We start from the raw sequence: 72,089 nt of genomic DNA, 5'->3' as shown, positions 1-72,089 counted from the left end.
GTTCCAATATGCTATGTTGACCTTGTGACACTCCAGTGATTTACAGCGTTGTATTTTGAGTAACAAGTTAATGTGAAGCGAGGGAATTAATTTCAATACACTGATAAACCAATATTGCCACTACAAATGGTGCAATGTCAAGGGACCTTTCAGACTGGTGATAAAACTCAGACCAATAAATGTTGTGAGTCAATAAATACCTTCAGGAGCATCAGGAGAATTCCCACAGTGTGAATAATATTACATGCTTGACTTCTCATATGGCTTCTCTCCAATGACATGTGTAAATTTAACAATGGATTTTTGGAATTTGAAACAGAGCATAAAAAGGCATTGAAACATTTGGAACTCAGTTTGGATTATATGTGTTTGTTGTAGAAGACTCACCCTGTCTCAAAGATCAAGTAGCATCACATACAAAAGAAGGACATTAATTACAGCAAACGTTGCTGTACTAATACAGGAATAAAAGATCATTAAGTGTTCAGCCATCTAAAAGAAAATGTTTTAGGATAAAACATAAAGACAACTTTGCGGCACACAAAGCAGGTTAACGGAACTTGAGGTAGTCGGAAACACCCATGGTGAGAACATTCTGTTTGAGATGAGACAGAAACCAGGCTAGTGGAAAAGAGCTTAAACGCTCATTGGTTAAGTAAATTCTTAGAAAATGATACACTTTTGACATTCATTCTTTCCAGTGGTCTTTGGAGGAAATCTACCGTTTGTGAAAGTCTGGTCAAACTTGTACCTTGTCTCAGTCCCAGTGACACCGCTGCTATATCTTTGAAACAAACTGCAGTGACTCCGAAACTGTTGTGCTTTGTGAACGTAACTGGTCCCCTTTTTTGTGCAACACATACCATACAAGATCTAGGATGACTAAATGGCAAACATCATAGGTCTTAGTATGCTTTTTTGCCTGAGGAAGTTGAGTTTTTATTAAAAAATTTATAAATCTATCCAACAGCTATCTAACAGTGAAACAAGCAGTAAACCTGTACCAAGAGTCTGGGCATGTGTTACACACTCCTATGAGGATGATTGGTCCCACAGAATAACACTGGCGCCTCTTACATCTAAATGTCACAAATCTTGAAGGAAGATTTCTCTCCATCTGCCCTACTCCACCTCTCCGCTGTCTTCTGTGTTCAGCGATCTGGCTCTCCCCACCCCTTGAGTGGCACCAGCCTCAGCCTGGAGCCGCCTGTAGTCCGTGTGAAAGAAGATAACGAAGAAGCAGGTCCCCAGGCTGCACAGGCTAGCCATCACCAGCACTGGCACTGCAAAGGAAGGCAGACAGGTGCAGGTTAATGCGCAAAGCTCTGTCCTCAGTCCTCAGCCAATCCAAGGCCTCCTTTGAGAACATCCTGACAGAGGACACCTGACCCATGTTTATTTCTTTTTCACTTACAGCTACAGTGATGAATGCATGCTTCAGAAACTCTTTTTTTTTTTTTCAGAAATCAAACTGATGAAACTGAACTGATCAAACTCAGGTGTAGGGAAGAAAAAATACTGTAACAGAAATGAATGCACCATGGTTTTTACAAATCTCATTTAATTTACTTAGCTTTTCATTAGTGGACCTTCATCAGAGCATATGGATATTATTGACCCTCATATATGGTTCATGATTTATTGTTGCAGGAACTTGTTTCTTTTGATACTTTGTATCTCTTTTGATCACATAACCCTTGAGGGCTGATCTAGTGTCTGCTTTACTACAATACTGCTTTACTACTGGTTGTGCCCAGGTTGGCCGTGCCCCTTTCTCTTTATATTGTATATGTGTGCAGTACTTGCATGATGCTCTGATGAAGGTCCACTGATAAACTATTCAGCTAATTAAATGGGATTGACAAGGACCACACTGTGCAGACGTTTTATTAATTGTAGAAACAGAGAGATGAAAGCTATGGCAGAAGAGCCTCTCCAGAATGCCTTCTTTAACTATAAAAAAAGCAATTGATGGTAAAGAGCTACTTCTTCCTGACAGTTGTGAAGTGGTATTTTTAGTCTTGTCTTAGTTAAGGACTGAAGACCATAGCTGGTGTACCACATATGCTTGGGAAAACACAGAACAGCAACCTTCACAGATCCTCTGCTCTACAAATGATAGAGCATAATTCCAACAGCGGTTTTGGTTTGTGGGAAAACCACCAGCATTCTGACAAGTCAAAAAGCCACAAATAGTACAACATTAATAATCTGTGATTAAGACAGGCTTTAACATGCATTTTAATCAGCATGTCTGCCAAATGAATAAATGTAGATGTAAATGTAATTATGTTTTTAGTGTGCAGTGATGTTATCAACAAACTTCAAATGACACACAAGGACTGGAGATGGTCTTACCCCTCCAGCTCAAGGCTGAATCTCCCCCAGCAGCACATGTGGAGAAGGGGGAATCTGCCAATGGCTGGGTAAGAGCCTGAAGAATTATAATGTAGACGATGGATTGGACCTGCCTGATTAACAAAAAATAAAATTCAAGGATATTTAGTGTCTGATGACTTTGGGAGTAGTGGAGAAAGCTTTCAGTCCATGGCAAATTAATCACCCAAAGGAGTGACTACTCTTACCCATCAGTTATGCTTGGGACCATTTCATTGAACATGAGGTAAGACAGAAAGAACAGCTGGGGTTCTTGTGGTCTTGCAGGGCCATCACTGCTCTAGAGGCTTTCTGATCCTACAGAAGTCATTTTTTTTTGTCCTCACATAGCTATCTCAGTAAAGGAACTGTTATAATCACATGACTTGTACCTTGCTGGCACTTTATGTCCCCGAGCATAGTACAGAGTTGTGTTACCATCAAGAGTTACCTGCCTCTACACTTGGCACCACTGATGAAAGATCTCTTCCAGTGATAACATCGTGGTAAAAATCCCAACCTGGCCATCTAATTATACCACACTTCAACTGGGTAAACAAATACCTCACTCTCTTCCTCTACTGATGTGTGGTTGGCATTCTGTAGCCAAATGGCTGTTCTCCATTACCTAGGTAAGTAGTACACATTGATGGTGAGTCACCATCCCTCGCTGTATAGCACTCTGAAAGGCACTTTATAAATGTAATCCATTACTATTATTATTATTCAGAAAGGGCTTATTTTACAGTAGTCCATACCCAGATATAAACAGCAGGCCAGCCGAGGAAGCCTCTCCTACAGGGTAGGAACACTCCACTGAGAGCTCCATGGCAACTGGATATATGGAGAATCCAAAAAACCCAAAAAGCGAACACATAGCAGCCACTGCAGCTTTCTGATCCCGCAGCTGAGACACCTGGAGGAACAGCAGGCACAGGGAGGATGTATCAAAACAATGGTTCTGTGCTGCCACCACCCATAAAACATGCACGTCGCTATATCGATTCAGCTGTGATTTTGCTCACCACTGCAAGCCCAATGCAGGCCAGAGCTGTGAAAGACATGTTGATCTTTGTGGCCTCGATGAACTTCTTTGTCTTGTCAACGTACAGCCCAAGGAAGAAGGCGCCAACTACGCCGAACAAAATGAAGAGTGCTCCGCATAACCCGGCGAAGTCCTGCGTCAGGAAGGAATCGGAGAATGGGAAATTTAGAGCGCAGCAGCACCTTATAGAAAAAATGCCAAATGCTGACAGAGTCTGGAAGAGTTTAAATCCATGAAGCACCAAGATTTACATTCTCTTCTTTGTTACATTAACTGTGTTCATTACCAATTCAAAATACTATAGTTTTCCCCTTTGGATTTATCCGATAAAAATGGTAAAACACATAATGACATTGGAGGGCAAATCACTACCGTTTACCTGACTATCCTGAGAGAGACCATTCTCTTTCAGCCAGTGAATCTAGTGTCCATTAATGTCCCAATCAATACACACTCCTCACAAACCAGTATCTGGCCCATGTAAAGGCAGAGGAAATATCAATAAGTCACAAACTGTTGACCACCTTATTGTAATAATAATAATAACAATAATAATATTAATGAAAGATAGATAGATAGATAAAACAACAAATTACTTAAAACATACTGCAAAACAGCCCTTCTGGAAAACACACTTGCACATAATCCAGAATTCTTCTGAACCCCAACAATTTACAGAAGAAAAAATGATTACATGCAGTTAAAATTAGGTACACCATGTTATTACACACTTAATGTATAAAAATAAATGTATAATAATAAATAAGGATTGTCAGGTTGGAGAGACAGGGCTCCTCCTCACATTTGCATATCCTTTGACACACAGGATCTGCTCCAGCAAGGTGGTGAAGCACGTGAAGACGGCTATCCCAGAACCGAAACAGAGCAGCAGGATCAGGTAGGCCTTGTTCTTCAGCAGCTGCAGAGGACAGGAAGAGACCATTAGCCATGGGCTTTAACCAGGCTAAACAGAAGCTACATGGGTGGTTGTGCATAAAAGTGTCACTGGCCTCCATGCAGACACAATCCACCACAGTTAGCGAGAACCTGAAAACACACAAAACAAGGACACAGCCCTGACATGCTGAAACTCGGGATGGCGAATATGACATGATGTTTCTATCTTTTTACGCACAAGTGTACTGAACGGTTGTGGACTGTGCATACTGTGTGAGGCAGATGTGGCAGGCAAAACAGTGCGGGTTCCTCACCAGTTTAATTCCCTGCAGGAAGGGCTCTGAATTGGCGGTCTCAGCGCTGGCTGAGGGAGGAGATGGGGGAACGCTTTCCTGAATCCCCAGCGTTGCTAGGATACAGACGACGAGTGCTGGTATGGCATAGATTCCTAACTTCAGATGGAAATAAAGATGTGAGAGTGAGATGAACAGGTGAAATATGCAGTGTGAAGTCTATCCCACCCCTATGTGTAATGTGTTTGTGCTGAATCCTCACCATTAAAGGGAGGTTGTTGTCACTTCCGACGATCATGGGAGAGAAAATGTTGGCGAATAGAAGTCCAACTGGGTTTGCTGGAAAGAGAAGAATATTCAGACTTTTTTCCTTACGCTTTGTAACAGTTAAAATAACACTTAAAATTTATGTAATTTTTACTTGGAAAGATTTCATGTAGTTAAATAAGTGTAATGGGGGGAATCCTGAATGCTTTAGTGACAAAACCATCTACCTGAGAATATTGCTGTATCTTTAAAGCTGTGGACAGCTAAGTAGTCAGCTGTGACATGTTTCCCCATACCAGAGTAACCCCACACTTCCCTGGAGGTTTCCTCATCCACCTGATTAAACTGATAACCAGCTTGAATGAACCATTCTAAAAAGTCTTTCCACATTTGCCAGCGTTGGTGGTTTAAGCCCTGCTGGACCGCGGCCCTCAGGAACCAGCACTCGGCAGCCCTGCTTTCTCACGACCCCAGCAGACAGGCACGGCGGACGCCCGCAGGACTCACACATGGAGGCGACCATGTTGGCGGTGGCTCTCTGGTGCTCGGGGAACCAGAGCGCGGCCAGCTTGGTGGGGGAGAAGATGACGAGGGTCTGCGCCAGGGCGCACAGGGTCTGACCGCCCATCAGCAGGGGGAAGTACCTCACGCCAGCCGGCAGGCTCTCCAGGACACTGAGGTAACGCAGGCCACTTCCTGCCATGTTTAGCCAGGAGCCCAGAATCAGCTGCGACCGCGGAGCACAGAGGGAGAGTGAGTCATCGTGGATCTACATCCTGGCACTTCCTCCTCACACAGGACCGGTTTCCTGTATTGCTGCAAGCTTCCTATGTTGCTCAGATCATTTAAACTGATAATGTATTCACAATGTCTGCTCTATGGGCACATATTTCCTATCTCGATTCAAAGCCCCCACTGAGTTCAACAGTGTTTTAAATATCCATAGTAAGCAGAGAAAGTTCCTATAGCTCAAAAACAGCATGCTTTATAGAGACCAAAACAAGGATTTCCCCTGTTCATTTAATATATTGCACATGGAAGCATTTATTATTCTGGTCTACACAGGAAAAAATACATACATACCGGTACTAGTACTAGTACGTACTGGCACTGGTACATATAAATTATGCATATGGTAATATTTGGAATCAATCCATTTCAAATTTAGAAGGGTAAAGAAGGATAAATGAAATCATGTACCGTTCAATATCTAGACAGATCCACAGATGTGCTCACTTCAAAATATTGCAGTTATTGTGTGCACATATGCAGCTATGATATTAGATGGAACAAACAACACATTATACGTGGGCTGAGACTGCATTCTTTTTTCTTGACAGCCTGGTAAAGATTTTTTGTGCTTTCTGTAGGACAGTAATAAGCCAATTAATAGTAACCACTCAAGTCTCGCTTTCTCTGGTAATAACACTAATACTACTAGCATTGCTACTAATAATAATTCAGCACTATTCGGAGGGTCACGCTTCATGGTTGCTCTATGAAGTGAAGCAAGGAGAAAACAAAAAAGCTGGAATTCAATATTTGTCTCAGAGGTTTTATAATGTGCTGTATTACCACGCTGACATGTTGGCTGAGTTCATGTATTAACACTGACAAAGAAAGCATTGTAGAAGGCAGCAATTCAATCAGGCCACTTGTGGGGAAAAAAAATCTATTTAGAGATCAACGTTGTTGACCGATATCCCTATCTGTGTAACACTGCAAAGCTTCAAATTATTAGTTTACTATGACTGGTCCAACTCGGGGTAAACGCATTGCATTATGTATTTAGCAGACTTTACGCCTGGCAAGTTGCGCAGCTTCCTTGTTTTACATACTGTCGATTCATAGATTCAGGGTATGCAATAGCGTCTAACCTGAGGCTCAGTTACCTCACCACTGCCCCACACAGCCATGGCAGCAGAGTCTCAGGCAATTGACCCGTCTGCTTACCGAGATCCGGAGGCCCAGGGTGTCCAGCATCCATGTTGTGACAAAGCTGAGAGGGATGGCCACCACCATGTAGACAAGAGACAGCCAGTTGACCTGGTCCAGAGAGGCCCCCAGATACTGGGCTGTCTGATCTGCCACTGGGGCAAAACTCAGCCATAACTGAATGCACAAAGAAGGAGACAGGAGGTCACTCAGACACTGTGTAAGGCAGCCCACGGATTTCCCCTCAATGATTCAGAATTCACAGTAATATTAAAAAGCAATGAAGAACATAGTCAACCATGATTTATGGAGAAGCCGAAAGAAACCCACAAGGGTAAAGTGAAAATGACTGACGTGATTCAGATAATAGAGAGGAATCAATCCTGGATCAGTGGAAAAAACATCTGCTAAATAAATTCATTTCAAATCATCACGTCACTGCACATTTCAAAAGTAGACTACAGGTCACATGATAGTACTTCAGACACCACTTTTGCGCAAGAGGGAAATGACAGCTGTTCTCCACGTGATGTCAGCTCACGTGATCACATGACCACTACAGGCTTTGTCTTCCTCAAATCAGCTATAGTGAAACCCATCACAAAGGCTGCATGTGGCTCTTATACCAGCACATAAGGGTGCACTGCACTGAGGTCACCACGTAGTATGACCACAACATTCAGCGAGAGCATAGCAGTGACCAGGAACCTTACATCATTGCAATCTCTTCTGCTGTAGTGCAGAGATAAAGCCAACATTAGGCAAAGTTATGATGACCATTTCATGCTTCAACTTGATTATAAACAATCACGTTTCTGCATAGCTCTGTGTTATTCAAAGCTTCAGTGTTCTGAAAACAAACAAGGTATTTAGTCAACCCATTACCTGCAAAACTCCTCACCAATTACACAAAATAACAACAAAATCACAAACACGAGAAATGTGTAAAAGCCGAGGTTCTTTGTATGATACATAGCATGCACCGATATGTTCAGTAACTGATGAAAAAATGATTAAAATTTTTCAAAAAATTACAATGACACACAGAGAGAATTTACAATGTTTCATACTGATTTAACTGACTTTAGTATCTTGCATAAGAGTTACGTTAATAAGAGGATGAATAAATGGAAATTAACACACAGAGTGTCACTGCTGGATCCCAGATAACTATAGGAAACTGGATGAAAATAAATTGTTCACAGAAAATGACTGAACAACAAAAGACCTTGAACAATGGCCTCTTTTAACAAGTCTTTGGACACTGCAGATTCATACAGCGAGTATGAGGAAGGCAAACTATCAGCTGACACAGGCACACAATGCCACCTTTTGTCTCATGGGAACAGTTCACATTTGGCGTTTTGCTGGAGGGCACTTGTAAGCTTTTTGTTTCATTTTGAATCCCATGCCTCATTCACCTACTGCTCCAATGACCCCAACACCTTGCTGCAAACTGAATGAGTCTGTCCTTCGTTGACAGCATCCCACTGCACATATCAGTGTCTGTGCCCAATGACTTAAGTTACTAACATTAAATAACATTTCTAAAAGCTTCTCGCATATAGCTGAACATATGCTTCTGGCTAAATGCTACACCAGACCTGGTAATTGCAGTGATTGCAATTATTTCACCCAAGGAAGCACAGAGTGCTCATTGTGCACTGTCAAAGCAGCCATACATCTGGACACATTACATCACACCTCTATACGTGCTGGTCCAAAAGAGGAACACTGTAATCAGCCATTCACTATATCTTCACCACATCTTTCAGTTAAACGCTGCCGATCCATTGTTTTGTGAAAATAAAAGCAACACTTCTCTATGCAGGTGGCCAAAGGATGCCATTCAAAATCAGTTCTATCAGAGGTAAAAAAAAATAAAATAAATAATATATAAATATGTTTTTTTCTGACAGCATAGTAATTTCATTATCTGTTATTGCAAAAACTAATTGCACCATAAAAGTACTAGACTATTGGACTATTTGCTCATGGAAATTATTCAGGCCTCTCAATGGGATTCTTTCTTTCCACATCGTGGTTCAGTGCAGTGCGTCAAAAATGGAAAACTGAAAACTACTTCATGCATTACTCTGTAACACTTTTTCATTTTGTGTGATCTAGTAAGTATGTAGGTGTGTGTGCGCGCGCGGATATGTTTGTCACATGTCAATGTGTCAGAATAGCTGATGATGTATGAATAGAACACACCATTTGTCTAGACTTTCCTTCTCAGCTAGGCACATAGAACAGAAATAACTCAAGTGTTCCAACTTCTCAGGGGGGGAGAGCAGATTCACAGATGTAGCAGGCTGCCCATATCTACCATAAAACATCATCACTTTGCTGCCCAGATGTTACCTATGAAGCACTGTAAGAGCTTGACATAATCTTTGTTCAACATTTGAGTGGGCCGAGTGCTTCCTTGCAGCTATTCACGATGAGTGTGGTCTGCCTGAAACCTCTCCCATTATGCTAAGTCATGTGAAGCTGCTGTGTTTGCTACACTGATCATGTGCTCTGTGCTGATTCTGCTCTCCATGCAGCCACTTTGTATTCACACCATGACAGAACATACACACACACACACACACACACACACACACACAGGGAGAGAGAGAGAGCGTCCCATGCACAATACAGAACAGAATTCATTGCCTGCTAAGGAAACTGCCTTGGATGCAAAAGACACTTAGCAGTTACTAAATGTCCAGCAAAAACTTAGCAGTTACTAAATGTCCAGCAAAACCATAACAAAAATCTCTAATGCTGTATGAAGAAAAACTCAATACAACAGTGATGAGTAGACAATGAGCATACAGTATTATAGCCCAATCTGCATAAATCTCAGGTTTATGGGGAGTTTCAGGGTCCTGTATGACTCATGGAATAGATCTGTGTTCAGATAACTGTTAACTTGTTAAGTTCATTCTATGTAATAATCAGACGTTATCCTATTACAACATGGGTGTACTTTACTGGGTGACCACTCCCCTTTTGACAAAAAAAAGCATCCATCATCTCTCCACCATTTGATCAAAAGATATTGGGCACTATCTCCCCAAGTACCAATACCAAAAGAAAATCCCGAAACAAATAGTTTAAATACTAAATTGATACCACATCACTGACTTTGAACAACACAAGTGAACTACTTTTAAATCTTTAAATTTTTAAAATATTTTACCACACCTAAAGCACGTGAATACTGAGGGCAGCACCCTCCACTGCTGGTCGCTTGTTGTTATGCAAACCGAAACCATAGCAATCACACACAAGTCAGTCTTTCTCTTCGCCTTTGTTATGAAGACAAGCTTGATAACCGCAAAGAAGAACTTACTGAATGAGTCAGACTTACAATAACACAATTTTCCAGTTTTTCTATGAGCATTTCTGTTTCTTCAATTCCATGTGCGATGTAACCTTTTTTTGATATAAACTTAACTACAGTTTAAGTCTAAGAATTAAAAAGGACATTACGCAAATCCCAAATATGTTATCCTATAGTAGTAGAACATAGGATGGCATCCTGCGCTTACTGGAATCCGTCAGTTAAAGGGTTAAAATGACAGTTAGGGAAAAAAACATCACGTGTTACATGCCGATTATCTAAACACATGGAAAGGACTGCAATCCACCCAAAAAAATGTTAGCATTCCGATTGGTCGTATTTTAGATGGATCAACTCAAGACTAAAGACAGACAATCTTTGCATATACATACCATTGCGTTTGAACAGTTTAACAGGCAGAGAACAAATAAAATGAACCATCTCCGCCTGTACAGTTTGAATCCCACCAGGTTTCTTAGGTCTTGACTGGATTCACGGATAATCCGAACTTCGTCGGACCCCGGGTCTCCATCGTCTTCCATTCCTTGAGTCGCCTACCCGGCAGTTGGGAAAACACACCGTGTACAAAAGAACTGCTAACTTCTAAAATATTCTGTACTTTCCATGAGCTCTCTCTAAATTCTCAACTACATTTTATGTCAATTACTCCCAATTCGTTTTGTGCGGTAATAATTGATGAGTTAAGATTTCAGACCTTAAACCCTGCCGGCTTCGGGGTTGAGCAAGTAAGCAAAACAAGAAGTCATAACTCGCTTAATAAAATGAATGGGGTCAGGAACGTCGCTCTACTCGTCCGATCACGGTACAAACCACTCCCTTGGACTCGCCCAGTGTGACTTTTAGTCATAGTGCCTGTCGTGTTCAATGTACAATCCGACATGCCCCTTTAAACCCCATTCATTGATTTCTTTTTGAGCAGAAATTAGGAAAACTGATTAACTTTAGACGAGGAAGACTGTGCCATCTGGGATAAACGAAAGGTAATTGACAGTACAAGAACAGCAGGAGCTTATTATTCAAGTATAAAGCGGTTTCTGTGTTATTAGTAGTACTAGTAGTAACCAGTAGTAATGCAAGTACTAGTAATAATATTTTATTTGTTATCAAATGCATACCACCCACTTGTTGTGTCACAAAAGACCAGCAATGACAATGGTTATTAGAAGTGATTAACTGAATTATTTTTTTTTTTTGACCTGATTCAGGGTGGAGTATTTTTACAAGACTCCAGAGAGTCCAGAGATGAGTCTCTTAGCCCATGTATTTACAGAAATGTCAAAAGTGCAATCCAAGAGGTACAGTTGTGTATACAAGTGTATCTTGACCTTAAGGTAAATGTCATTATGGAAACCTTGCATTATTTACCGAAATAAGGCTAAGTGCATGTGTATGCTTAATGGCAAACACAGAACTACAATGATTGAATGCTGGCGTTTTGTTTGTATGTTTGATTTTCACACAAACTCAAAGTACACCCTGGACAAAAATTTCCTCTTCTATTTCATTCATTCATTGCAGTACATAACTGATCAGTGTTGTATATCTCCTTAACAAGAAAGCTGTTTGAAGTCACAAAACATTTGGGCATGCCAGGGAACTACACACCATGTGAGCAAACAACCACACTTGCATATTATGTTTCAAACCCTTTGGTTGATTAAAAGCAGGTTGCTTCAAGGACAGCATTAGCAGCTCACTATGAGGTAAAATAAAAGATTATGTACCGCTTTAGATTCATGAGCTTCAGGTTGAGGTTTTTGCTTGATAAATGATATGTGATGAGGTTCAGCATGAATAAAAGTCCAATTCACAGGAGAGATCATTTGGTGCAGTCTCCACGTGATACCTCTCATCCGCCAACCCTTCCATTCAAAGCGGAAGTAAAAATCAGAGGTTGTGAATAGATTGTAAATGTAGCACTATGCTGCAATGCACACACCAGGTTTGAGTTTTCACCACTCAGGAGCAGACAGCAGGGCTCTGGTTCTGTGCAGCATGTGGCCAAATGGCTGAGATCTAATATCAATATTATCACCACTCCTAATCACTGCAGATGGTGAGAGAAACAATTCCCCAAGTTCTCTGTTGAAATGACTTTCTGTTGTATTGTAATGTGAGGGGGCTGTATCATATTTACACAGTGAAGCCAGATTATTATTATTTTTTAAAACTGTTTAGTTTTAATTCCTGACAGGTGGTGCTAAAGAACAGAGTTTTGCAACAGTGACAGCCTGAACCCAGAATAACAGGAAACAGATTTGTAGCATAACTTATTATAACATGTTTTTAATTGTCAAACACAATTGAAGAATGCACAATCAAAACATACAAGGGGTGCTTGTTACATGCATATATATATCTTCTAGTTTGTGACGGAGGAGTTGGCTACATGACTTGACTACATGAAGAAAAGGTACTTCTTTCTGAGCCTCTCAAAATTCTTCTGTGGGCCTGAGTGAAAACCGAGTTTACACTTTGTTGAGTGTTTAAATCTTTACATATACTTTCTGTTCTGTGGCAGGTTCATTAAACCGCGGAGATCTTCAAGTGGAATGCTCTGAGATTGTGTTTGTACAACACTATCGCTGTGAGCTGTGAGTCAAAGCATGAGGCAAGGGCCATATGTAAACAAACCATACAAGGACAGAAGACTTTTCTTTGTGACCCATTTTATAGTTCATACATTGTGTGCACAGACTAGCCACACCAAAGCTGCTCTTATTTCCTTGTGGTCCAGATAACAGCCAAACACTGATACACTATGCTAAGGTGTTTTCCTGTAAGATTATTTCAGTTATTAGATATACAATTAAGGTTTCTGACCTGCCCTTGGGAACATATCCCCCTAGTTAAATATTTTGTTAGAAACAGTTCCTTGCATTACAATAAAATAAAGCTGGTAAAAAGATAAAAGACATAAACTGAAGCACCATTAGTATATTACCATTATATGAGTTTCTGCAAGCTCCAGAACTGCAAATCCAAAAACAAATTTACATATTGAATAGAAATGAATTGCATGTACAATCTGTAAGCCAATACGTTAACAACATTTCTGAACATTGGTGGTGACACTTATAGTATAAGTATATGAAGGATTCCTAAAGAACAGCATTGAAATCATTCATCGAAAAAGAGTATATGCTGAATGCCTGAATATGTTAGCTCTGTGATATAAAACACTGAGTGCACATATCCTATGAAATTTCATTCAGTAAAACTGAAAGTAAAAATAAAACGTTAAAGTAAAACTAACCTCCATCAAGTTTCTGTAACAACACTTTTCATCAACATCAAATATCCCACAATTATATTACGTTCTGATGTGGTCGCATAAAAATCGAATCATGTCCAACATGTCCCTTTTTTTTCACGACTGACAGATGGTGAAATCCAAACAATGCAATAAACTCCCTTCACTCAGGGATTTTTGAGAGGATTACCATCATTTCATGTTAAGCGTCTATCAGTATTCTTTACACTGTGGGTAATCTTAGTCTGCTGTGGGCAAAACATCAGCTACATTTTCAGTAAGAAGCACCTGTGTTACCTCAGTATTGCATTTACGGACAAATGAAATGTTTGTATGTTTATGTGAAAGAGCAAAGATGAAGCAACATAAGTAAGAAAGAAAATCTTATCATTTAAACAAAACAGTTGGCCCAGAGGTGCCCAGCAATAAATGCAATTTTCTGGTTGTTGCTTTGTGGCTGGCAACTAGTCAGACATTTACATTCACAAGTTGTCATTGAGCAGATGCTCTTATCCAGAGTGACTTTCCAAAGTCCTAATACGAAGTGCATTCAACAAAACAGCATGAAATGTTGTACAAAACAAGTATAAACAGCTAGTTAAACGGGTAAGATCTGACTGATATTTATCCATTCGTTCACCCAGCCACCCTTTGCATTGCAAAACAAACTTTGAATGTGCTATTTTGCACATTACTGTCACAACGTGTAAGTGACATTGATTCAACAGGCTCCACACCATTAACAACAGTGTGTCTAACAACGAAAAATAAACCACATTAAAACTGTGTCTGCGCATACTTCACAAAACCTTAGTTAAAACTACATGTTTCTGAACGATGGTTGCGTGTGTCTGTCTGTGTGAGTCTGTTCGTGTGTGTCTGGGCGAGGGTCGAAAAAGTTCCAAACCGTTGCCGTTCTAACTGTTTAAATGTTGCTTGATGTTCTTTGATTCATGAGTGAACTTGCCTCAGAATCCACTATCGCAATATATCGCCACAAACTCATCGAACCGTACGCAAGTGGCATAAAACACATTGTTACTTGTCTCCACCTCTTCACTCGTTAAACCCTCCCCTTCTGTTGAGCATGCGCTCAGCAGTTCACACGGGGTGGCTGCTCGGTCTGTTTCGGGATCGCCCGGACATTTTCGCCTCTTTGTTTTACTGAAAGTGGATTTAACTCGGATTCAACCCAATATCCAACGGACTGCTCAGCTTGCAAACAGGTCAGTTTCTTTCACTTAAGAGGAATTAATCAGTTAATTGTAAACGGGCTTGTTTTTGTCAGCTGAAGCCGGGAATCACACAGTGTTTGATTTTTTATTGTAGCCTGTGTGTCTTTTCCGCTTGGTGGTATGTGCATGCTCTGCGTGTTGTTGTATGTGCCTATGTGGTGGTGCTGTGTGTATGGCGACACCGGGCCCTGCAGTTACACACCGGGTCATCATTTTCACCGAAAAGTGCAGCTTTGGTTGATTGTAAGAAAGGAAGACGTCGGATACTGGTTCTGCAGTGCTGGAATGTGGTCGTGCACGCTTAAATGTCTTTTTCAAATGCATGGGTGCAGTTTTACATAGAGAAACCCACATTTTCATTTGCCTGGAATGTTCATGGATTCCACAGACCACGATTTAACCCCTTCGGGCTTTGAAAGTTCGGTGGTGGGTTAGCGGGGGTGTAGGCGAGGCCACATGGATTGATAAGGATACTAGTAAGTTGAAGCTATAGACTGTATCGTCCCTGTCTCGTAAGCTTAGAAAGTCACCTGATCACGTTAGTTTGAAGAGAGGAATTAAGTCCACAAGTGAATCGCGCCTGGCTGATAAAATAATTTTACAGCAATGAACTAGATTGTCTTCACTGTGTCAAACCGCCACATACACTATCAGCTGCCTTAATTCTATTGAAAAGAACTTTATTTCTACGAGATTTCTAAGTTACTGCTTTGATTTGTTACAAACTGACAAACTGGCCAGGTAACTTGAATATTAACATTAATCTACATGACATTCGTTCGATTATTATGTTTATGTTTAAACACCGCGATGTATCTTTAGTTGTAATAATTGTTGGCAAGTTGTCAGCGAGGTCGAACTTTAAAGGCAGACTGTTGTCCGTGATGAATTCTCAATTGCATGCTGCTGTTCAGCATAGTTTTAGTCATTGCAGACCACGCAGTTGTGATGGGAATAGTATCACGAAGGCTTTTTCAAGGAAAAAGTATCAAATGCATCGAAAGGCCTTTAAATTTTTTATGCAGTCAGAGAACTGATTGAAATCCAATTCCTTCGCTATAAAATGTCATATTTGGTTATGCGTTTATAAATCGCTCTCCCCCTTTTGTGATCCTCAGAGACAGTGTCAATCTGACTGCAGTAATGACTAAACATAAATTTCATAATGAATTGGAATAGCTGATGCCTTGCTCTGTTGAGCCAGTGGTTAAACTACCTGCACAATATCTGTCCAAAAAGTTAAGCATTTAAACTTGAAATTTGTGCCTCATTTGAACCTTGCAATACACCCACGCATTTATTAACTTGGTCCCCCTGTATATTTTCCAGGGTATTGAGTAAGAGCTCCCCAAACGTGAGTACTATAATAGCTACCAATCTGAGAATGTCAAGGAAGCCTTTCTGTTATCAAGAAGGATAAACTTTGTGACATGTCGCACGTGTCTGGTGTTTTATATACGTAGTTGTCTCTCTGCAGTGTCATAGCCTCCCCATGGTGTCAATTTCTTGCATTCTTAGACCAGGGGAGCGTAACTTTAATGTGTGTATGCTTTAAACATGAAGTCCCCCGGAGGGAGATGTAACTGCATGTCAGGCACATGGGTGTCTCGTGTTCACCTAGAATGAAGCACCCTCCCTTAATGTGAGCACTGTTTCCTCTCTTGTGTCATAAAGGGTCATGTCCTATGCTTCCTGGGCCAGGGGTGAAAAGATGGGGTTTGTGATGAAACAGTCCATATAGGGGAGTGGGGCAGGGGTGTGGGAGCAAGCACTGGCAGGACTTCATACATGAGAAATAAGCCTGGGCAAATCCCAGGCAAACGAGGCACATCACAAGCATAGCGCCAGCATTGCATGAAACAATGAACTGGAGAGTGTTCTAGTAGAAGAAAAAAAGACATGATGTCAAGCCTCAGAAGTTTTTGGTTATATGTTATTTTGGTTAGAAAAAGCAAAGAATTCCAAAACTAATTCTTGTTCCACAATACAATGAATTAAAAGGGTCAATTTCCATCAGGCCTTGTCAGTCGCCCCATTTTCCACTACCTACACTGAAGTTCAGCCCTTCCCTGTTGATGATAGGATTTCCAGGATGTGGGTTTAAGTCTGGAAAAACAGGTTAATAACAAGTTGGACAATTCCAACTGGCTTTGCATTGAGCTATGCATTCTCAGCACACATTAGAGGGCGTCCTGGCTGATACTGATAGCGGGGGCTAAAAATAAATATGTGGATAAACCAGAAATACTTTTTTTTTTTCCCAATGCCAGTACAGCATTTCAGGCTAGTCCTTGAAACGCACGCTTTTTAGTATTGTGGTAATATAAAATTTGTGAAAATTCATTTCTTTGTATTTCAAAATACACGCTGCTGCTTCTTGGAACTAGGGTTTGTGGGGCAACATTAAACAGGAAGGCTCTATAGAAATATTTGGGAAGCTCCCTTTTAACTGAAAAGACCTGCCAAATATGGCCATTATTTAGTAAGTAATATTATAGAATGCTGTAAAGCAAGAAAGAATGAATTCAAAAGACTACGGGCTGTGTGTGTCTCTTACTGTGTTTGTCCCCACCCCAGGGCAGCCGATTCAGGCAGAGGTATGTGAGACCCCTTCCCACCAATGTGAGAGAAATCAGTAATGTATGTCCCTGACTTGGAAGAAGACTCGTTATGTTAAACAACATGTTTTTTTTTTTCTTTTAAAGCTTTTGTGAAATTTGATATGAAAGCTGCATATTTTATTTCCCAAATGTCTTTGGATTTGTCCACAATTCCAGAAACATTTGCATTGCTCAGTTTTATTTGGTGAATGTGTGGAGAAGGAAGCTATGTTTTTTTTTTTTTTTTTTTTTTGTTGGGAGTCATTAAGTACCTTCTTTCACCGTTTACGAATGGTAGACAAATTAATTATGGTGTGGGTGGTGTGTGGAATACACCACAGACTCTCATGGATTGAAACTTTTTTTTAAAACCCAGAAAAGAATTGCCCCCTGGTGTGGACAGCATATTAGAGAAGCTGAGCATGGAACATGCCTTCAGCATGATGGGTGGTTTTACTAGGTTTAAGAAAGATGCAGACACGTTGCATTTTAGCCAGTGGTATCTTCCTCAACACCCCTGCTGTCACTATTCAGCTTTCTCCCTTCTCTGTCATTGCCCGGATTGGTGCAATTTCTGGTGTCACGTGGCAACTTTTGCCCTATAAATTAGGAATCCAGTCCTAGCTTTGCAGCACAACCCACAGACCCATCCTAAAAATTGTCTGCATTTCACAGTTCTCGCACAGAAATTTGATGCCAGATTTGGGACTGTCATGAATGAATCATCAACGATGAATCGTAGTTTGAAAGCCCTTTCACTCACTGCAACATTTTCAACCATGTGCTCGCAGGAATCTGTGAAGGACATCTCCCAGAAGCACAGGAGAAGCACAGTGCATTTTGTATCAGCCATTTTCCTTTAGGCGTGAACACGTACACATGCGTTTCAGTGCCTGTATTTAAAGCTAGGCTAATGGATTTAATCTCTGTTCAGTAACTTCCCCATATTGCCATCTGCAGCGGTGCTATGTGTATTCAAGTTTAATGTGTAATCCTGCTAAGGCAATGATCAGATGTATAGTAATGAGTATAGAACAAAACAGGCCCATAAACTGTGTCCACATAATTGTTATTGTTGCTTGCATACTCAAGGGAGCCCATCTGCTGTTCTCTGCTGTTCTCGCCCAACAAAACACTTTCTGTCATTGTGCAGAAGAAGAGAGGAGTCGCAGCTACTTCATGTTTGATTTTTTTTTTTTTGCGTAGTGTGAGTTGTTCCCCCTTTTTTAATTTGAAATGGATTAAAGCTTTTGTGTTTCTCCACCAGCCCTCCCTACCATCCAGGTGGCCCTTTTGAAAGACAGATGCTGCAGATGAGGGTTTTTTTTTTTTTAATGTGTCAAAACGTGCATTCTCTAGCAGCGCCTCAAAGCTGACGCAGGCACTGTAATATGGTTAGATGTTGCCTCTGAGTAGATGTCGGCCGAGAAATGGCAAAAATGAATCGGGTGGAAATCCAAGCTGTTTTACTCGGTTTGGTTTTCGCATTAAGAAAGCTCAGTGTATCGTTGATAAGTCAGCCCAGCTTGCACAATGGAAAATCTCTTCCTCGCGGTGTATTGTAATGCTTTTTATCCAAAACATGTTGCACGGTTTGGAAAACAGTGAACTGCATGAGTCAGTAATTGGAGTTCACACATGTCTAGCCTTGCATGTTACCTGCATGTGAAGCCTGCCTTCTTAGCACAGCTGTATGCATATCTGTTGAAAAGTGTGTGCTTGATATGCAGTGCACAGCCCCCAGATGTAGGGAGCAGTACAGCTTTTTACACACATGTCCATGACGCAATGTGAAAGGCACGCTGATGCAGGCCTTCAGCGTGTCTGCATCGTTATGATTAGCCTGGTAGCGCGAGCTGGGATCGAGGCGCTCCTGCCAGTTCCTTCACGACAGCCCCTGTGTTCCTTGTGCTGCGAGACTGAACTGTGTAGGAGTGGGGCGCAGTGCTCTGTGTCTCTGTGAGAGTTTCCTGTTAGATGAAAAGCGCAGCTAATCAAAGCCACACTGGCAGATCGTGCGGTTCAGTGAAGCACCTTTGAGGAAGCGGGGGTCTGCTGTGCCACGGGGTTGATGCGTGGCACATCCGATTTGCTGTGGTACCCCAAAAAGGTCACAATTGCTATACAGTATTTAACACCTTTCTTTGAACAGTACAGCCACATATTACTATGGGATGATTTCTGTTTGACCTCTACCCTTTAAAAATGTATATTCCGATTGGAAAAGTTGTAGAATTAACTCTTTGACTCTCAAGTCATAATAATAATAATTTATAAACGTGTGTCAATTCTATGAAGTATTTTTAACATGGTCTCAATTCTACCTGTGAATTTGTCATATGGAAATAAGATGCAGTTTATCCAAGCTTGTTGTGATTGGATGAAATGCGATTCTGGTTGACATGGGGTACTGGACCAGAGGTAGAGAAAGATGATAGGCCTACATTTCCAGTCTGCTAATCTAATGATCCCATGCCAGGGAGCATACTAAATACTCTGATCTTATTCATTTCAGGGCCTAAACCTAGATGACAGCATAATGAAATGCATTGCTGTCCCTCTTAAGGAAAATTTGGGTGATCTTTTTATTATCTTCGGCAAATTTAATTAGACAACTAGCATTAATCCACTTCGATATTTTAAATGATTTTTCCACTTTATGCAACCCTGTTTGGACTTGCCAGTTGTAAATTAAGCCTGTGTCACTGCGATAAACTCTGCACTTGCACAGAAGTGCTGAAACAAGATGAATGCAGTCCTTTGATATGCTCATATTCAGCCAATGGCACACTACACTACAGTGGAGAGGGTGCTCATTGGAGGATAGGTGTTGCGTCACTGATGTCATTCGAGCAACTTGCAGGTACTTGGCGAATGGCAGGATTGTCCGAGGGGAGTGAGCTGAACAAGCCCTGGCCGGACAACCCATTTCTATTCCAGGTGGGACGAAACCTGGTTGTTCCGCTGCTGTGGGATTCCAGTCACTGTTGGCAAATGACACAACACGAGTTTGACCAGCGCCACGGCTCTCAGTGTTCAAAACGAACGCTTTGCTGACTGATCCACGCTGACTGATCCACGACTGATCCAGTCCAAACCACTTCGATACATGACTGTACTGAATACCTTTGGTGTATTACTGTACTGAATACCTTTGGTGTGTTACTGTACTGAATACCTTTGGTGTATTACTGTACTGAATACCGTTCATATTGAATAATGTCAGTAAAGAATGTAGATCAGGTCTAATCTCCACTCTTTGGAAAAACCTGCCTATTGGCCTCAGAGCACTGGGTCCACTTTGAAGGTGACAAAGGTGTAATTAATTTCCTCATGGACAGCTTGTAATTTTCATACTTTCGCTGACTTATATTTTAAAGTTTAATAATTTAGGCTACATTTGAGAGAGAAGGCTGCTGAGTTAGAAAAGTGGTTCGTCTACTACACTTTGCCAAAGCTGGGCCTTATCCAGAGTAACTTACAGAGCATCAGAAAATGTAGTGTGAGTCATCAAGAGTTGGTGCCCTCCGTTCCATGGGGTTAACCCCCATTGTCAAGCAGTAGGATACACCATTGATTAGAATTACAGTTTGATTGCAGTTGGTTCAAAAACAGACATTGGCCCTGAGCTGAATTATTTAGGGCAAAATGCAGTGTAACTTGTAGCCCGGCACCATACGTTGTCTCTTTTAAATTTCACCTCAGGAGTCAGGCTGCTCTCGTTTTATTTTTTCCTTTAGACATATTAGGGTGGCAGATATCAGTATTTCAAATGACTGTCTCCTATTTAATTGCTTCTGTTTCTAATTGTAGAGAAGCAGTTGTGAGATGAAGATGATTTAACAGCTTATGAAAGCAGGGGCTTGCAGTCGCTTTTGCCATGAAATAAGCACAGCAATGAAAAATCTCAAATGAGGCAACATTTTGAACTTGCCATTAAGGCCGAGGATGAACTTTGATTGGTTTCTTTTTTTCCTCTGGGCATCACAGCTCCTTAGTTCTCTCTCGTGTGTGTGTGTCCCAATGAGACGGTTCAACAGCATTTAGTGTAGTGTCAGCGCTCTTTCAGAGATCTGAGGTGGAGGACTCACACAGGATAGAACAAGCTTATATCTAGATTACATCATCTGAGCATTAATAAACTTGGAGCAGTACTATGAATTTATCACAGAGAACTGTAATGATTGGGTTAGTTAACCTGTCTAGTAAAGGGTTGATGTTTTGCCATATAGCACGATTACAACATTAAAAGGACACCCAGGCCTTATTTCTCCATCGGGGCAGCACAGCTTGGGTCCTGTCAGGCAGGAAAGTGTGTTTTATTTATTTATTTATTTATTTATTTTTTAACCTGATTGAATTACTGAAGTGTGCTGTTCGATAGCCATGAGCCTCACCCTTGTGCCTGCTTGCGAGTCATTCGACTGCTGCCTCAGGTCTCAGAATAACTGAGTCAGGCCCTGCTGCTACGGCACCAGCCGTCTGGGTCACTTCCTGCTTGGCACCTCTGTAATCGTTCTGGATCGACCAGCCCAGGATGATGAAGTGGGTGGCAGGCTCATGCTGATTACTAGCTGCCAGTCTTGTGAGCCAGTAATGGGTCCCTGCAGAGGTCAGAGTTTGTGACCCCTGACAGACGCTGCCAAGGGTGGCCAGTGCTGAGACAGCAGGTACAGACCCAAGGCTGGGGGCCACCGCTGGGAGAGAGGTGGCTGTTTCCTTTAGAGCAACGTATCAAGAGGTAAGAATTTAGCTTTATAGAAGGTTTTAACCGAGTATAAAATTCAGAAAACCTAGAATTTCTGCCATATCCTCTGTAGTGTAATGTAAAATCTGAAGTAGTGTATGTGGAATACTCACGCCCCAGATCATTATTTTGAGTGCATTTTGAAGTAGGAATCGAGGAGCTCTAAGAGAAGCTGCCAAATCATGTGTCGACTTTTCACAGCGTTTTCTAGGCTCTCAGAGGCTTGGGTGTCAGATAAGTTCATAAGAGTCCTTGCATTTCAAAAAGCATTTCTGTGAAAGGTGAACAGGAAGGATGCGATGAATCTTGTATGCGTTTTGAGTTCAAAAGCACATTTCGGACATTTTGAAAGAACAGCAAAGTCTTTTGAAACACTGAAGCATTTTAAAAGTGGGCTTCTATTTCAAGTAACAAGTAGAGAAACAGTGGAGTTAAAGACAGTGCACTGTGTTCCTCAATGAGTTATTGAACTGTTACCCACGTTGTACAAACACTGTGATATCTTTCAGAATAAGCCAGATTGATGCCCGAGGTCCTAAGAGAACAGCTGTCTATGGACCAATGTCCGACACAGAATACCAAAACAAGCATTGGCTCGTGTAGGATCAAAGTTCTGTTTATTGAAGCAGAGGTTATCAGAACTTCTGAAAATCCAATATCTGTAAGGTCACCAAAGGTTGCAAAGACACCAGCAGTCACCATACATACTGGCACATGAGAACTACTTTTGAGAAAGATTTTTATTTTTTTCTCGGCACTCCCTCACTCAGTAACCATTAGGGCTGGGGACTGTTTTTTGATCAACCTGGAGCTTCTGATGTGGTTTTTCAGTAGATTTTTTCTGTCCATAATGTGGTCTGTGAAGCTACTCTGTTAGGATAGAAACACCAAGCCCCCCTGCTCAGAAAGAGAGTTTGTGAGGTGGGAGTATGTGGAAGAATATGGAAGACACCATTGACTATGAAGTGAGATTTTTGCAAACCTTGTGAAAATGGTCTTAAAGGCATGGAAAATAAAACCAATGTAAAACTGCCGCAAAAGACATCAGCTTAAATACATAACCTTTATAAGCTGCATGGACTGTGACTAAATGACTAAATACACTGTTGTACTTCATTGGTCCTGGACAGGTGCGTAATGCTGGCTTGTGTTGACTGCTGGGATACAGCTGTGTTTAGTTTCTTTGTGTGTGTGTGCAGTGCACAGACGACGGCCACCTGTTCAGTCAGGTTTCATTAACATTACCGCCATGGCTTGCTGGGTAGCTGCTCACACCTTTTATTTTACCTTTGTAAGGTGTAGCTACGTTTAAAATGGAAAATGTGAATCATTAAGCTAGCAACATACAGTGTTTGTGTATTGCTTTTTCATGTATTGCAGGGGCACATTCTGAACATTGCTGTTGTCATAACTTAACAAAAAAACTTTCTAAGCATGTTGCTTCAGGCCACAATCTGTGGCTTTAAAATTAGAAAACTGATTTCTTCTTTGGCCAAGCCAGACATGAAAATACATGTGTCTTTAAGTGGTATTGCCTTTAGGTGTTTTCAAAATGATGCACATTAAATTTCAATGTAAAATAATGGGTAAAAGAATGTCAACTGAATGGTAAAATGAGATCCACTTGTCAAATTGAATATTCGACTGCTCCAAGCCAGCCTGTCACCTGTTTGCTTTCTGTTGCTACATTTCCTGCATTAAGTGTGTGGAATTTGTGTGTCTTGTTAGTTGCAAGATGTACATTCAGTGATTCATGTGAAGCTGCATTTTCACATTCCAAAATGAAATCCCCAACATCCACACAGACAGGACCAAGCTGCACTGCCTCTATACTAGTAATGCTGCTCTTGTTTGGGACAGACTTCTTACATTTACGATTTGGCCCAGTTCTGTGTGTTGCCCTTGTTGTCACTAAACCTCTGTAGTCACCAGTTGTACGTTGGGTTTGTCCTACTGCAGCAACCACTGAGATCATGCAGGAGGGTGAGGTAAACACAGTCCTCTACCGAGACTATTTTCCACAAAACTCCCACGGTGCACTGTGTGGAGGATAGATGCAGTATCTCCCAATATTTTCTGGTTTCGAACCCAGGCCGCAGGGCTCAGCCTGCACTTGTACAAAGAACTTGATCTGAGGTCTGAGCCCCTTGAGTGAATATTGCAGCCTAAGTACTTTCAGACTGATGTACTTTGTAATATGTAAGCTATGTGATTTTGGAGGAGCTGGAAATGATTTAATTTGGCATACTTTGAAAGCTGTTGACATTTGATTCGAGAACCGCTTTGTGCATTGTTTAATCCCTGGACTTGAACTTGCATCCTCAAACTAAAAATCCTTTTGTCTTGTCTTTTGCTGGTATGCCCATATGCCCATATACCCACCCCTGGTACTAGTATTGCCTAGCAGTTAGCTTTTGGTTGGGTTACTTGAGTCATGTTTGCCACTGAGTCTGCAAATAGCAGGGGTGAAAAAGAAAGGTTTACTGAAATCAAACAGGGTGTCTGTGTTTTTCAAGGAAGACTGTGCGGTACATAGATTTTTTTTTACTCAGATCACTTTAGATTGACTTCTCGGTTATCTTTTTTTAGGACTAATATAAGTTTTTCATTGATTATTTTAATTCTTGCAGCTTTCCACAAAATCGGGCTAGTATGAAAATGAAGGAATCACAAGCTGTATAAGCCAATAAGCTATTCATCATCTTCGGCGTTTGCACGGCTGAGTGGGGCGGAACTCGATTGTTTGTTAGGGAACCAGGCGGGCAATAAAACCTCCTCACGTGTTTGTGAAGGGCTGCGGGTGGATTCGCACCGCTCGCTGGCATAAGCGTGCCATTTGGTCCCATCATTGAAATGAACTCACAAACCTTCTGTTCACCGCTAAGGTCTATTTCAGCAGAGAAGCAGACTGGGCCGTTTCCTGTGAAAGAAAAGTGACTTTGGCACGACCCTCCGAGATTGAAAGCTGGCACTCAGCCTGTAGATCTGCTCCAGGAAAACACAGAGGGAAAGTTTTTTATTTGTGGCATTGGTTTTAATGCAATAAATGCAATTAAACTTACTTATTTTATGCAACTGATTTGTGAGCAGAGCCCTTTTTTTCAATATTCAAAAGTGATATTTCCAAAACTCCTTTTTTGGTGTTGTATAAACTGTATTTTATGAGTGGGAGCCTGCTCTGAAATTTGGAGTTCACCTGCAATAAGTCTGGCAGAGATTTTCATGTTGTGTGCCCATGTCAGAATTGTTTCAATGTGCTTGATTTTGAGTTGGATGTGTGGGTTGGTCAATGAGTGCTGATGGATTTGTGCCTAGAAGTTGTTTAGTGATGCAACAAAAAACAACACAAGCTGGGTCATCTTATGGCAAGGAAAAAGTGCTGCTACAGCTGGAGTACCATAGACTGTATGTAATGCAAAATAATTTTTTCAACTCAACCAAGAAACATCTTGTCTGCTTTGGAAAACCTCTGTCATTTCTTCCTCTTAAATAAGTCTGACCGTTAGAGGAAATCAGCTACAAATTTCAGTTAATTTGTTATGTTGTGTCTCTGTTCGTTTAGCCTGCACTTGTTCTCTTCCATTATCCTCAAGCGTTTGAGAAGAGGAAAGGAATAAATTTGGTGCTTCTGTAATCTCTTTTCATCTAGGGTGGGATCTCATCACTTTTCAATGCTCCTCTTAATATTCCGTTCGAGCTGCAGTGCTTTGTGGGAAACGCACTCGCGGCTGGTGACTCATTTTGAGTGGCAAACTCATTTTTGTAGTTGACATGCATCATGGTTCCCTCCGCCGTGATGTCAGAGACAGGAAGAGCGAGGGGTCTGGCTGACGTGTGTCAGGTGAAGATAGAGGGAACTTTCTGCTTGCTTTTTACGTGAATCTGCCTCACATATGTCTGCTTGGACCAGGCACTAGCAACACAGTTTCAACTGAACACAGAATGTTTGGGGCAGCCTATTTTTTTCTCATGCAAAAATGGCTGAAAATTCACCGAAATGAGAAATTTTCATTCAGAAGCTGTGTTTCATGTGTAGATGTTTCAGTAATCAACAGGCTGCATCAGAGTAATTATAATCTGTTGCCCTTTTTTTAATCCCCCTAAAAGATAATGATAGTGTGTGTAACAAACTATAATTATCTCCTTGCAATGCTTTTATTCAAGGTTATGCTTCAGTCAGTTCCGTCTGATCTACCAGCCCTTCTGTTAGCATGGCTTACCGCTCCTGAACCAGATCTGAGTTATTCTTTCTGGGAGGGGAAAAAAAAACTTTTTCTGCTTTTGTTTCTACAGAGCCTCTCTCTCTCTCCTCACTTTTGTTGTTTAGGTATGAGTGTCAGATTAAGAAATGAGTATGACCGGCTGAGTATGACTGTTTCCAGATTAAAACAACATGTGCAAATCTGTCTATTCTTTCTGTGCTGTCTCTCATTGTCGTCCTCCGCTTTCCTGGGAAGTCTGATCCCTTTAAAGCAGGGGAGAGGGACCTCTTGGATTCCGCTGTGAGTTTTAGCCTCTATTATCTGTCAGTTTTTGGAGGATTCGAGAGAGTCTGTGTTAATTACTGAGTCAAGATGAGGGCCTCATTGTTTTGGTGTGAATGATTGTGGGGAATCCAAAATGCATTGCAGTGATCACAACCGGCATGCAGCTGGGGCAGGCTCACTGCACCGTAATGCATTTTGATGCTGGTTGAAACTTGTTTATTTACATTTCATATTTTGTAAATGGAGAGGGAGAAAAAAACGTATTTCTGTGCACATCATTAATGACGATTTCTAAATTAGCCTACTTAAATGCAAGTGTTTGAAAGATTATCACATTTTTACAGAAGGAACTCAAACAGTAATCTTCAGCCAGGAGATAAGCAGCACCTAACTCTTCTTAAGTGGCCTAATTAATTGATTGTGCCATCTTTCTCTGTGAAAAGCCACTTCATTGACACTGATTTAAACATAAAAATGGCAGGGTGGGTCTCTGTCAGAGATCTTAAACTAGTGTCTTACACATATTCTGTGAGAGAGCCCGTGTAAATAGGCTGTCAAAGATGAAATTTGACCATTTTTTGGCTTTTAAAATATAGTTACCAATGCAGGAGTATCTAGTTCATGTTTAATAAAGACCAGCTCCGCCACGCAGACTCCCATACACCTCTTCACTATTTATTTACATTTGTGAATGAAATTACCCTGATTCCTCATTCTAGAAAGTCGCAAAATCACACCTACTTCCACCCACATTTGTCTCCTGGCAGTCAGCTGACAGAGCTCTGGCCCCGGGCTGGGGCATGTGCAGGAGGCAATACAAAACCTACAAGTACAACAGCTTAGTTAAGGTACATGAGAAAAGGGGTTTAAAAAGGCCCACTCCTGCTTAGTCATCAATGTTTTTGTGTTGCTGCCTGCAGCACTGCATTTCAGTAACTGCATTTCAGTATTTTAGTACTGTTGCAGCACGTGGGCAGGTGAAAGTCTTAATCACAGGCAATTACTAAGGCAGAGAGACGCGCATCAAGGACTGTCCAGCCATACTCCAATATGGACAGCTTGTATGTTGGTTATGATCATTGGACAGAATTATCTCAGCGGTATTAACTCATCAATCAATAAGTCAATCAATCAGTCAACCAATCCGCATTTGACATGCTACTATTAACCACAAGAGTTGTCTCGGAGTGTTTCACAGATCTGCATAAACAAGCTCTTGAGATACAGGTCCTACAGGTGCACCTTGGTATTCTAAATATTTTCAAATACATGTTTGTAATCAAAATGATGTGCTCTTAACAGAATGAAAAACTACAGATACCTCGAGTGATGAAATTAAGTTCAGCCCTGCTGCCATCTGAAAGCTACCTGTGTGTGCCCCTTGCAAAGCCAACTCGTAATGCAATAACTTTGACGCCCTTCCACAGAATGATCACAGGGGCTTTACAAGGGTAAGCACTTTCTGCACAGACTCCAGGCTATAAATAGCTGAGATCCCTAGCTGCCTGTGTGTGTGTGTGTGTGTGTGTGTGTGTGTGTGTGTGTGCGCGCGTGTGCATATGTGTGTGCGTGCATTCATGTGTGTGTGTGCGCGCGTGCATGCATGTGTGTGTGTGTGTGTGTGCACGCGCATACTTTGCTGTGAATTGAATCCTTTTTTCCACAAATGCAATATTAGTAGTGGGTGATATGTTCCTGAGCACCTTCCAGAAATGTGTGTTTTCTCTAAAAAGGATAGGTAAACATGGGTTTAAGTCAAATATTCACAAGATATTAACGCTGTATGAAAATGTGTATATTTAAGGACAGTACAGTATAAGGTACAGTACAAATATCCAGTATTTTTACACCCTCATTCCTCCTCCATCTCTTCTCGCAAGACATGCATTCAAATATGGATGGCACCCCAAGGATTTCAAAGCTTGATGGAAGAAATGAAAACCAATATGTAGACTATTATAATCTTTAATTTTTAAAGATTTGTCGCTCAAATTATGCAGGTTGGGGTATTTACAATGGAATTTAAATGGTGTGACTTGTTTCTTTGGGACAGGTGATTGCTGATTGGTGTACTGTCCCCAGTAAAATACAGAAAACACAGTTCTTAATGGGAAATGGCCTACATGTCTGAAGTATAGGCTGTTAATTTCAATCCAGACTTTGGACTGAATGAAGTCAATGGTATTGACTTCAGTATTTTACCAGCAGCTTATGGTAAAGGTGAGCATTGCACAGAGTCTTAGCCCAGTGTATCAGGATTTTCTCTCCAGTTTACAGAGCACCTCTCCAGTCAGAAACTTGCACTACATGAAAACAAGTCTTGCACGGCAATAATTTATTATGGCAATTTACAGAGATGACGACAGGACCTTGGTGACATTTTAAAGAATTTTCCGACTACACGGCAAAAAAAAAGAAAAAAGAAGAGGAAAAAAACCCTGTCTGGGCAGGCGGCCTAGTCTACCCTGTGTGTCAGGCAATGACAACAAGCCCGCTGTGTGTAAACACGACCCCCCCACCCCCCCAGCTCCCCGGCTGCATCGTCACTGATGGCATGCATTTCTCTGGCTTTAAACAGGCCTGAGTGTTGTTCCCCGTGTCCAAACAGAGAGCCCCCAGTGACCAGCAACAGGACCGTCTTTGTGAAGAGAAATTGTGTGAGATCTGTCCGTCAGAATGAGAACAGCAGCCGGCGGACCTGTTGAGGGAGAGACAGTGGGCTGAATTAACAACTGTGAAAAGGGGATTGTAGGCATTAAAGAGTGAGAAGAGGGGTGGTTATGTGGTGGGTGTGTTTATAGGCTGGTTAATGGTTAATTGTAAAATACTCTAGAAAACTCGTAACCTGGGACCAAGAAGTACTTGGGAGTGCATTTTTTCAGATAGCTGTGCTAGCAGTAAAAAATAGAGGAATAATCTGCAAAACAGTGATAAAATGGATTGCCTTCAGTGAGTTCCATCATGTGCAAAAGGCAAATGCTGAGTTTACCCTGAATTGGAAATACATGTGTACACTGTTTTACCCTTGTGTGTAAGTTGACTGCAGAGAGAGAAAAAAATCCCAGTAAACTGGGTTGTCAGGCCACTGTTTTTGCTGTAAACAATACTCCCACATGTTGCTTTTCTCCAAGCGGTGAAGGCACAATGAGAAGTTTGCTGATACAGCAAACGCAGCACTGCACACGAGCTCGTACATGCAGGTTTTCTGTTGTGAGTTTGTCCCGTCGGTGTGGACGCAGAAAACTACATCCAAGCATTGCTGAGAGTGTTGCATCCTGTGTTGTACTCTTACAACAGTTGTCTTCTCATAGCAGTTGACATAGCCTGAAGAATATGTAGTAACTAATGGAAAACTAGTGCTCCCTCACAGGAACGATTCCCCCACCGAAAACGGACAAAATGGCCATTATGCAAGTATAATATAAAAGTAGGCAATCTCCTTTAGGCAGGGGCCTCAAAGTTTTAGGCAGAATTTAACCATGATTCACTTTGCTTCTGGAACACTTTAAATCTGCACTCCAGTAATGATTTAATTGTTTGAACGTTTTAGTGTTTAAAGGGTTCCAATGCTCCCGATCAGAGCTCCAAACATAAAGTAATGTGTAATTATTTTATTCCTAACTGTGTGTCCCTGTCTCCCCATAAGGCAGCTATGAGTGAATATCTGAATGCCTTTGATTGTGACACATTTCGCAATGAGCGTATTGTGTGTGTGTAAGCCACCCCTATTCGCAAATGGGCTGTTTGCCATAGCCTGCTGTACAGGAACCCCTGGTATGATAGTTAGCCGTACACCAGAGGGCTGAAACTGTCCCTGTTACTGCCCTGGAGCAATGCTGGAAGAGGAGGACTCTGGTCTGAGCTCCAGCATGAGGATGTTATTTTCCTTTCTTTTGGAAGGTTCCTTCCCATGTCCCAGCCTTTGTGCACTTCTTTGATTCTTTAAGCATGTAGGATTGTTTTTCTGTAGTGTGATTTACTTTTTTTTTCATACTGCTTGTGCTGAAAGCCAACCCTGCTGTTGTTGTTGCTGTTACAATCAACAAGTTGGAGGGCTGTTTCCATCGCTGCAACTCGGCGTTAAGGCGCACAAGTGCGCGTGCTTTCAGCACAGTACCGTAATTTTTCTTGGGGAGTAGAATTTAGGAGAGTGACACAGTGAGTTTTATGAACTACACCTGTGACTATTGAGCTTGCCACACTATTATCTGCATGTCCAGTTTTCACCCTGTGGAGCTGATTTTAGCACTTCTAATGAAAGTGCAGCCAAAGATTCCAGTCATATTTGTGTAGCATGTATCGCAGTCGTCGTTGGGTGTTATTCATGCACAGATTTGCCAGAGTATTTTAAACATTTTTCTCATGTGAGTCAGAACTCCTACATAACTCCTTTATTTGTCACATCGGGCCTTTGAAGCTTCTTGGCACCAGACATCAAAGATTCTGTACCATTGCACTGATTTCCAGCTAGGAGAACTAAGCCTGTGGCTCTGTGCATTCTCCCAGTGCAACCACACTGCCTGCAGGCTAATCCAGTCATGGCAATGAATTACCTTTGTTAGGATACAAATATTTGATGAGGCAAGCTACTGATTTCTGTCAACTGGGAAGTTAATTCTCCTGTGTTTGTGTCGGTGGAAAATGGTGTGTCATTTCATGACCTAGCACAGTGCAGGATCATGTGAAGACTCATGACTTATACAGAGGCATGTATTGGCAGGAAAAACATTCCATCTGATGTGTATACCATTATTTGCACCTTGCTAGTGTCATTTAATGTCATGAACTTTGAGTTCAAACTGTAGCGACACACATTGATTCAATTGCAGGTGTGTGTTTTTTTTTGTATTCAGTGTGTGTTTTTGGAGTTGCTCTTGGACGCCGTCCGAGCTGTCCGTACTGCCTGTGGTAGGAAATCGCACATGGCAGCTCACCATGTTAGAGCTACTGACGGCGCTCCGAATTTCATCAGTCCCTTTCACCATGCATTCGGTGTTGCAGGAAACAATTTCAAATGCCTTTCAATGTCAGTCGTCACATTGATATTTTGGTAAATATTGCAGTAAACTACACTGATTTTTTTTCCTTGATTTGCTTAACAGATTCCTTTCTTTAGAGCAACTAACACCTCACAGTTTTACGTGTAATCCAAACTTTTGGTCTAATTCCTGTCTCACTTTGCAACACTGCTGCTCTTGTACCAATAAGCCAGGCCACCCTTTGTCTCAGATAGGTCCTTTCTTTACTGTGTCACTTATCTGGCGTGGGTTGTGTCTGAAAAGCAAGCAGTGACTTAAGTGTGTTCTTAAGTGTGATGAGTGCACGCACGCACGCACACACACACACACACACACACACACACAGTTTGTCAGATCGTTTGTGAGTTCTCGGGGCAGATTAGCAGATGGGAGCAGACTAGAATTTACTATTTACTGTAGGGTTCTGGTTTCATATGGAATGGGGAAATATTTAGCTTAGTGAGTGAGAGTCTTCATCTCAGCTGCTTGGCTTCCACCACTCATCAGACGGGCCATATTTTTAATCCACTTGGCTATAGGCACCTAGATTAGGGTCTCACATCTGATCAAAAAAGAAAATATGTAGTACCGGCACCTGTGGTATTGGAGGGGCCCTTTCTTGCTGTGTCAATTATCTGGCGTGGGTGGTGTCTCAAAAACAAGCTTAAGTGTGACTTAAGTGTGGTTTAAGTGTGATGAACACACACACATACACTCGCACATACACACAGTTTGTTGGCTCATTTGTGAGTTGGTGGGACAGATTAGGTTAACCTCATTGTGAAGTAATTTGACTGCCGGTGAAGTAATATGATATCATCCCTCTGTCAGTTTTGGAAGGTGTTTTCTCCTGTCCCCTGTTAATGCCATGCACCCTTTGCCTGCATTTTTGAAGAGAGGGAGCCTGCAGGGTGGCTCCATTTCCTGCGGAGAGATGGCCCACATTGAAGCGACGCCGTGCCTCGTATTTACCGACTGTGTAGAACTGGCCTTCTTTTCCTGGAGCAGAGCGATTGTGAAATGGCCGGGGTTTCTTTTTGAAACTGTTGCGTGTGAATCTTAAGAAGCTTAGCCCAGGGCTTTGTTGAGTCAGCATCCTGTGAAAGGACTGTGAAATTCGGCCAGGAGCCTGAACCCCCCCGTCTCTGTGCACGGCGCCCCGATAATCTCTGTCAGGGGATCCATTCAGCCCTCCACTGTCTTTGTGATGTCCTGCATGCTGCATTCCTCTTGAGCGCAAGTGCCCATTTGGTGCTTGCTCGGTGAGACGTAAGCCCTCTATGAGAACCTGAGCTTGTGCTGCTGATCTGCCTCCAGTTTTAGATCATGTCCACCTTTTTATTAAGCTTGTGGCCATTAAAGTGTTTCAGCGGTCAGCCTTCACAGAACCACTGCTCTGGCAATGGCAACTGAGGATTGACTAGCAGGTTTGGCTCAGGTCTGTACCAAAGCCACCAGGCTGACTCCCTTCAGGGACTGGGGGGTTGTTATGTTTGGTAGTGGCTCTTCTTCCTATTCCACTCTGAGGTGCTATTAGCGCAAGGTACCAGGACCACTTATGAATAGGCTTTAGGTGCTAAGTAACCCACTGCATAGAGAAACAAACAAAAAACACCACATACAGCACACACACACTTAGACCAGACTTTTATCCAAAACTCAAAACATTCAAGAGTAGGTCCAGCATGGGCTGGGTACTTGCATAGACTCGTAAGAGCTTTACAGACTTAATTATCTCGTCGAGGATAACATAGAGCAGACTACAATTTAGTAGCCTATCTACTGTAGGGTTCTGGTTTCATATGCAACGGGGAAATATTTATCTTAGTGAGTGAAAGTCTTTAGCTCAGCTACTTGGCTCCCACCACTCATCAGCTGGGCCATGTGTTTATCCTTGTGGTTATAGGCATGTGGATTAGGGTCTTCCACATCTGTGGCGAAAAAAAAATATGCAGTACATGTCTGAAGCCTGTAAACCCCCCCCCCCCCCCGGTGACCACTGCATGGCGAATATGTACTGCCTAAACAGACGCAAAGGGTAGAACATGTCTGGGTGCGTGGGTAGGTGTAAGTACTGTAATTACAGCATATATGTGGGATCTTTTGTGGCTAGATAAACCCAATGATTACAGCACAAGGGCCAGATGCAGTCTGTTGAAAGGCCTGCAGTCGTCCGGTCCTTGGGTTCGCACCTCTCTGCGGTGACACCAGCTTTGACTGCATGTGACCGCACCTCTGCCACATGTAGACTTCCTGCCTGCGTGACCGTGTGTGTCTGCGCCTGGCCCTAACTGTGACGCGGCGGCTCGTATCTGTCAGGAGTTGTGTGTGTGTGCGCTGTAGGGATTTCAGCGGACTTAATGAGCTCATTTCACAGTCTGATGGTCAGACAAAACAGCCAGGCTGGTGAGTGCCGCACAGCCCAGCGCTGCTGAGGATTAACAATAGCTTGTGGAATGAGTTTTGGACTCCAGCTCCCAGAATGCCAGTTTACAACCAGCTGCATGCCGCTGGGGTGCTCACAGCTGTGGGGGGGCCCTTTAGCCCCCCATCAATGTTGGTGTCATTATGGCAACCTCCTAATCGTGATCGGCGTATATGGAAAATACATTCTAGCTGTAATCACAATTGTGTTACAGACAGTGGCAGAAGTGGTGTTGTGGTAGGGAGCTGGGTTAGTTAAAGGTTACTGGTTTAATTCCCTGCTGGGGAACAATAAATATCCAGCTGTATAAATGGATAAAATTGTAACCTATTTAAGTGGCTCTGGATAAGAGTGTCTACTAAATGACTGTAATGTAGTGTAATCCGAAATAATGTCTTTGGGCGGCAGTGTAGCATAGTGGTAAGCACTATGGGGAAGGTACCTAACACAGAATCGCCTCAGCAAATATCTAGCTGTATAAACGGATAACATGTAGAAATTGTAACCTGTGTATGTCACTCTGGATACGAGCATCTGCTAAATGACAGTGATGTCATATAATTCATATGTAATGTTTTCAAAGTTTCCATAAGGAGCAGCATGTTAGTCTTCATGTAGTTTATTTATTGTTTGTGAGAACTTGTAACTGCCACCCTTATGCTATGTGGTCTTTAGTTTCTGTGTCCATCTATAAGCCATGAATGGTAGACAAGCAGTATTTTAGTGTGTTTATGTCTGTCAACCATTGAGTCATATCCACTATGGATGGAAGAAGTTAGGGCATTATTATTAATACCTGAAAAAACATAAGCAGTTTTAACTAAAAAATTATGCAGGATCGAGGAACACTGCTGACAAGAAAACGTTATGGAGAGAAAGATCCATTCATTAAAAAGGCACATTTTTAATATAAGGAGACAGACTGACCTGAGGCAAATTGTGCCATAAATTAAAAAAAATGGTGCTTTCATTCAACTCACAATAGAAGCAGAGCTCCAAATTGACAAAGCGTCCATTTCAGTGTCAGCAGTGTTGATGATGAAAAAGATTCATTTGGCCATGAATCTGTGGTGAGGTTCTCATTCCGTCTGTTGAAGTATCCCTTAAACAACGGTCAGCTTTGATTAAGACATCACAGTGGGATCTGTGTGCACACATAGACATACTGGTCTTTTGAGTAAAGTCTGCGTTAAGTCTCTCCCAGGACTGAAATGTCGTTTTGTGAACTAAGTTGGTCAGCCCTGTCTTCCTCGCATGTTGTGTGAAATTGCGTGGGTCCCCTGTTACTTGAAGCATTGATGCAGATATTTTTTTTTCTTTCAAACCCTTGAAAAGTAGAACTAACTGAATCTGTCCTGCTTTTCTTCCAGCCTGAACATGCCCCTTTCATGATGCAGAGCTAACGTCCCACACGCCGTACCTGTCAGAAGAAAGGTGGCAGCCATTTCGCCCACAGGAAACACATGGCGGCACTAGGAGTAAGTGTCCCCTGGCCTCGTCTGGCCCTGGCTTCATTCAGGAGGTGTTGGGGTTGTGCGAGTGCTGGTGAGAATGCAGGGTTCCTTGTCGATCGTAGTCGGCACCCACACACTTCGAAGTTCAGTTTAGTTTAACCTTTTTTTTGTGTGTAGTCGGGCACATGACTAAGTCAGGTTTAATGCCTGAAACCAGTGGCACCTGTCAAATGTAGGCAGAAAAGAAAAGTGTGTTACAGAGATGGCGCTCCCAATGCATAGCAGTGTGAGCCATTCCACATTTTACTAGAAGAAGGTGAATACACTGAGTGAAGTGCACTAACCCACTCCTTGTAAGGCATGGAAGGGCTCACTACATTGCATTGGGAGTGCTGTTTCTATGCCTGTAGGCATGGAAAGAATGAGAGAAATATTGTTGCAGATGCAAGGTAAGTCAGTGAGATAAAGCTGTCAAATATCCATCAGGCAAACATGTTTATTGACTAGTGAGATAGCAGCAGATGCAGCTGTCTGGTCAAAGTGAGCAAACTATCTTGTTGCGTTTGTAACATCCTTGGTATTTGCATACCTTGCCAAACATTACTTTTCAGAGCTGTAAATGAAAGAACTTCTTAAAGAATGCAACAAAATAAGGGTTCGTTACAGTAAAGGTGTGTGAGGAAGATGGCAAAATGTGCTGATGTTATTGTGTGTAGAAACTCCAGTGCGCAGCACTGTCATTGTGGCCATGTGATACGGCTGTTTATTTCAACAGCAGACCTCTTATCTTAGCAGGCGCCCAAGATGAGTTACACGGGCTACAGTTTACATGTTATTGACTTATCTAGCTTGATATTTACTGAGGCAATTCAGGTCAAGCACCTTGTTGAAGAGTACAACAGCAATGACCCATCTGGGGGTTTAATGGTACAATGAGCCAAAATGGGCTTAACTGCCTGTCTTATCGTTAAATTGTGGTCTTGTTTAACAAATAAATTTCTGTTGCAACTGGCAGCCTCATACACTTGTCAGAATGTGGGTATGCCAGACGGGATGAGAGATAATTGCTGACAGATAAAATTCTGGAGAGTACTGAGTTCAGTAAATAAGGTGGAGCATAGTGCAGTGGGGCAGGGGCTCAGTCTGTCCTTGTGCAAATCCCCTTGTCCAGAACCCCGACATGCTGACCAGGAAGATCAAGCTCTGGGACATCAACGCCCACATCACCTGTCGCCTGTGCGAGGGCTACCTGATCGACGCCACCACGGTCACCGAGTGCCTGCACACCTGTGAGTCCCCCGCCGCAAGCGTCATCAGCCCGGGGAGGGGGGCGTCTCACGAATCCCATCACCACCAGTCTTTTCTCACTGAATTTCCAGGAATAGAGAGAGAAATCCTAAAACCCTCTGGTTGACTTCTATTGACCCGTTTGTATGCTGCTGTCCGATAGGAGGAAATGAATCCTCTGGATTATGTTTTTTACATTATACAAGAGGCATTGGCGGAGTTTGATTTGGTGAATGTTTGAGACGGGGGGGAAGGGTCTTAGGCATTGATCGTCTCTGATCCGGGATTAAATCCCACATATGAAAAAGGGACTGGCCCCAATTGTCATTTACTGTAAACCTTCATCAGGGCTAAGATGCATCTGAAATGCTCCCCCAGGCTGAAATGTTTAAGTACTATTGAACAAGAGAAAAGCAACAGACAGCCCCTCGACAGAGCGTCTGATCGAGACACAAAGAGCGTCTGATTGAGGTTGAGAATATGATTAAAAGATGAAAACAGAAGCTCTGCAGGCATCTCGGTATTGGCTGAGACCAGGGTATCTGTCTGTGCCGCCACACAGCACGGTCTGTTCTACTGTCTGTGGCTCCTGTCTGCTAGCACTCCATGCAGTTCAGCTGAGGTGAATGGGTGCTGAGCTTCATGTGCTCCGTGGTGCCACCCAGTGGTTATAAATGCAAAGCACAGCCGCGTCAACACCAGCCCCCCTGACAGCAATTTCTGAGGAGATGTGGGCTTGTAATTGTTATGTACAAGTCAGTCATGAAAGATAATCGTCTTCGTAAAATCTCCAAATTATACAAAAATAGTTTTAAGTCAGTCTTATGAGAATCTTAATGGGTAGTATTTGACTCCAGTTGCATTTGTGTTGCTGAAACAGAAAACAAACGTAATTAAATTCCCGTCAGAATGTAATGCGCCTTCAGTACAGCAAATGTATTATGAAGCTGTGACAGTTAAAGTCGAGACTCAGTGGGAGAATTTTATTCATTAGTTTAAAGTTTCCATCTCCCACTTTGTCTGTCTTTCAGTGTTTTGCATCGAATGATCCGGATGACTGATACTAACTGGGAAAGTAAAGTGTTTGCTCTGTCCTGGTGTCGTTAGATTGAGATGCAGCTTCTGTGATGCTCGGTCTGCAGAGCTTTGTGCTTGTGTGCTTTCTCTCGGCCCAGCTCGAGACCACTGAGCACTGCGTAATAAGCGCTCTCTACAGCAAAGCTAATGATGAAATGAAACTCTCTTGTGGGTTCACTCTGACATGAAAGTTTACACTTAAAAGAAGACGCGAGATTCTGAGCTGAGATAGCGAGTAACTCTTAGCAGCGCTCTGGTAGCTCTTGTCATGTGGTAATTTCATTCTGGCTTCCACGTCACTGAGAAAGCAAAAGGGTGGTGTTTGATTTTCTGAATCAGACAGTGTGCGTTACGTTGTGCAAGGAATCATGGGCTTATCCAGGGAAAGGCACAAGTCTTGGAGGAGTTCTGTATTTACTGTCTGAGGTGGCTTTGAACATGCTGAGCACAAGTCCCGTCCAATAGCATTTGGTGTTCTAAATGGGGCTTGGAGTCTCTCTGTCTTGATTGGCTGTGAGGCAGTGTAAACTAGCTGAGAAGGGGGACTGATTATTATCCCTGTGCACTTCTCACTGTTGTGCACACTTGAGTGAGCCACCAGGCTTTCTCGCACCTCCAAGTCCAGACGTGGACGTCTGCAGAGTGACTTTTCTGTCCCTTGTCTGTGTGCCTCGCAGCTGTGGTGACCCAGAGTGTTTCTCTGAAACATGTCACCTTGAATGACACCTGCGATTTTAGTCCTGCCAGCGAAATGCTTACTCATGCCCTGAGGCTGACATCGCGATTAGGTGAAGACCACTTGGCTCAGTCATTCTGAAGAGTGCTGTGATCATTATCTGTATTGTCAGTGTTTATCCGGTAAGGCTCTGTGAGTCTGCACCAGGTTTTCCCTGTGTGTAAAAATGGCTTAAATGCTTGATTTGCATCAGGGGGGAGGTACACATCTGGTTTATATGAGGGCATTCGAAAAATGTCTTTATTTTACTGCCCCAAAATGTACTTTTATATGGATCAGTAAAACCTTATCTAGTGCTGAGTGTAGCAATGAGATCTTAAACAGTTTTATTGCTTTAAGTGAATTACTTGGCCTCATATTCTGGCCATTGAGAATAAGGAAACCTTTCAGATGTTGTACTCTCATGTGGAGCCTGTGGCCTTTTCTTGGCCACAGAAAGCCGCCCCACAATGTTTCTTTTTGAAAAGTGGAAAAAAAGTGGCCAAATGTAGTGGACTTTTTGGCTTTTGTCTATATGTGTTCTCAAGGCAGAATCTTTGAGTGTGTCACGCGCAAGGCCCGATTCGTTCCGAAAGAACAGCGGGTTACTATGCCACCGTCACACCCCATCAGGCACAAGCCGCCCTCTAAATCTTCCCCTCAGACATGTTTTGCAACAGGCACACCACACAGCATGGCCCGGCGCTGAAGGACATGTTCTCCCCCCCGAGCCCCGGGGAGGACGGAGAACTCTACCTGACCGCTGCCTCCCGGGCAGATGCTCAGCCCCGCACCACAGCCCAGCCTGATCTGCTGCACATTACCCGTGACTCTATTTTCTCTGCTCACTTTTTTTCCTTCTCCACATCCACATTCAGGATGTGGGATTTCTTACATCCGCATACAGTGGTGGTGTTAGTGGTGGTGTTGGTGGTGGTGGTGGGGGGGGGGGGGTTTGTGTGCGAAAAGGAAGGGGCTTGAAAATCATGAAGGATGAAGGTGCTGATTGGTTAAGTGGTCCTGATCACCTGAGGGCCCTTTGTCGGGCCCTTAACCAGGTTCTGCTGGCCTCTTCCTTGGGGTCCTTCTTTATTTTTAGGGCCTGTGCCGGGGTAGGCAGTCTCAGGCTCAAGGTGAGAGTGAAGGACAATCTGAGGAGCTGGAGGAGAACTGTATGGGAGAATGGGGAATTAAAAAAAAAAAGTCCCGATTGCCGGCGTTTAAAATCCGTCCGTCCCTTATCTCCTCCTGGAAGGCTCTGCGCAGCTCTGTAAACACACAGATCCCAGGTGTTAAGCCCATCAAGAGGGATTGTGGGTAAAACGGGTTCCGTGGCGTGTGATTGGCAGGGCCCCATGGGCGTCTGGGAGCGGGCGAAGTCTCGACGCCGGCGGCGCTCCGCAGTCCTCTGGTGCCCAGAGCACAGGCGCGTGCCAGCCCTGTCCTGGCATTGCCCGGCAGGGCCCCCAACCCCCCTGCACAAAACCCGCTGTCACCCAGCGCTCAGCTGCTACCGCCATATAGATGCCAGAGCCACCAGGACACGAATCGGGACAGATCTTACCATGTGCCCGAGTGGAAAAGCAGCAGCTGTCAAATGGACTCATTATCTGCTGATGACACAGAGGCCTGGCTATTCCATTCGGCTGCCCCTGACGGTTAAAGGAACAGGCAAAGAAATACTTCTCTGATTTTCATATAATTCCCCTCATAACTGCCATGGACCAAGCTTCTGTGTTTATTCATTTATGTTAAATTTGAAAGGGCACATTTGAAAGAATGAGCCCATCAAGGGCCAGAGGCAGTAATGAATCTGCTCCACTGAAGCTTTGCAATTCATGTGATTTTAAACTTGCATTAAACTTGTGATTTTAAATGCATTTTAAAAATGCATTTACTGATACCTGGGATGCTCAGCAGTATTCACCCAATTCATACAATTATTGATCTGCAGGTTTCTAGATATTTGCTAAATATTCTAAAATAACTCATTTAATCAGGTCTTTTCAAATGAGTTGTATTGATTTATGGATTAAAGTGGGTATTAATTAAAGGTTCGATTGTCATCGTATTTTTGCATGACATTTTGTTAATGAACTATTATTTTGTTAAAGCTTCCATATAGTGCATCATGGGATAGCCGTTGATAAATATGTTACTTAAGTTAAGTTCGAAAATCATTTTTGTGGTTGGTGTTAAAATATTATTTGTTTTTAGTGTTTGTGTGCTTAGGTAATGGCCATACCCTAGGTTTCATACATAAGTAGGCTGTGCTGTACACAATATTTATATAGCAACATATTTTTTTCTGAATCAGATCGGGTTTATCTTGCTCAAAAGTCAATTCAGCTGTCCCGCCTGGAGCTGGATAAGTAATGGATAAGACCTGTTCTTTATCCTTATCCACTACTCCACACTATTGAGTCAGCCATGGCTAAAAAAATGCCTTGAAGCCCCCTGATCCAAGCTCCCAGTGACAGACAGCAATGTTTCTGTGATTGTGGGTTCGCTAGCCGTGTCACTGGAGCTGGTTCACTTTTACAAAGGCTGTGAGGAAAGCTGTTCTTTGTCCCTAGTGCAGAAATTTCCTGCACACAACTACCGTATGATGCTGATGGCTTATTAACAGTAGGTTAATCAGTTAATCATGAAATGTAGTCAACTGAGAAGCAAGTCAAGGGCACTAATTTGCTGTGGAAAGCCTGAAAGTGTGGCATGTGAAGAGCAGAGAACAGCAATAATTGTACCATACACTAGAGGGAGACGTTTACCCATAAATGAATGCTTGTCGAGTTTCATTACCTTGAAGAGATAATATATTGTAAGGCAAGATATTGGGAGGCAAGTGGATGGAAAAGGTATAGACTTTGTTCAGTGCTGCATTAAGGATAATTTTTAGACATTTTTCCAATGTAATTCCAATGACAGATCTTACTCCAGGACCCAAACTAAGAAAAAGACCAAACATCAGCTAATGCACACTATGATGAGACTCACAAAAAAAGTGTAGTCAGAACAGTAGTCAGATACAGTCTCAGTGACATTGACCCGCTGAAGAGAGGCTGAATTAAACCCTGTGTCACATGAATGAGTGATTCTGTCCCGTGTGTAGTCTGCAGGAGCTGCCTGGTGAAGTACCTGGAGGAGAACAACACCTGTCCCACCTGTCGGATCGTCATCCACCAGAGCCACCCGCTGCAGTACATCGGGTGAGTGCCGTAACATCGCTTTGACATCTAATCAGCATGTACACCGAGGTACGCTCTGCCCCAGAAACAGCTGGAAGGGCGTGGCTGCTCAGAGCGGTTTGCTGACAGGTCAGAGAGGCGTGGGTGCGGTGCCTTGTTCCCACCAGGGCTTTGGTGACATATTTTGTGTACTTGTTGGTATCTCCAGACAATCACTGTCATCACGTTTAGGGAGGGAGAACAGGTACTCACTTAACTTGGCATCATGGAGGCCATTTCACTTGATCTTAAGTCTGGTTTAGATTGGCAGTGATGATACCCAAACGCCCGCTGATAAAACGCCCCTCTTAAAAGAGTTTTTCTGCCTTAACAGCCACTGGGACACACGTCAAAGGGGCATGTGATAACATCTAGGGTCTCATTATCTGTGCTTCATTCAGGAAGGTCTGGGTTCAGTGGGAAGGGAAGGTTGTGGATATGGAGCCTAACAGCATTAACACTTGGTTCCTACACAGGGGTGTATGCATAATCATCAGAGATCAGGTCTCATCCGCTCCTGAGCAAGAGTTTTAAGCTCCCTGAAGACCAGGGTGTGGTCGGCAGCAGTATTTTCCAGCTTATGAAATGCAGTGCAATCATGAATTAATATTTAGCACCACGGGAAAGGCCACAACCTCTGAAAAAGAGCAGAATGATGAAAATGATGAACAGTTTTCAAACATGTTAACATGTTAAATATTCATTTATTGCTTTCCCTTTCTTTATGAAGCTTGTGGGTTCTGAGAGCGGTAGAGAAGGAAAAGTAGTGAATTGAACTTGACTAGTGCGCTTAAACCAAAAGAAAGACGCGTAGAGAAAACCACGGGTGGCTGAATTCCACTGCAGCTAAAAGAGGTCTTAGAGGTTTTCAGAGTTAAAAGAGGTCTTCATTCAAATGGGAAAATAACAGCCTCTGAGGGTTTTAACTCTCTCTGAGTCTGTGCTGTGTACAACCAGTTAGCTTTGCCGTGGTCTGTAGACGACCTGCACGACGTTTCCATCCTGAAATCATTTCAACACACCCAAGAGCGCACACCCCGGCCTGTTTGTTTTCCCTCACCCCTCAACCTGCCCCCGAAACGACGGCTGGAAGGAGGCGGTGGGGTTTGGGGGGATCTCGACTGTCTCATGCTCTCCACAGCCTTCTCCCCACCCCCACCCCCTTCACAGCAGAGGCTAATTGGACTGCTAACCCCCCCGCCGAAGCAGAGGCTAATTGGACTGCTAAACCCCCCCCTCCCCCCAGCGCACACACACACACACACACACACGCGCGCACACACACGGCTTTGTCAAACAGGTGCAATGGCTTGCTGTGTGCCACAGAGGGAGCTGACAGGCAGGTCGGCCTGCTGCCTCAGTCCCATCTGCTGTTAAAGGGCCAATGGCAGGCTGGGGGCTTAGGCTCCTATTCAGGCAGTGAGGAGAGATCCTCCCAGAGCTTCTCTCCTCCTGGGCGAGGCCTTTACGGACTGTGCCATGACAGTCATGTGACAGGGCTACATCGGATGCCCCATGTGACGTAGGGCAGGCTGCGTATGTGTGTGGTCTCTGCAGGTCACTAAGCAACCCTCGCTTCAAAGAAATATTCACCTGTCATCCCACTGTGAACACAACTCTCACACACAGCCAACCAAAGAAGAGCTTTTCACCACATTGTTTCGGGAATGTTAAGCACAACAGCCGGGCTGACGGACATTAGTTAACAGTGCCTCACTATAATTAGTCTATATAAAGTTATCCGTATATACAGCTGGACATTTACTGAGGCAGTTGTGGATTAAGTACCAAGGGTACAGCAGCGGTGCCCCAGCAGGGACTCAAACCGACAACCTTTCGGTTACAAGTCCTGCTTCTAAACCACTAGGCTGCGCTGCCTCCACTTTCACTGGCCTTGAAATTCCTTAGTGTGATAGTGAAGATCCTGGTCTTTTCAGTGATGATGTGATGTTTCTGATGTTACTGTTTCTTCTGGGGTCAACAGGTCAAGACCAGTAGCTTGTTCTCTCAAAGCCTGGTAGCTGCAACACAGAGAACAGGCTCTTCTGTGACTGCAGTCTGCTGTAGAAGGATCTTTAATTATTCTTAGCCTTGCTTCAGCCTTGGCTTCAAATTGTTTCATTGGCATTCTGCTTGCCTAATTCTCAGATTGAAACCATAGGGACTAATGTACAAACATAAGTGTCCAACAGGAGACAAAAAGAAAAATGAACAGAGACAAATAGAATGATCCAATCAGACCAAGAAGCCTATCGTGAATAGTTATGAACCAGTAATTTGAATGAATAAATTAGGTATACTCCGACATAATAAAATCAAGTGGGGAAAAATGCAATTAAATAGTGGGCGCACTTTAATTAGTTTGGCATGGATGCCTCTCCCCTTTAGCTTGGCCACACATGCATTTGTTGCCATTCCTTTACTGAGTAGCACTGTTTCCCCTCTCAAAGTGTCTCTTATGCAGATTGCTCTGGTGTCAAAGTTAATTAAACCCTCTTAGACACACATAAATTAATAAATTAAAGCTCTATTTTTACCCACTTTTCCTCTGCACAGCAATCTGCCACTCACTTTGCTTCTTGCCAGAGACTAATATATTCTGCTCTCAACTCCTTTCTCTATGAATTCATGAGCTCATGCAGTCAAAGCCCTGCAACCTCATGACAGAAAACAAAATGGCTTCCCCCTCTCTGAAGCTACACACTGCAAAAGGTCACTGGCTGGCGGATAGGTCATTTTAAACAGCTGCCATGTTTCACGCTGTTTTTTTTTTTTTTTTTTTTTTGAAGACCGTTTGAAAAACATGTGCGTTAAAACTAAACCCTTGTATATCCTGATAGGTGCACTAGTCAGCAGGGCTAGGCAGTTACTGTCCTTGCAGGTCAGGCTACCTAAAGGTGTTATGGAAAGCTTTTGTTTGCAACTTTGGCAAAGTGTGACTCAGCAACCTCTGATCTCACAGCAAGCCTAGGACCTTAGACATTTGACACAGCCTGACCTGGTGTTCTCTGTGATTTGGAAATTGGGCAGGGTAGTACACACATGTGAGACAGCCTAAACCAAGTTTGTTGGAAGCTGGGTTCCGAGAACACATGAATGGTAGCTCACAAACGTTTTTAAACAATTGGTTTATCAAATGAAATGCTGATTGTATCCAAATGATATTAAACTAAGCTTATATAGTATATGAAATGTATCATTGTGTTTGATGGTTTTGTTCACACATTTGGACATCTGAAAATTCACAGTATGTTGAAATTTTTTTTTTGCCTTGCTTTTAGTCATGACCGAACAATGCAAGATATTGTCTACAAATTGGTGCCTGGGCTTCAAGAAGGTTAGTATCCGCTTTGGACTTCAGCTATCTATTGGCTATGACTGCCGTGACAAAAACAATGAATATGTTACTTTGTACATTCAAGAGGTTGTGTCGTTTCTCTGTTCCATCTCTTGTCAGTGTGCAAGATTCATGCTTAGTTCTGTAATGCTCTTTCCTGGTTTGTTAATGACTATTACCCGTGCAAGAACTTGACATCCTTCCACATACAAGTAATTTATAATGGTCAAATTATATTGGAGATTTATGACAGTTCAGACTACCATTTATGAAAAAAAAAGAAACAAAACGTGGTATCTATCTTTGGGGTAAAGATTTGTCAGCTGTTGTCGCTGGAATTCAGTATAATCTTAGCCAGCAGTGCATTTACCATATTTGTCAAAGTTCATTTGTCATTTGTCATGTTCTTGTTCCGCGTTCCTATTTATGTATCATAAAGTACTCTGATGCATCTGTTCTTAAAATAGTGGTGCCTGTCACAGTTTGGAGTGAAGAGCCCTGCCTGACCGGGCTGTCCTCCGCAGTGCTGCTGCTCTTATCTTTCTCATTGCAAAGTCGTCCCATTTTATTTCTGACAATGTTCGGGCCTTCCCCTCACCCGCTCGCACTGTGCGGATCGCATATCGGCAGACCTCAGGTCGCCAGAGGCATCGCCGGGGAGATGAGTCAAGTGACCCGGTCTCAACCTCGAGCCACAGCAGTGTAAAACGAATCACACCTGCACCTCTCACTCATCGAGGGAAATTAAGACGTTTTTTTTTTTTTGTTGTTGTTGTTGTTCTATCCTCTTTACAGCGGAAATGAAAAAGCAGAGGGACTTCTATCAGAAGCTGGGGATGGAGGTGCCGGGAGACATCAAAGGAGAGCTGTGCAGCATGAAGGTGCACCTGGACTCTCAGCGCAACGGTGCGTTCCCTCCCTCCCCCCCTGCTCTCTGCCCCACCTCCACCTGTCTCTCTCTACGACGTCCCTCCACCCAGCAAGACCGGTGCATCGGCACGCCTCCGTGCGTCAGCGGAGAGATCACTCTGCTCTCATTCTGCAGAGAGAGGCAGTCTGAGTCTCTGCACACCGACTACTGGTAGAGCCACGAACCCAAAGAAGCCATGAATAGGCAGCAGACCTAGCTTGCAGGCTTCAGTTGTTACTTCACTTGTTTCTGGTTTGCTTTGGCCGCAATCATGCGTTTCTATCGCATATAGCATGATCATAGATCAAAAATATGGGTTAGAAATGTTAGCAATATTAGCACCTGAAATATTGCTTACATGAATGAATTGATGCTATCTTGTATGGCAAGGCATGGAAATGATGCAAAAAGGAATATACAGTTCTGTGTGTTGATTTAAAGAAGGACATTTGCATGTTTTTATTTCCCTCTAGGTACTGTAGTTGCTGTAGCAAATCCCTGAGTCACTATTTATTCAAGAAATCATGATGAAAAATATTTCTTTCCTAATGCAGCTAGATTTACCCCCCATAGTCAATAAGTGGGTATGATTCAATATTTTAGAGAGTAGTAGTCGTAGTAGTAATAGCCTTTTTGCAGTAATAGCAGCTGTGGATTAAAATTTATGACAAAAAGCCCATGGTTACCTTTTTTGTGCAGGTGAAAACATACCAGAAACACATTTATTTCAATTTGTGTGAATGGAAATTTGTTTTCGTGCAAAGTCCAGCAACAAGTCAGATGAGCTCCACAGAAAGCCTGCTAAATCCATCCCATATCTGGTCACCCTTTAATCCTCAGCAAGTAGGATTCTAAGACGAATCCCGAGTTGACATTAGCAGTCTTCTCTCTGCCAAGGCTTTGCAGGTGTAGTTACGTAGCTGTAGCCTCCATATTCACCAATGTATGAGCTCCTTTGCAGGGTTTCTCAGGTTCACCAATTTCCCAAGGTTCCTCCACCTGGGCCTGGATGGTCATGCTCACCTTCAGAGCTCTCCCTCACACCTGCTTCCTGGGTTTTGTGACAGCAATTACCTCTTTGCCTCTGTCTTTCTAGAAAAATAGAAGCAAATAAGGATATGCTTGAAGCTGATTACTGAAAACAGGGGCTTTCGCAATCAGGAGATGAGTGGGGGACTGAGAGTAGATCGCTTTCTCCGATTAAAGGTGTCTTTTTATCGCACGCTTGGACACAAACTGAGAGTCGGTCCTCGTTGTGTTCACCACCAATTTATGTGAACAGCTGCCGGTTTCTCGCGTTTATGTCCGTGCTCCAGAGAAACTGAAAATTATTGCCCAGCTGAACTAATCTGTGCATCCACAAGTGTGAAATAATCTTAGGATTGAAGCCTAATACACCAGCGTGAAATGAATTTGCCCTCAAATCAATCCCTTTCATGTGCTCAAGTTTTTTTTTGAACCGATCAAGGAACTTCAAAAGCTCCCAAGGCTGGCCAAGATCAGAATATATTGTACAGGAAAAAAAAAAAAAAATTCCCTTCTGTGGTGACATAACGCAGATGGGTCTTATCACAGGTGTTCTATAAATTGAGCATATGTTCAACTTCACTGTTGCTTCCGTCATGTGTTGTCCTGTGTCTATGAGGTTCTGATGGGTAACAGCAGTTTCCAGTACTGTCCATGAAATCACAGCACTTTCACCCTTCAGTTATGGTAGAGACGGCATTTTCTGTGTTGATGGACATATAGCTGAATATCTGGTCACCGTGTAGATCTGTGGTGTGCTGATATGACTTTTCCCTGCTTTGTGCATGAAGTCTGACCTTTTCCACAACCACAGGTGATGTGAAGTCAGAGGACACAGCCAATAAGGACACAGCTGAAGAGAAGCAGGAGGAAGACAATGACTACCACCGCAGTGATGAGCAGGTAAGTGTCCATAGCAACCACCTTTGGACTTCCTGGAACTGGCGCTGGTACCTGTTTGACCTATAGGGGGCAATCTGACGAATGATAATCCAATTATAATTCTAACACGATACAATCCATTCACAATTTGACTGTTTATTAAGTATAGCCAGCGTATGGCTATTAATTGACTGAAATCAGTGTGTTTTTCACAGGTTCAATGTGTAAATATATGTACATGAAGTGTACACTATTACTAAATAACAACATAGATGTTTTTGTCAGTACACATTGTATGTCCAAATTTAGTAATGTTGTATCAGTTTGTTAGTGTTATACAAAAATTGATACACCCAGAGATATGCATTTAAAATGCAGTAATACATAATTCCATTTATTATATAATCTAATATTTAACTGCATTTAAAGCACCACAGATGTTATTTATCATACAAGTAGAAGTTAGGCTTCTGTTGCTGTCTTGATTTTGCATAAAACACATAATCGTGTTACTGGATGTACTGTGTACTGTAATGTAATTCCTAAAGGAGAAAGGTTGTTCATTAGGTTAATCAGCTGCTGTTGGCTGAAAAATAGGGAAATTGGTGTTTGTGAAACATGCCTGCAGGTACCCACGTAACAGCTTCTCCTCAGTGTTTTAGCAATGCATGGCACAGGGTGAAGGTCCTGGCCTTTCATATTCCAATGAGGTGGAGTGTGGTTGGAATAACAATGTATTATGGCATGGGTGCAGAGCAAGACGGGTCTGCAGTCCAGTATTGTGTGGGGTTACTGGTCTCTCTCTCTCTCTCTCATATATATATATATATATATATATATATATATATATATATATATATATAATATACACATACACACACACACACACACACACACACACGTAATATTTCTGTCACGCACACTCTGACAAAGACATCATCATGCAAAGTGCATATATCTGTAAACATTGAGAGAGAGAGAGAGAAAGAGAGAGAGAGAGAGGCTGTCAGAGAGAGAGAAAAGGGGCAGGCTCTGTACCTTTCTGTTGTTGTGTACTGCAGATCCTGTGTTGAATTTAAAATGCATAGAACAGCATGCGTGGGGAAATTGGCACAGGTGGCTGGCTTTAGAAAACTGTACTTGACTTCCAGCGACCATGGAAGTATGACCTTTGGGTGGAAAGGGAACACTAAAGCCTCACACTAAACTATCAGTAGGAAATGAATGGGTTGCAGTTCATTTCTTGTCAAGGGACAAAGGCATCCTGCCTTCATTTCCATCTGCTTTGGCTCAATGGGAAAAGGAAAATTGCATTCCGTAGCAATTTAAGTGACATCAACAGCTGACCCAAGGAAAACAAAGACAAGGTTATTAATGAAGCCCATCTTGAATATTAAAACACCGCATTGCACATTCCACAATCTAAAGCTGGAGCATATATTAAATGTGGATATTTGTATTCAAAGCACAATTTTTGTGCAAAGTAATATCTCTGCGCATAGCTTATAGCTATGAAAAGGCAAACATAAAGAATGATGGCTGAACCAGTTTCTGAGTCCCACAGTCAACAGCCAGCATTTTTCAAAACATGGGGGTGGGGAAAAAAAGACAGCTACTGCAGAGATGGAAGCAGAAAGGCCTTATTTACTTAGCAATTTCTATGAGCGTCATTAATGAATATTGCCAGAATGGTGCAGCCATGCAGTGCCACAGCCACTACGCTAATGCACTGTCCTCACAGCCTGATGGTGTTGGTCATCATTAGCTCGGACGCCTCGCACAGAAGTCTAGTTTGAATTCTGAATTCACTGTCTGCTCCTCTGTACGCTCCCATTTTAGTAATGCGGAGGGAAGAACAAGAACATGTTGTCTTTCTACAAGCTTGTCCCTGAGGTGGAAGAAAGTTTGACACACAGAGTCAAACCGTCATGCAGGGCTGTTTTGCAGACTTTATTTTTCTGCTCATTTTTTTTTTTCTTTTTCTTTTTTTTTTCCAAGGGAAAGTGCTGTCCTGCAGAATTATTATCTGAGTCACAAAACATAATCATGAAAGCAGGATGAGATACAGGGCGATGTGGGCAGTCCATTCGCGTTACAGTCAGCTGGCGAGGCACGGCGCATCTAACGAGTTCCGAAAGGTTGCCCTCTGCCTACCTCCCGAGTGCCAACCCACCTGCGGTGGCACCTCAGAGAGGAGCAGCCAGTTCCTTCTCCTGCCCTTTCTTCTCCCGACAAGAGCGGATCGGTGCGCTCCGTCGGGGCGCCCTGCTGTATCAACAGCGCGCCTCCACGTCTATATCAAAGAGCCATTTTTCGCAGTCAAACTATTTATAGATTTTAGAAAACAAAAAGAGCGCGCTGCCAGGAGTGCTACTTGGAGAGAGTTTGTGAAGAACTTTTTTTTTTTTTATATTTCCCTCCTCGCTTTGACAGCACGTCTTCTGCTGTTTCCTGTTTGTCACAAGCTTTCAGCGACCTCTTCAGAAAGGATCAAGCTCAAGCCGCTTTCCGCTAACGCACGAGGCAGCGCTTTCTTAATTCAATAACTGCCTTGAGAACTGACAGTTCTTCTATTATGAAGCGTGCGAAAAAGGTTCGCTTTCATCCACGTCCTCTTTCAGTTTGGATGGAAAGTGTTGCATCAGGAGCTTTTCCATCTTTTCTAGCATATAAAAAGCTTTTCAGTATCGCAAGACGCATCAATCACTCAAATGCAGGCATTTTTCTGTTTTCCACGTGGCAGTTGTATAAGGGGGTTGTATAAATCTGAGCCTTGCTGCCATTTTAATTTTTTAATTGCTTTGCGGCTGCCTTGCGATATAATTACTTCTTATTTTATAATGTAATCTTTTAATCTTTTTAATACATGGAAAGCACTGTATTAAAATGCATTGTTATTGGGTTGAAAGGCATGTTGACATTATTGCTGTGTGTGTTTATGTGTAGGTATGTGCATATACATACACACACACACACACACAAACACACACAGCTAGCAGAGTGTGCACATGAAAGCGAGTTGGTGAAGTGTGAGACAGTGGGAGAGGACCTTTGCACCAGGGGAAACCTGAGTGTGGCTCACCTCTCATGCAGTGAGATGGAGGAAGGCCCGCCTCCAGAATACCCGGCAAAGACAGCTGCGTGTCTCGTTAACCCCCCCCCCTCTCCCTCCCCTCCACCCCCCCCCCGAAGGTGAGCATCTGTTTGGAGTGCAACAGCAGCAAGCTCCGCGGGCTCAAGCGTAAATGGATCCGCTGCTCGGCGCAGGCCACCGTCCTGCACCTCAAGAAGTTCATCGCCAAAAAGCTCAACCTGACGTCGTTTAACGAGGTAGCGCTGGGCTGGGGGTGGATGGATGGGGTCGACGGATGGGAGGTGGGGGTGGGGGAGAGATGGATTGGGGGGGTTGGGGGGAATACGGATTTTGGGGGGGGGGGGGGGGGGTGAAGAGATGGACTGGATCTCTTTTAACTGACACCTGCTGATCCCACCTTCATTATGTTCCTGATGGTGTGTTCTTTCTAGGATTCTCCTGTAGGTTTTCAAATCTTCTATTAATAGCACAGTACGGCTTCATGGACCTTCTAATGGAGGCATTGCCAAAGTGCAAGCCAGCCAAAGCCCATGCCCATGCTGTCTCTTTGAGGTCCTTTTAATAAAATTGTTGGTGCCTAGCAACCAGGGCACCTCTGCTGCCTCCCTGGCTTCAGTTTTATACTTTTGTTTGGCTAGCTAGTTTATGGTTTCGAAAATGGGACCAAATCTGTCAAAACAAGGTAAATATTGGAAGAAAAAAGATTCATGCTACAGCTTCTAAATTTTGGAATCGAATCTTTGCAACCTGAAGGCCTACATGACTCCATAACTTTTAAATGTAAATAAAAATGTTAAATAACGAAGGTAGTCTATTTTAGGTCAGGATATGAAACAGAGAAGAGTAATTTTGTCATCATTTCGTACTGTTATTGGGGCCATTTAAGAACTACCATCTTAACAGCACACACTGTGAATGTAGAGTAAATGAAAATGAAGTCTTCTGGACTTAACTCACCTTAACTCTTCCATCCAATGCAAGCTCCCCAGACTGGCCCTTGATTACCAAATTCTGAGAACTCCTGATTAGGGGTGGGTTAGGTGAAGCTAATCGCACCTAGCTAATCGCTAGGTGACGCTGATCGCACATGATGGCTCCATCCATTTTGTGGGTCACTCTCAGGCTACCACTTTTAAACCCTTTTGTGAATTAGTCATGTTTCTTTGACACGCAGAGAAATTATTATTTCTCAGAGGCCATCTTCCTTCCATATTTTTTTTTTTTAATGTCACTAACAACTGAAAAACCTGCACTGTCACTTCAGTGGATAACCCAGCCCCATCCACTGTCATGATTCTCCCCAAGCCATTTGTCACACGCCATATGTTTCCCTGGGAAATGAGCTCTTGTAATATCATCTGCTTTCTGTCATGTTTTGTGGAGCCTGTCAAAGCTGCACGGCTGAGGATCTTCCACACAACTGCGGGGACATGACAAATCATCTCCGTTGTTAAAGCGACATTTTTCTTCTTCCCGGCCTATCACGGGCTGAGTGGGCAGGATTTGTGGCGCCCGGCTTGGTTTACAAACTTCCACCGTTAGAAACGTCTGTAATTAGTCTGCTATTGTCTATACAACGTCATCAGCGACGGATGTCGAGCGAACCCGTTTTGACTGGGAAAACAAAAGCCGGTCACAAATTTCTCTGCCAAAACACTACATCTACAATCAACAGTCAAAGTGTATCGACAGCCTGTTAAATCTCCGTTGGCCATAAACAATAATTACGCCTCCACCTCTGTGCTAGTCACTTTCACCATCATGTCTGTTTTATCCAGCTGTACATTTTGAATGGGGTCTGTTTCCTATTGAAATAAGTTGCTGGATGTGTGTGTGTGTGTGTGTGTGTGTGTGTGTGTGTTTAGTCATGTTGTACCTCTCCCAGTCTTTTTCTTTATCCCTGATTGCTATTGTCTCGTTTTTCAAAAGCACAAAAGAAGCCCCATCCTTTGTAGAGATACTCTCTGTTACCAGCAGGGGTCGCTGTCATGTTGTCAGGTTCACACGCTCCTAATCCTGAGGCTCTCAGTACTGGATCTGGGTATTGATTTAATAGTGGAGATGACAGCAGATTCCGAGATACCAGATTGGTTTTAAGGGATTTCTCTTGATTAGCGTTAGGTACAAATAAGCTGCTGTGCTGTCAGAAATCCCAGTGCAGACAGTATTTGGGTCTGTTTAAAAGCAAAGAAAGATTTCTTTGTTCTTTGAGGAAGACACCCTGACCCGAGAAGTTGTTTTGAGGGTAAAGGAGAGAGTGTTGCAGACACGTCCTTTAGAAATGTGTTCAGAGGTAGAGTGTGGCTGCTCAATTTTTTAATGCAGATAATTAATATTAATTCATCCTCCAAGCATGATTTAAATCTCAAGAATTCTCCTTGTGTAAAAATAATACGATGAGTTTATTTCTGGGTTGTGAGTGAACTGCGATGTATACTGACTCTCATGCTGTGTTCAAATGCAGACATTTTCTGTTTAATGATATGCCTTTTAATATATTCCCTTTGATCAGCTGGACATTTTATGCAATGAAGAAATCCTGGGGAAGGACCACACTTTGAAATTTGTAGTTGTGACAAGATGGAGATTTAAGGTAACTGTTAAGAATTCAATTACAGAATTTCTCCTTTTTTCCTTTTTCATAGTATTGATTTTCAAGAGTGTGATGCTTAAAAGTGCACTTGTTTTACTGGTTTGTGCTGCCAGTCAATCATGTTCTATTTACCCTTTATTCATACAAATAACAGATTTCTTTCAATTCTTGCATAAGGCAACAAATGCAGTGTGCTTCCTTAGACTTAAATGCTTTGTTTGGTATGAAAATTCTAAAGAACAGACTAGTATTAACAAAGCTGTTGCTAACCTGTTCGTTTGTGTCTTCTTTTGCAGAAGTCCCCTCTTCTCTTGCATTACAGACCTAAGATGGATCTGCTGTAGTCGGACTGAGAGGTTGGCCTGGAACGTATTATTTATGCAGAGACGATCAACCCAGCATGGAGAGCACCAAAAAATACAAAGAAGACAAAAAAAAAAAAACAACAAACAAACAAACAAAAAAAACACAAACCAGCAAACCATGACCAGGAAGTGTCTCTGTAACTGGCGGGCTGTGAAAACCAGCCTTTTTTTTGTCCGCTGCATCCTAAACATGTGAAAAAAAATGATAGCATATATTTATACTTTTGTACAGAAGAGAGACGAGGACCCAAGACTCTACAGGTGCTCTGCTTACGCGAGAACAAGGTGTTGAGGAATCACACGACGTTACTTCGTTTACTGCAACACCTACATGGCGTTTCTTTTCCCTATTCTCGCGCGGTCGTCTGCATAGACAGCGCTAATTTTGGGGTGGAGGTTTTTAACAACACATTTTCTTTCAGGTTTCACTTACAGAGTCTTGGGAGCACAGAAAGTATATATAAATATATAGTTATATATGACAGTTTCTAAGCTGTTTATTGAGTTGTGTATTGTCTCTGAGAATTTTTTCTTTGTTTTTTTTTTTTTTTGAGTCAATTGTGAATAGATTGAATTGATTTTTTTATGTGTAGTAATTTATGTTCTATATACCAATATTGTATATAAAAGTCATTATGAGAGAGATTTGAGAATGTTATGGTTTCCAAAAGTTCTATCATTGGGGCTGCACATATGTAGTCATGGAAGATAAGGAACAGAAATGGAAGATGGAGTTCATTTGGAATGCATACCAGCTTCTTTATTAGTAAGTGTAAGGGCATCTTATCCTGTGTTGAAAAAAAAAGTTTGCGTATAGTGATCGAGTCCTTCTGGTACAAGATTAGGGTTATTTGATGTTTCATTGCCATTGTGGAAGCAAATTTTTTTGGAGACAATTTCCATAACTGGGAACTGGTTTTGACCCTGATATATCTCCCTGGCTTTGCTGTATGAAATGTCCTTCCAGCAAGTTCAAATAAGGAATCCCTTTGTGGCTCATTGAATATGCAATGGAACATTTTTTTAGATGGCATACCATCTTTGCTGCCCCCATCTGAATATGTACCAACAATTGATGGATTTTGCAGACTATGTGTGATATTTCAGACAAACATGTGTCGATTTAAACTTTTAAATCAAGGTGTCAGTTACAAGCAGACAAAATGATTTGCACTGGCTCATTTCCCGTCCTTTTTTTAGCTACTTGTCTTGTTTCCTCAGTCATTCCAGTCACAGCGAGTGTAGGATTCCTAGAAACATCGTTCATCCAGCAGCCTGTCGGAGCGTCAGTGTCCCACCGTCCCTGAGCAACATGGTCTCTGATTTCATTGCTACCTTCAGTGCCAAAGGCACAAGTAACCCCTTTGACTTCTCCTTACTCTATGGCAAACTGTCTGAATGTATATACTGAATTAAAGACATGAATCCATATGTAATAAGTTCTTTTAAATTATGAAATTATTACAGGTGAGTAGGAAGACCAATATTCATTTTTTATATGGCAAAGCTCCTCTGAAATATCATTTCTACATCAAAATTTGCTGTAACGAAGCATTCTGTGGATCAGCTAATCTCTTTTGGATGTTAACTCTGGATGTGACAGTAGCTGAAAGCCGCTGTGATATGCAAACAATTTTTTTTTACCAGCTGATCCCCAGTTGTACACAGATCAAAATAGACTTGTATTCTTGCCTTTCCTGTTACTGTTGTTCCATGGCCAGCGTCCACTAAGGAGAATGTATCTAGCACTGACAAACAAAAAAAAAAAGAGTGGCTCTATTAAATTTGAATGGATGAAACATATTTAATTCCCTCTGTCTGCTACATTTGCAGTGAACATCCAAGAGCAGGTTGTTTTCCTACTTCTGAATTGAAATGTGAAGTTACCCAAACGGACGCGATCTTTCAGTGTTTTCTCCCTGCTATGATTATGATAAACAGCATTTTGCAGTGGTTTAAGTATTAGATGGTGCGTGTTAGTGTGAGTGATTTTAATGTTTCCAGCTCATAGTTTAATGCTACTCACCATCTTGATGCACCAGCATGTCCATCAGTCCATGAACATCCTTTTAGGAGATGCTTCATAAATGTTTATTCCTCTGCAAATATCTGATAAGTTTATGAGGGGAAAAAACACTATGTATTCATCTTTTGTGTTATGGACATGTTAAATAATAAAGAGAGTAACACTATGACACATTTTTTAAAAGCCCAAATGCTTTAATCTCTGCTCTTGTTTGTTTCATACAAATGAAATGTATTGGCTCTGGAAGTGGAAGCTAAAATGCCTATTATTACCATCCAATTGTAATATAAAAGTACATCTGTGCAGAAAATGTTGTTACATTTTTTTTCCCCTGTGCGTAGTCATTAAATAATCTCTCTCTCGGAAATATGATACATAAACTAAGGGCTTTTTCCTACATTATACAACAAAATCTGTTTGAAAGGTATAGCAATACAAGTGCAGGCAGCAGTTTATTTATGGGGAGAAGCCCTGTGTTTCTCAGACAGCCTCAGCGGCATTATGCTGTCGCCCACGCATTAGCCTTTTGGTGCTACCCCTAAGACACACTTTAGTAATTCAGTAAAGATACAGCAGCAATGGCTGGTAATCTGTTAAATGCTCTTTGTATTTCAGGTTTCTGCCATTTGCCTGACGAGATCACTCCCAAATGCCTTTCACCATGATTTGCCCAGAATACGCCCAGCGGTTGTCAAGCCTCTCGGCTCACTCAATGCGTAAATTAATGATTCGCAAATTGGCTGTTTAAGATATAATAGAAAATGTCTTGGCTGCTGTTGTTCAATTTTGCCTTAAGTTGAACACAGTATTTTACATTTGCAACGAATGCTTGCTTTAATAGCATGGCTTTCATTGTAATATGTAACTGCAGAAGGAAGAGGTATACAGTGGAAAATCTGAACACATCCTTCTGTATGTATAGAAGCTGAGTTCTTAAGAACTTGGTATAATTAGTCAAAGGCATGTTACATTTCGTTTTTTACCTATTGGGTGTTTTGTTCTTTGGCGTGATTAACTGTTCAGGAATCCTTTCGATCTAACTGAAGCGTGGCTCGAATCCATGCCACGGCGAATGCTGCACGTCCTCTTTGACTGGAGTGCAGCGTGGTGCTAATGTTTATAACTGTGTCAACTCAACATGGTGCGGAACAGCTCTCATTACGCAAATAGTGTGGCCTCTCGCCGTTCGGCTCGAAGAACGTGCATTCTGTTGGGAACTTTGATGCCTTGGAGGGGTCGGTGCGTTTGTGTTTGGTAGCTGGCTCTCTTGTAGTTGGGAAGTGATTTGTCACTTTTGAGACGTGGATCAATGGAGTTGCCCTGCTGGCATCTTGTGTCACAACATTGCAGGTGATTTGGATGTGAAGTGTCTGGTTGAAGGCTGTTTTTTTTTTTTTTTCCCCCCCACCAGAGCTGGCAGCTGCTGACTGATACATGCATGCCGTTTTAGGCCTAGCTTAGAGAGATGAGCGCTGTTGGGAGAATCAAAGGCTATTGCACCTGGAACCCTGCGGAATGTAGTTTATGTCCATAAATGCAGTTGAAACGAGAAAGACAATAAAGATGTGTCCCCATGGTCATATTCGTCATCTTTTGAAGTTCATCTGTTTCTGACTCTGGACACAGATGGGTCTCATGGTATTTTGTTGTGAACCATCTGTTTTACTTCAGTCAAGAAAGTCTTAGCTTTAACCAAACTAAAAGCTGTGACATTCCTTTCAGTCTCTCATGGTATAGGCTATTAAACCTTTCAACAGCCCTAAAGCTACTTGAAGTTGTTCTTTCTCTGTAATATCAGTCCCTGCCCTTGTTTTGGGAGGCTGATGGCTCCTTCGCTCTGGACGTCTGAGTACCAGAGTAATGGTCTGTAATCAGCCTTCCTTTTAGTGTTTCTTAATAGAAGGCATTCAGACGCGGCCTCTGTGTGAGACCCACTTTAGCGAGGACCGTCTGGCAGGGGCAGGGAAACACATGGCTGCTCCCTGTCGAAACGAGCTCCGAAGGTCAACGGCAGTAGATATGAGACGCCGTCTCTGAAACACGCACCAGGCTGGGGCCGGTCGTGCTGCGATGTTCAGTTGGTTAAGCGTCATGGAGGTGCTCCTCTTGAGTGCGGATGTTTCGGACGGGCCCATCACGACACTGACTGCCTGCTGTTTATTGGGTAAATTGCGTTCTTGTGCCCCCCCGACCCCCCACCCCCCCAGCTGAATGTTTTGTTGAGACTCGACAGATAGCTGTGTAAAAAGATGAAAAGGGACATGGTTTACTGATGGGAAGCGACAAAGGGTGCTATACATGTTAAACTCTTCTACCAAATCGGCGCACATGGGATGGCAAAGCTTTCACTATGCCATTTTCAAACAGCTGGTCCTGGTTCTTTTTTTTTTTTTTTTCTTTTTTTTTTTTTTAAGCAGAGAAAGCTGCAGTACCCAGCCTTCACACTGGCAAGTCCCCATGAGCCATAATTGCCATCATCAATTTCACAGTTCAAAATGAAAAGGTTTTTTTTTTTTTTTTTTGTAGCTCAGCCATTGCAGTTTGTCAGTTGCCCTGTTTTTTCTTCAGGATCTTAATTTTTCTTTAATTTGCATTTAGGAGTTTCAGGTCCAGGTTTGAATTTCCTATCGGTTAATAACAAATGATTACTGTTATTACTTTGAAAATGGATTCGGTCCAGAGGTTACTTTGCACAAGGAGCCTATGGTAAAACTAAATTATAACCCTTATAACGTATGTGGTCTGTTTTATTCTCATTGTATTGTTGTATTGTTGTGAATGTGATTTGGATTACCGTTCTCTGTGTGCAACAGCCACATAAAATGCTCCTTTGGGTGAAGGTCTTAAAATAGACAGCGTGGCAGTGTGGTCCGTGTATTTTGTATGAAAGAAATGTGCAATATACGCTTCTCAGATGGTTCAAAGCTGCAACTGAAAACTCCAGGTTTCTTTTACTTTCCTGTCGTTTTCTCAGGTCACTGATTGCCTTCTCTGTCTCCGTGCCGTTGGCGACAGGGAGTCTCGGATCACACTAATGCACACTTAAACAAGATGGGAGGTCATTCAGTTTTTCATTGTAATCTTGGTTCTTTCCTTCTCAATGTTTTTGTGACACATTTTGAGATTTGTGTTAAAACACAGGCACTTATTTCAGTGTCATTTTTTTTCTTTATTTTTGTATTATGATTATTTATTGCACATGTTATAAAAATGTCTGTTTTCCTTGCCATGTGAAAGGAGTTTGGGTCAAAGTTAAGTCAAGCAAAGAGAACTAAGATCGTTTTTCTGACGTGTTCATAAGGAAGCATTTCAGAGTGTGTATTTCATTAATAAATGCCTTTAACATAACCCTCTCTGGACTGATTTCATGGCTCTGCTATATTCACAACTGAACTGCTAACCTGGATAGCCATATATTTTATTTATTGTTATAAATAAAATTATGTTCTTCATTGTATTCATTTTGAATATTTGCTGTAACACTTGTCATTTTGGATAGCTCCTGGGCTTTTTGTACCTTCACCCAAAACCCCCAATGCTGTAACCTAAACCAAAACCAGCGCCTAACCCCAAACTCTTGTACAAAGGTACAAACATCATTCAGCCATTTATGTTTATGAAACACCACCCTTTATTACAGTGTAGGTGCATGGGTAAACTGCCTAATAGGAACCTTGATATTTTGTTCTTTTTATTTCATGCTTGAAAAAAAAGTACAAACTGTTCCTCTTTATGGTGTGGGTTTGTGTTTGAACTCATACCAAAGATTTAATTACTGTCAGTCAGAATAACAGATGTGGTTTGGTGTAATGGCTGTGTAATTCGCAGATATCTTGGCCAGAGGTGTATCCCTCACATCTGCCTCTTCATGCCACAGCAGCCATAGTAATTCAGATCTTATGTACCACCAAGGGTTCGCTATGGGCAGATTTATTTTCGGTGATTTTTTTTTTTTTTTTTTTTTTGGTGGATAAAAGCAGACGCATGCATTTGGAACCTGCATTCCCAGTAAAGCCTATGCACATTTACATCAATTATCCAACAGGAGCACAAAGAGAAATGCTTTGGAATAATTTGCATGTCTCAGAGAAGGAGAGAACAAATTAAATTTTTAATTTATAGCAAATGTTAAATTATAATATGCAAATTATCACTGTGAATCTGTGCTGTTTCCATTATTGACGCGTCGCTCATTAATAATCACATTAGCTGTCGGTCATGAATTGCATAAAACAAGTCCACTAATGTATAATCTCATCCAACCCTGGCTTTTTGCCCTCTCCCATACGCTTTTACTGCCAAAAGTGCAACATTGTTTGTATTATGTGCCAGGGCAGACAGCCTTATACAGGGACGTGGAGACTGTAGACTTGGCTTGCTGTACATTGAAAAGAGCTGGCTGTTAGCTAGTCATGCACTTTGTTGTACAATGGCTGTTACACAATCTGTGCAGTATGACAGTTTTGTTTTTTCCCCCTTTTGATAAAATTAAAAAAACAAAACAAAGCCAGGGTGTCCAATCATCTGAGGGATCAGCCACGCTCTTCACTGTAAGTCATGTTCTCAGTCCAGATCAGTTCACTCCTTCCACATGTACAAGTATTCTCTGTTATGCCACCTTCAAGAGTCATAAATGACTGCTCCAAAAGCACACGCAAACAAAACAAAATGAAAATGAATTAAATGCCCCAGGGAGCTGAGTTTGACATTTCTGCCACAGATCGGCAGGGAATAGTAATCACTCCCTAAGAAATGTTGCAATCTCCACCCCTGCGCTGAAAATCTGACCCCTTAGAAATGCAGGGCTCTCTGGGCTGGCCTGAACACCAGGGCCATGTTATAAAGGCAATAAATTCTTCCACAAGAAATATTACATGCCATGGGGCATGTGGGTGATTTTGGGTAAGTGTGTACCCAGAGGAGTCTCCTGAATGAGTATGATCATGACAGCTGAGACCCTCAGGGAACAGAGGGAAAGATCATGGGAAAGGTTTGAAACCAGTTTACAAGCCGTTGCGTCCCACAGGCAGCAAGTGGAAAAACAGCATCGTCATTTTATATTCTGTCACATCAAAGCCATAAATAGATAAACAGAATACATTACAATGTGCATTTTTTTACAGACACAAAAAAGTGTTGGACATTCATAATTAATTTGGCTACATTCACATGAGAAGCACTGTAACTGTGTAGGACTTTGGGTGCTTTACTTCTAAGCAAAACTCAATTGATCAAATAACCTTTATAAAGTATTGTGATAGCAGTTATATTTAAAACTCAGGAGAAAATTGAATCCTATATTAAAAAACAATAGAACTAGTCAAAACATAGCATCATTGTACTATCTGGATAAATCAGACATGAAAAGTAGTAGGATATATATCCTGCATGTCTGCGATATTTGATATTCATTAAATTAAGATGATGCAAATCGCTGTGGATGATTAAAAAAATATTACGTCTGCTGAGCTTAGTGTATGAGCACCCTGAGAAAGCAAAGCTTTTAATCAGTAATTAAAATGGTAATTTGGCTCTCCAGATTGTAGGTACAGCGCTAGCTAAGAGTTTGAGTTTAATGCAAGTAGGTTCAATCAATCAAGCATGATTAAATGCACAATTGCCAGAATATATTTAAGTTTTGATCATTGTTATTCTCCACACACACAACCTCAGGCAGTAGAATGAGCATCAAATTATGCAACTTGATTATATGGTATGCTCCGTATATATGTGAGACACAGAATAACAAATATTGTTTGACATTTACTACACAATAAAGTCTCTCCTTTAGGGCAGTTTTTGTCTAAGCGTATGGAAAATTCCTTGGTGCTGTTTTCACTAGCAGTGATAACTACTGGTCGCCGTGAATAATCTGCACAGGGAAATTCGTGCCTTTATTTTCACTTTTAGTGCTGAGCAGACCACTTCCCTGCTGACAAACTGACCTTTAATGCTCTTGTTTTCCTCTAGAAGTGCCGTCGGCAACAACCGTGCACTGAACCAGATGGCGCGTGGCAGTACGAAGACGCAGCCACAGACGGATTTTCAGGTAGAAAGCCATGCCATGTGAAGCGTGCACTGAGTGGGTGATCCTTCAGACAGGGGGAGCTCAGGGAATCCCCACCTTTCCTCTGCTCCTGAGGCGGGATGGTCCCCGAGGACCTGCCTGTCAGCGCTGTCGCAAACCCTCAACGCTTCACGCTCCACTGGGGTGGGGCGGCCACGCTACGCCCATCCAGGGCAGAACAGTCACGGCCTCGAAGTTGATTTGTGTTTGCACTAACGGGTCCCGCATCATCATAAACGTCCCCTGAGCTCTGTGTGTGGGACGCATCTGAATTACTCCCAGATTGCAACACACTCTGACTGATCTTGTTTTATTGAGGGCTAATTTATTTCAGTGTAGCTTTGGAGGCCTCCGTCTAATGGTGTTCTTGTAGTACACTATGATCATACTGTAGATACTGTAGGATTCATTTTAATGAAGAGACCAGCTTATCAGTTAATCAACAGTATCAAATACTGCTAATACATTCTTTGAATATACTGAAAATACCAACATAAAGAAAAGTCTGGACTTTGACTTTTGCCCTTTCATTAATGTATTGATAGTGGATTGTTGATGAATAAGAACATGCCAAAGACTAATAGGCACACAATGCCTTTCAGAGACTATAGCTTCCCTGGTGGTCTAGTGGTTAGGATTCGGCGCTCTCACCGCCGCGGCCCGGGTTCGATTCCCGGTCAGGGAATTATTTTTGGGGCACCATGTGCTTGGGGTAGCAGAGGAGTGAAAGTGCTCAGGGGTTGTGGTCAGGGAGGTTAAGGGCTGGGGAGGAGGGACTGGAGGAAGAACAGGTGTCAGGCATACTCATAGAAACACCAGGGAGGGCACTTTAAATCAGACATGGAGTGTTGGGGCTGGCTCAGTGTAGGGCAGCAGTGTAGCATAGTGGTAAGGAGCAGGTCTTGTAACCTAGAAGTTGCCAGTTCAAATCTGCGCTGGGGTACTGCTGTTGTACCCTTGGGCAAAGTACTTAACCCAGAAGTGCCTCATTTAATATATACAGCTGTGTAAATGGGTAACATGTTTAAAAAAAGTGTTTTAAAAAAATTGTAACCTACGTAAGTTGCTCTGGATAAGAGTATCTGCTAAATACCAGTAAATTAATCTAATGGAAAATATGCTCAAGAGATTAAGTTTTAGAGCAAAACAAAAAGGTCTGACTATCACTGTTGTCTTAGTCATCATTCAGTTTTCTACATATGGACACAATTTCTCTTTCTCTTCTCAATTTCATATGAATTTTGGGTGTCTGGGTTGCTCTCTCCCGCAATTTATTCCCCATTACCTATGCAATAAAAACTGAAAACAGGCACAGAATTAAATGATGGACTCTCGGCATTATAATGAATGAGTATTATTCAGTCATCACTGCCATTTTCAGTTTTACATAGATATTGATAGTATTGGTGTCTATTTTCACATTCATTCAAGCAAATGAAAGTAATGATAGCCACTTTCTGTGCGTATAGACATGTTCAGTGGCAGGCCGAGCAATGTGGATACCTTGAGCCCAATCCCATCAACTCCCTGAAGACTGGGTGCCCTGTTTCACATCACAGTAGATTACGGTTTCCTTTCAACCACATAATCTCTTCGTCATTGGTCTTTTCGGTAGCTGAGATGTAAGAAAAGTCATCAGCGAATGGATCGCCTTTCCTGTTGCAGATATAGATTTTCTGATCTTAACAACTCTTCATTGATCAGACAGTTTGTGACCGTGTCCAGTAGCCTGCTCTGCCGCACTTTGGTTTGAAAGCAATTTAACTCAGGGGAACCGCTCTAAAAGACTTCTCCCTCAACTGCACAGAACAATAAAGAAGATCACTCTGATGCAATTCACTTGACAGCCTGGGTCTGATTGTATTTGGGGTCGAACCTGCAATTTCGGGGATGTAATGACAAAGGCTTATTGTTTTCTTTTGAAGGCGATATTTAGCAGTCTTTCCATAGGGTGCTGTTACAACTTGCAGACGCTACAGCTGATGTTTCACACATCAGTGAGTGTTTTCACTCTTTTTTTTGTGATGGAGAATATTAGTAGTTTTTATAAAAAATAATAATGAGCGAGCTTATATTTCATCCAGTACTACAGAGCAGAAAGCATTTATGTTATATTATGGAAGTGTGTGTGTGTGTGTGTGTGTGTGAGAGAGAGAGAGAGAGAGAGAGAGAGAGAGAGAGAAAGAGAGAGAGAGGGACCTTTCTATTAGCAAAGGAAGTTAAAGAACAATAAAAGATATGTGCTTTTAAAACATGGTCAAAATGACAATTGAGTGTTTAACAGCACATCACCATTAGTGTCAGAGTAGAGCACAAAGTATTTGAGTGAAAGCAAGAAAATCTATCAACATTAAACTCAACACAATTTTATTGCATTTTTGTATCACATTGAAAACGAATGTGCACTCTTCTTCAGGGTATTTTAGCCAGGAGCAGAACTGATCTCCAAAATGTATTCCTCGGCATACACACATAATGGTTATCTAATCCCAAATCACATAAATCATTCAAGGCCACTTCAGCTGAAGGTGATTTTGAAAAAAAAAAAAACCTGCCTGGTGTTCCAGGACCCTGTGGGCGTGTCTGTGAGGCATTGATGCTCTCTTGGGACTTCTGATTGGTTGCTTTCTTCTACAACACAGTCTGTCATTCATGTATATATATCTTAGAAAGTTTAAGCTCCGTAGGGCTACAATAAATAGCTAAATCACACCTCTTCTAGGACAGGACAGATAATGTGCAGACAGTTGTATGATTCACTGTGGGGTCGTATTGTTCTCTTTTAGCCAGCCGTGCTGGAATCCCTTTTATCATGCTCCTTTCACAGGACTCACAGAGAACGCTCTAGGACACTGTGAGAACAAGTTCCCATCACTCACAGAGCCCGGGGCATATCTGAAACCAAGGCCATGCTTTATGCGTTACGTGGAAGTTCACCGCTGGTAAAAATCACAGCTGTGAACTCTTCAGCACAGATACACAATTTGAAAGAACAGTGAGTGAAATTGCATTTGTTTGCCGAATTGATGGATGCTGCATTGGAGTGCGTTACGCGTCGCTTTAGAGCCGCATCCATCAACCTGCCTCTATGAACTGGAAAGTCAGGAACGCATCAATCAAAAGTTTCTCTGAATGCGAAATTTTTTTTTGAAGACAGGCCCAACCTGATGTGAAATGTTTCTCTGTTTTGCTGCCCATCAAGCATTCATACCGCAGCTTTACCTAACTCTCTACGTGTATGGAAAGTCAAGGAATGGTTATGCAGTAGGTGCAGCCACACAGTCGATAAGAGGCCCTGGATAGCCTGCAGTGAACAGCTGGTGGGCTCTGCACTTTGGCACATTGGTATTGGCTTTTTTGTCTTGATCCTACACTGTGCCTCTGGAGATTATTTTGTTTTGGAAAGGAAAGCTGAAAAGAGGTTTCTATATAAAATAATTGAAAATACATAATAAATTACATACATGTTATGTTAAATGATTTATAAAAAAAAACAATTTATTAAAAAACAATGGTCTCAAAAATGACCACAGAACTAAATCTACACCTCTATGACCTAGTTTCAACAAAAGATGTGCATCATGAGCTTCACAAAGCTGATATTTATATCAGAGCTGATGCATAATGAACACAAACTCTGGACTTCTGAGCAGTGGAAGAAAGTAACATGGTCTCATGAGTTGTCTTTTATTATTTTTCCTACATCTGGACAGGTTTATGTTTGGAGAAAGCTAAAGGAAGCCTTCAACCCACACTACCTGTTCCCAACTGTTAAATATGGTGGAATCATGTGTTTTATATGGGCAGTCATCTTGTAGGAGTCATTGTGTCTGATTATTACCCTGTATGGTATAATTACAGCCAAGTAATTCGAAGCCATTGTAGGTGACCAGGTGCACCCTATGGTGCAAGCGTCCTTTCCTCAAAATGTTCCCATATTCTAAGATGATAACGCCCCTATACACACTGCTAAACAGATTCAAATGCAGTTTCATGGACACCAGGATGAAGTCAAGTGCCTTCCATAGCCCCCCCCCCCAATCATCAGATCTAAACATCATTGAACCTTTAAGGGAAGTTCTGAAATACAGTGCAGAGTATGTTTCCACTTCATCCAATATCTCATTAGAAACAGTTCAAAACTTGTATAGCAGCATTCTAAGAATAACTGAAGCTGTTCAGAAGATAAAGGGCTGCCCAAAATCCTTATTACTTTATAAATATTCATGTATTGTTTGGTGTGTACATAGCATATATATTTTCAAGAGTTAGTATGTGAGTGTATTGTGTTTGATTGTAGCTTGTAGCATATTGATTTAAGTTTTCTGTGAAATTGATTCTTGGAAAATTTCACACTTGATGCCAAAAGCAATTTTCCCTTCCATGGTAAAAAAGCAAGCATTGGTTAAGAAAGGGCAGTGGACAGAAACATTAATTTCATTGCTTAGGGGGGCAACAGCCTTCTATACTGTGATTTCAATGAAAGCAAACTTAATATTCCGACTGCAGAGACCTAAAAAATATCCTTTTAGGTCCGTTTACGAGATGAACAGGGACACACATGAACATAATTGATGTAATTTGCTTTGAAACTATTAGACTGAAATCCACAAAAAAACATGACCGGAGGCTTGATCACAAGGGCATGACCGTAAACTGAAAGGAACTGCTTCAAGTTGATTCAGCAAAATGACAACAGAAACAAACCAGTCTATGATTCCTTTTGGACTGACTGTTTTTGCTAAATGCCATATACAAACCCATTTCATCACAAATGGAGTCACATCTCTGCGACTGCAAGTGTAATGACTCCCTTTTGTTCCTTATGAGATTGTGGTGATGATGGACAAGGATTTGTTACCACTGTACCATGCATCTCCCTTTCTGCTCCAGTATACAAAAGCCCTGAAAGTTCAGATTACTTGAAATTGCTGCTCTCATCTGTGTTTGAAATGTCACAGCTGGTGTTGCCGTTACATTTGTCTTACAGCACTTATTTTACCCCCAAACTCTTTGCATTTTAGAAAATGTGATTTTCTTTCTGCTGCTTGTTTTTCTATGCAATTCCATGCAGATATGCCTGCAAAGCTCCTCTTAAACGTTATTATTGCCATGGTTTATTTGATCATAAGTGCTCCTCATCCAGGGAGATTTAACATGTTCCGAATTACATGTTCCACCTCAATCCCAGCTAGCCAGCTAACACCTGCTCCTTGTAGTACTTGCTGTGATGTGATTTGGATTCTGTGAGTTAGCAACTGTGATGTATGATAGTATACTTGGCTTCCTTTGTCTAGTCAGGTTGCACCAGCTACCTCATGGTAGGCACCAGTTAACTCATGGAATAGTGTTATGCTCACACTCACCGGTCAGTGAGTGTTGTTAGCCTGGTCTGACACTGTTGCTCATTCAGCTTGAATGAATATGCATATGTTCTTTAGTACTGGAAATTGCTGTAACATGTTTACATACTATCCAATTATACGGTGGACATCTGCTGAACCCTTCAGGGCAAGTATCTTGCCCAGGGTTACAACAGTAGTGTTTTACTTGGGAATCAGAGCACCATAACCTCTATGTCACTCTGACTCCTCTTTTGATTATGATTGCATTGCCATGTTTCTTCAGGTAAAGGCTTTCAGGCAATATGTGAATGGAAGTGCAGCACTAAACCCTCTGAAGATACGTGGCTGCCTTTTGTATGAGTGGCGGCAGATAAACATGGTATCATAAAGGAACGGGAGTGACAGGAGCTGCAGAAGGCCCTGGTTGGATTCATCTTGTGGAATACCTGGCAATACAGCACAGTAGGAAAGACATGACACTGCTCAAAATATCAATTTAATGCTCCATCGAGCAACTGCGCATTGTCTATTCACGTCATGCCGCATTTGCTCATATTGATAGGGGACCAGAATTGATGTTACAGACAGGTCTTTGTTCGCCTGCGTTTTCAGACATTGTGTCCCTCCAGCTCGCCTGGACTTAGTGTTCAGCGCAGCGCGGACCCTTGAGTGTGACAGCGTTTATCTGATGTGACAACTCGCTGTGTACCTGAGCAAAAAGTCACAAGCTATTTCTCTCCAACTGAGACATACACTTAGAATAGCTGTGTGGGATTGCTCTGTACAGTACATTTCAGAAAGGAATTATTTTCCAGTCACTAAAATTACTGTTTCATATCGATGAGGTGAAAAAAGGTCAATATGCTTTGGTGAATCTGACACATCAGTCACATCTAAGTGTAAAGATTTTTCTATGAATAATAAATCAGGTAAAGAAGATATTTCCATGTCATATATTTATATATTCTGCTTAGCCTCCAGCTACAGGTTTAGTTTACGTACTGGTATGCTATATACTTTCTGCATTGTTCACAGCGGAGGTATTATATTTAATGACCAGATTCTCAGCTTTACTGTTCAATGTTGAAGTTAAAATCATTTGCTGTCTCCTGATGAATATTGATGAAGAGGCCTTGCTGAAGACAGAATGTGTGTTGCAAGCCCAATGATGCAGCATAAACTCCTCCCCTCAAATTTCAAAGAAATATGGAGGACAGAAGGAGCATAGAGCTGAATATCTGCTCAGTAAACAGAATATCTGTGTTCACAGTCAAGGTTTGGCCCAGGAAGCAGTGACCAGGCAGTACATTAGTCAGGGAGATCATTTTCACTGGCCTAAATGGCCTGGGAGTCTGGATGCTTAAAATTTTACCACATTTAGAACTGTACTTAAATGCGTGTAGGTCTACTACATTGTAACTAGAGGGGTAATGTTTGAATTAAATGTCTGTCTGTACATGAGGGAAAATTACACGGCATGTATGCAACATCATAACATATTTTTTTAAAAACTTAGCATGTTTTTTTGTTCCCACTTGGTAGGGGGATGATTAAATGTGAAGGGCAATGTTTTTACACTAAATTAATTTCACAGGGGTGAGTTGCTTTCAAAATGAATATACTGTACTTTGATTAGAACAAGGCACTGATAAGTGGTAAAAGCTTACCAGAGTAATGGCAGACATCAGATTCATGCTTTCCATACCAAAACCAGCTGGTGCCTGTGCCAATGCACTTTGCTTATTCAAAGGGCAAAATCTACATTTACAAATGCAGCCTGTCACAAGTGCAAATGTACCTCTGCATATGTAATGCTGAGAAATATGTACGAATAATTTTGTACAATTACCATGAGCAGTTATTTTATAAGGAAATCTCTGTTTAAATTTAAATGCTATGCTGTACATAAATAGCTTTTTCCTGGAAATTAACTGCACTGTGTTAGAGGGCTCAAAGAGGAACATTGGCGAGGTTGCCATCTACCTGGTGTTAAGTGATTTTACCGATAAAACAAAATTTGAAAAATATGGTTTTATTTCAACTTTTGTGAGGACATGTTGGCCATTGGCTGGCAGTCTTTTCTCCACCGCTTTTTCAGTGAATCCCAATCTCCAATGTTTGAATGGCATGTTATTTGAAATCTGTCTCATTGTCAGTACTCTGGCCCCCTAGCTATTGTTTTGGTGTTCTCCCTGCCTGTCTGTGTGGTCCATGTGCTTTTGTTTACTGTTTCCATATGTTCCAGCCCTGCCCCGCTCTCCGCCCTGTCCCCGCCCACCTCATTACCTGATCGCCTCCACCTGCCTGCCTGCCCACCTGCATCCTATCTCCTCGTCAGCCCCAGTCCTTTATATTCTCTGCTTGTCTCTGTCTTGTTGCCAGTTTGTCTTGATTTCCAGCTGTTTTGTACCTGCCTGACTAGTTATTATTGTTGCTGCTTTTGTTACTGACTCCTGCCTGACTTCTGACCTTGTCTCTGCCTGCCTTCTTGCCTTGATTGCCTGATCGGCCTGCCTACCCGGTTTACCCAGCCTGTCTCTGCTTTTTGATCCCTGCTCTGCCTTTGGACGGTCTGCCTGTTCTACCATTACGCTTTTGTCCTGTGATTCCAATAAACCACTTGGAACCTGAGCGCAAGTGGTCTGCGTTTCAGTCCATGCCTGAGCCGTGACACTCATAATTAAAGTGCTATTATGGTGAAATGCAGACACCTTCAGTTTCATGGGTCCTGACTAAATATGGAGCTTTTATAATGCCTGGACTCGCTCCATTGTCTGAGTCCTCAATTGTAGGAGAAGGCAGTGAGTATTAACTTCAGCATATTCATTTGTTGAAAAAGTCCTTATAAGTGTCTTTTATGGTTGAGGTACTCCCTTCAAATTAAAAAAGGTTTACCGCCTACTGTTCATTAAATTTTATTTCAGGTAGATATTGTAAATATAAACAAACAACTGCATAAAGTAGAATGGCAGCACTTCTGTTGCAGTGAATTCAAAATCTCATTTAAATGTTTTCCCATTCAATAGCTTTGGGCGACAGTGTCTGCTTATGTACTTAGAGGGTTTCCTGATGATTTGTTCCAGCTTAGACTTTTTATTGACATTTTTCTAGCAATTAAAACAAATCCTGGAACTCACAAATTATGTGGCAGAATATTTGTATAGTGTTTTTTATATATATATATATATATATATATATATATATACATATATTTAGTCACATAGTGTTCCTACATGTGCATTCTGATCTCTCTGATCAAAACCACATTTACAAAACAAATTTGCCCAAGCCTTTCATGCAGGACTTTCAGCCTCTTTGATCTCCTGGTTTCTGTTCAGAAAATGGTTTTGAGTGTTATGTATTCGGTGCATTTCAAAATTACCCTGCAGAAACTTTTCCACATCATGTGAGAAGGTTTTTTGGGGGCATCAGACAGCCAGACAGCCACAAAAAAAATTGTAATGTGATTTGGTGGCTGTGTTTTTGTGATATGTCCTAAAAACGCATAGGTTTCTTTGTGCCAAATGACAATGATGATAACAATAAACAGGCACACACACACACATACATATGTATGTTTCAAAAGTAAAAACTAAGTAACAGTAAGGTGAGGCTGATGATAACAATAGAACTGGATGAGCTCTGGCGTCTCTGTAGTGATGACAGGTAGCGTGCATAGAATGTAATATGAAAACATGTCCATTCACCTTTGCAAAGAGGGTTCACATTTGTCAAATCCAGGTAGCACGGCATCTTGATAAATCCACAATTTGCATTTTTATGAGATTCACAGTTTGTTGCCGCTGCAGAGAGCTTTTCATTAGATCTCAGAGCCCTTTACAGAGAAGGAAAAAGGAACCTCGCCGAAACCAGCGCTGATATGTGGTGCTATTATGAGCCAGATTGCCTTCTCCCACCGGCTCATGTGGACAGACACAGACTAATTTTTAGGCAATTAAAATGGAGTGAGGATGGATAGCTAGAGGATCTTTAATGACCACAGGAAGTCAGTACTGGTACAATGTTTCATCTCTAACACACTATAATGTCTCTGATGGGGCACTGTCCATAGTATCGCGTTGGATTTCATTTGGTCTACAGGGAAAGGTACTGCCAGTTCATGACAGACCATGGCACTGAAAATACTATATTACGTTTTAGAAAAGGTTTGGATATGTACATTATTTTTTGATCACTGAAACTCCAAAAAGACCTGGCCATGTTTTCCCACTAGAACAGCAAGCTTTTGGATGATGGTAGATTTTTAGAGGGTCTGTATTTTAAACATCAGTATCAACATCATATTAACTGACTCATGTTAAATGTCTTTCTTTGAGGAAAGTAGATCTTCATGGTTTGAACACATTTATGAAACAAGTTTTCATAAATGTGTTCAATATATTACATCATTGAACAAATGTTTGGCCTTCAGATGCCTTTATCCAGTGTATGCATTGCATGGCTCATGTGACACATTATCCATTTTTTTTCTAATGCATTAACACTGATATAAACAATGTTTTTCCTTCAGCTGGAATGGATTTTGATGCTGTTGCTCATTGATACAGAATATAACCCAGTTGTGACTTCATATATTCTTGTGTAGGTACATTATGAATCAATTTCAGGCTTTCTAATTATTTTTTGTGAATCCTCTCACAGCTTCTGTTAGGGGTAATCTTCATGCTCTGCTTTTTCTAGATAATTCCATTCTTTTATGTTTCATATTTGAGCTCACTTGGAGTGAAATA

General features: G+C 42.0%; 2 protein-coding genes and 1 non-coding gene across 3 annotated transcripts; 2 read left to right on the top strand and 1 right to left on the bottom strand.

Moving 5' to 3' along the window:
* Positions 1-415: 415 nt before the first annotated feature.
* On the bottom strand, positions 416-10,917 carry LOC118793286 (solute carrier family 49 member A3-like). Its single transcript, XM_036551397.1, has 10 exons — positions 10,540-10,917; positions 6,832-6,990; positions 5,386-5,605; positions 4,874-4,950; positions 4,633-4,770; positions 4,224-4,340; positions 3,402-3,554; positions 3,135-3,292; positions 2,359-2,471; positions 416-1,283 (listed from the first exon to the last, which is right to left on the bottom strand). Exons 1-10 carry the CDS (start codon positions 10,687-10,689, stop codon positions 1,123-1,125), a joined length of 1,446 nt encoding a protein of 481 aa, XP_036407290.1. The 5' UTR covers positions 10,690-10,917; the 3' UTR covers positions 416-1,122.
* A 3,626-nt stretch (positions 10,918-14,543) lies between these two features.
* On the top strand, positions 14,544-54,343 carry LOC118793408 (polycomb group RING finger protein 3). Its single transcript, XM_036551578.1, has 10 exons — positions 14,544-14,647; positions 35,304-35,411; positions 36,559-36,676; positions 41,579-41,675; positions 44,975-45,030; positions 45,826-45,936; positions 47,781-47,869; positions 51,041-51,178; positions 53,455-53,535; positions 53,832-54,343. The coding sequence occupies exons 2-10, from the start codon at positions 35,397-35,399 to the stop codon at positions 53,877-53,879; spliced, it is 753 nt and encodes a 250-aa protein (XP_036407471.1). The 5' UTR covers positions 14,544-14,647; positions 35,304-35,396; the 3' UTR covers positions 53,880-54,343.
* An 8,263-nt stretch (positions 54,344-62,606) lies between these two features.
* trnae-cuc lies at positions 62,607-62,678 on the top strand. The gene has a single exon. It is a non-coding gene; the product is annotated as a tRNA-Glu (tRNA).
* Positions 62,679-72,089: the final 9,411 nt, after the last annotated feature.

This window comes from Megalops cyprinoides, chromosome 18, assembly GCF_013368585.1.
Source record: "Megalops cyprinoides isolate fMegCyp1 chromosome 18, fMegCyp1.pri, whole genome shotgun sequence".
Lineage (NCBI taxonomy): Eukaryota > Metazoa > Chordata > Actinopteri > Elopiformes > Megalopidae > Megalops > Megalops cyprinoides.
Note: the sequence above shows the minus strand (reverse complement) of the source record. Positions and strands in the feature narration are given on the sequence as shown.

Coding starts and splice junctions, on each gene's coding strand:
- LOC118793286 (XM_036551397.1), bottom strand. CDS start 10,689: ATGGAAGACGATGGAGACCCGGGGTCCGACGAAGTTCGGATTATCCGT. Junction 6,991..10,539: donor TAAACTGTTCAAACGCAATG/GTATGTATATGC, acceptor TTGTGCATTCAG/TTATGGCTGAGTTTTGCCCC. Junction 3,293..3,401: donor CCTGCATTGGGCTTGCAGTG/GTGAGCAAAATC, acceptor CTGTTCCTCCAG/GTGTCTCAGCTGCGGGATCA.
- LOC118793408 (XM_036551578.1), top strand. Junction 45,937..47,780: donor CCTGGACTCTCAGCGCAACG/GTGCGTTCCCTC, acceptor CCACAACCACAG/GTGATGTGAAGTCAGAGGAC. Junction 53,536..53,831: donor TGACAAGATGGAGATTTAAG/GTAACTGTTAAG, acceptor CTTCTTTTGCAG/AAGTCCCCTCTTCTCTTGCA.